Genomic DNA, 72,089 nt, shown 5'->3' with positions numbered 1-72,089 from the left:
GAGCAGAGCAGGCAGAAGGAGCGAAGTACACTGCTGAGGGGAGCAGCGGGCGGCAGGAGAGGTCTGCGCGCCATGCGGGACCCTCCTCCGGTGGCCGGGGAGCAGCCGGGGATCGAACCGGTGCTGCAGAGGCGGCGGGCAGCTTCGCAACCCAGCGCTCAACCGCTGCGCCACCGGGGAGGCCCTAGACATAAAGTTTTACTAGAACACAGCTCTCTCTGTTCATCGATGTGTTTTTGTTCATCGATGTGTTTCTGGCTGCTTTTGTTCTGAACAGAAGAGTTGGAGCAGCCTCGGGACAGACTGCAATGCCTCAAAGCCTTAAACATTTACTCTCTGGTTCTTCATGGAGTTTGCCCACCCTTGTTCAGGCCCTACTGCCTCTCACAGACCAGCTTCCTGCAAAGACTCCCCTGCCCGTGAAAGGCGCCCAGCACAAAGTCGCCCATGGCTCAGCAACCAGGTTCCTTTCCGAGCTCTCCCTATGCCAGCCCTGGGTCCTCACAGCTGTCCCCCCTGCTCCCAGCACAATTTGAAGGTAGGGCTGAGGGCAGCCTCAGATTCTGCCAGGCAGGGACAGGCCAGAGCAAGCCTGGAAAGAGAGGGAAAGGGATTTAGAACCAGAAGGCAGCTCAACATCATCAACCCCCTTGATTCATGGTTTCCTGCCACATCTTGTTCAGTTGGGAACGTGCCCCGGCCCCAAGCAGGGACAGGCAGGCCAAATCCAATGAAAGCTCAGGGGCCCCGTGCTGCTTTATCCGGCCCCCACCCTGGCCAGCAGGTAGAAACCCAGCTCAGCAAAGCCCTCTCAGGGGGCCAGAGGCAACTCCCTCCCCATCCCCAAGCCTCAGTCTCCTCATCTGTAAAATGAGAGGTTGACATGGTTGTTCTAGGTCCTACCTGTCCCCGGCACCTGCAGAAAGCTGGCCTGCTCCCCAGATTGTTCAAACACTCCAGGAGACTTGACAACCAGTGCCCCCTGGTGCTTGCTCCAAAGAGCTCTTGGGAGCATTCCTTCATTGGGGGGATTTTTGAGCACCTGCTGTGTGTCCCAGCTGGCAGTGATATTAAGGAAGCAACAGTAAGGGAGGTGCTTTCTGTTTGTTTCAGGATATAAAATGTAGCAGATGAGAAACTCCAGAACAATGTTAGCAAATCCAGATTCCTCTGACAAATGTTGAGCGCCAGTAAGACGCTGGCATGCTTTCACGGCCCTGCTGGTACCAAAGGGGCACATGGGTATCTCTCCTGTGGCCCGAGCACCCTCAGACCCACCTCACAGATAAAGAAACTGAGACCCTGACAAGTTGCCTGAGATCAAATGACTGCTGATTGCTGAAGCCAGACTTTCCATGCAGGTCTCACTGGTTCTAAAACCTGTGCATTTTCAAAAAATAGAACTGACGCCCTCCATCAGGGAACTGCTGGGTGCCTGGGTGGGTGCAGGATGATGATGTTAAGACAAATTTCTCAGAGAAAAGAAATCTCAGCTGAGCCCTTCTGCAGCATCAGCAGGAGCACGGGCCAGCCATCAAAAGCCCTCTCCACCAGCTCTGCGGGAGACCGGTTCTTCCTCCTGGGACTCGGGTCCCCCATCTGTAAAACTTCCACGAGAAGTTGGACAGAGGGGTCTCAAAGCAGCACCCACCCGCGTTGCTTCTCTCTGGGGGTTTCACAGGTGTTGTGCTTGGCTCTGTCTGGTCCCGCATCACAAAACTCCCACCCTGGCGCCTGCATTGGACCCTTACAAAAGACAGAGAAGACCTAGAAGAAAAAGGCCTAGAGAAGCCCAGGGAAGGTCAGAGAGCAGCATTCCATGGGCTCAAACCGCAGAACTAACTTCTAAGAAAAAAAAAGGAGACAAGATAGTGTGTAGATGCGTCCTCCTTCCTGCCTCCATCCTGCTTGGCGTCAGCTGGCGGGGTTCCTGTATGCGAGAAACGCTGGCTGCTGACAAACTGGAGTTTTCAGAGCCTCTGCAGCAGGAAGCAAGAGACAGGGGTGCCAGGAAGAGAGCAAGTCGCAGAAGGGGAACTGAGGTGGGGGATGGAAGGATATAAGCAAAGTGTGGGGTGAGGCCCTTTTAAAAGCAGAGGGAGGGAGGGTGAAGGAAGAGGAGGGAAGATGAACACACTGCAAGGCCATTTTGGGTTTTTGGGTTTTGGTTTTTTAAAAAAATATCTTTATATACATTTTATATATATTTTACATCATTCTTGTACAATGCAGCTTTCTCCTCTCAGGTGCAGTCCTGGTGGAATTCCCACCACCCATTCACCCGTGTCCCATCACCGTAGTCCCCTGTGCTCCTCCCACCCCTGTTTTGATCCTTCACCCCCACCCCCTCTCCTGCAGAATGTCTCTGATTTCTAGTTGTGCGAGGCCATTTTGGGAGACAGGGAGCTCACCTATTGACGTTGACGATAATCTTCAGGGGGTTAAGAGAGGCTGGGAATAAACATGCTTTCAGTGAATTTTTATTCAGTGAATAAAAATTATGAGTTGACACCCCTGTAACAAGAAGCTTGCCCTGCACTCAGATTCTAATACATTTTACCCTCCAGCTAAAGCAAATTGGGATCCATGACAAGCCCGTGGAGCTTCTGATTCTAGACTGATTCTAGAGCAGGGGCAAGAAATACACAAGATGAAGCTGCAACATCATAAGAAAGTGCTCAAAAAATTAAAAAACAAAAGTTTTCTAGAAACCTGCACTGATGGGCTTATGTCAAAGGACAATAGGAACCAATGAAAGAATGGCCAGTGGACAGGCTGGGAAACCTGAGCAACAAAATAAAGTAGGGTCCCCTCCCTGGTGGCACAGGGGATTAAGACATAACCTATTACCAGCCATGGCAGCACAAGTTCGATCACCGGCCAGGGAGCTACCCACATGGTGCAGCAGACCTCTCCTGTCTCACCCGCTGGTCCCCTCAGCAGTGTATTACAGTCAATTCACCTGTTCTGTTCTCCACTCTGTCTCTGGTGAATCCTCTCACCACCCTCCACCCACACCTATGGACTGTACCCCAGTTCTTGTATGCATAAATAAATATTTAAAAAATAAAGTAGTAGATTTATAAACTAAAATATAAAATATCCATGAGTCTACACTGATATGAATATATAATGATATAAAAACGAATAAATAAATGGGGGTAAATAAAGAAGGTGAACATAAGCCCCCACTTGTTAAGATGTAGGGGGAATACTGACTTCCTTCCAAAGAGCACAGAATGGAAGTGGGAAAGAGTCGCTTTATAGTGGAGAAAGCTGACAAAGACAGCAACCTTCTCCCTGGGCCCTGCAATCTCTCCTTCCTCTATAAGATCCCCAGCTTTATTAGCAGGATAGGGTCACACCCTCATGCCCTCATTTTTTTTTAAGATTTTTTTTTATTTATACAAGTGCTGGGGTACAGGCCAGATGCACAGGAGGGTGAAAGGATTCACCAGAGACAGAGTGGGGAGCAGAACAGGTAGGCTGACGAAATACCCTGCTGAGAGGAGCAGCGGGCAAGACAGGAGAGGTCTGCTGCGCCATGTGGGATTCTCGCCAGCCAGCTGGGATTGAACCTGCGCTGCAGAGGCTGCAAGTAGCTTCACAGTGCAGCGCTCAACCGCCTGCACCACCAGGGAGGCCTTCATGCCTTCATTTATCCTTTATCACCTTCTCCCCTTTATCACCACTTCTAACATACAGTTTTGGGGAGGAAATAAACGTTCAGTCCAAAACACCTATGTTCAAATGATATACATGAAATATTATGGACTGAAGGATAAAGCAATAAAAGAAAAAGTAGCAAGACTATTTAAAATTTAGCTAGAGATACATTAATGACAATACTATCTGCAAAAGCAAAGGACTGAAATAAGCACAATTACTCCTCAATGGGACATCTGGTTTAAGTTCCTTCTAGTGTAAACACTAGGTAGCTGGGGGCCTCCCTGGTGGCACAGGGGACTAAGTCTCAACACTATGAAGCTATCAGCAACCTCTGCAGCACCAGTTCCATCCCCAGCCAGGGAGCTGACCCACATGGCACAGCAGATCTTTCCTGTCTTGCCAGCTGCTCCCCTCAGCAGTGTATTTCAGTAGATGTACCTGTTCTGCTCCCCACTCTGTCTCTGGGGAATCCTCTCACTGCCTCCCCCCCCCCACCTCTGGCCTACACCCCAGCTCTTGTATGTATAAATAAATAAATCTAAAAAAAATTTAAAAAATAAACACTAGATAGCTGTTAAAGACATGTGACTGCCCTGTGACACTATGGAAATGCCCCCCAAGGTATACAGTTAAAACAAGTAGGTGCACATATCTTTAACTATCAAAACTTTGTGTAGAACAAAATAAATGGGGGTGTGGATAAGCAGATTTGACTTGTGCTATGTACATGGAAACCCCTGGAAAGGTTCTACAAGAAAATGCCTACTGGCTGGCCATGAGAAGGGATGGAAATGGGGTGATGGGGAAAGTGCAACAATATCTTTCTCTATTGCCTTTTTTACTTTTGTGTCATGTGAATGTAGTATTTATTTAAAAAAAAAAACAAATTTTAAAAGACCAAAAAGAGATGATTTACAGAAAATGGAACTTAAACGCTAGGCCCCTGTGCCAACAGCAGGCGTGGAGAAGGGCTCTTCCGGGGCCAGCCGAGCTTTGTCCTGGTTTCTATTAGTGATTGTTGATCATCCTTTGCCTCTTACGGGCTGAAAATTAAAGTGATAAAAGAAGAAACAACAGCAAGACTGTTCACAGATTTTTAGATGAGGAAATTAAAGATTAGTTGACCATATATGTGTGGTTTTATTCTCACCATGAGAAATCCAAGCAAGTTAAAATGAATCCCTCATTTCGAGCAATATGGTAGATTTCTGCTTTTATGAAAAAAAGAAAGAAACTGAAAAACTCAGTGTCCTCCCCAAATGAACAGAAAGTGGCTGGAAGACACAGGCGTGGAGGCAAGCCCTGCTTGTGGGCAGGGCTCTGAGGAACCCCCTAAGCCCTGGGCTCCCCATCATAGCAAGCATGTCCAAATGCACCCACATTGAATACATTTTGCCTGTACAATCTCCAAAGCAGATTTCTCATTTTGCTTTTTGAGGTGGTTTGGTTATTAGTTACTTATTAAATTTATGGTTGCTTATGATTCCCAGGCATTTTTAATAATCGTGTCCCCTGGGAGTCCTGCAAAATGAGGAAACCTCAACTACAAGTGGTTTTTATAGGAAATTTTTAAATGCTAAATTTAATAGGTAATGAAGATGATGTCAGGAAAAGGTTTATGTCAACAGATTGATTTCGCTCTTGCTGTTTCCTTTTTCTATCTTTTGCTGGGAATTAAAAATTGGCTAATGCCTGCATGGCTCATCAGTAACAGGTGCTGGGGGCCCTTGGCAGCAGAGGCAGGAGCTCACACCCCCACCTCCCCAACCATGCGTCGTCTGAGAACCCCAGCCTCAAGAGGGAAGAGACGTGGGGGAGGTACCCCCACACTGTTACTGTCAAACGGAGTCCATCCCCGGCTCACCCCTCCTACTAACCCTCAGAGGGGGTGCGAGAGCAGAGGAGCCATGTGCCCCTCTGCCACCACAAATGACCTGCTGCAGAAGGCACCGCCCCCCCCTCCTTTCAGAATCTTCCATCGGCCTTTCCAGCAACTCCAAAAATCACCAAGACTCTGCAGGGTGCCCCAGAAAGAGTCACTGTTGAGTGAAGCAAGCGTGGGAGGTTGGTGTTGTAACAGGCTGACCCGGGCACCAGTAGAAAGAAAGTGAAAATGTCGGGTAAGGGCTGCACATCAATGCCAACCGGCCGTTGTTTGCAATCACAGGGCACCACCAGCACGGTGCCCTCCTACACCACACTCTCCTGCACCTCTTCTCCACTTCCATTTGCTCTTAGGGGGGCGGGGGAGCGCGCTTTGGAGTAGGGCTCCATGCCGGGAACAGGCACACAGGCCTCCATGAGTGGAGGCTGGGCGCGGCTGATGGCCAGCACGAAAGATTCCGGGTCTCAGTCACAGCTTCCCTTTCCCGCTAGGGGCCCAAGGGAGACAAGACAGAGAGCCGACAGCACAGGGACCCTGTGACAGCTGCTGCTCCCAGGCCCCAGAGCACACACGTGAGACATGGCAGAACAATGTGGGGGTTCACCCGTGCTGACCTGTCCCCATGGCGATGCCCCCCGACTGACTGCACCTGATAATCCACTGAGTTCAGGGACTTGCTTGCGGTTAGCCTGTGTTCCTCACATCAGCCCCGCATGGCCCTCCAGGCGACCAGAAAGCACCAGCCTGAGCTTAGCCCCTGCGGTCACAGAGGGACCAGCAACAGCCAACTCACAGGGACCAGCAACAGCCAACTCAACAGCCAACTCAACAGCCAACTCACAGGCTTCATTCCTGGCCATGTGTCTTGCTCACCCTCCACTCTTGTCTCATTTAAATCTCAGGGCAACTTCCTAAGACAGGAATCTCTATCATTGCCATTTGACAGATGGAGAAACTGAGGTTTGGAGAAGTTAGATATCGGCCGAGAGTCATATAGCTGGAGAGACTCTGGGGGGAAGGGACTTGTCAAAGGTCAAGCAAGCATTTGGTAGAATTGGGGGGCATGGGGAGGAGAGAAACCCATGAGGATGGGAGGGACGCAATCCCTCCGTGATGTTCTAGTACAAGGACACTATCCCCCTCGGATCAGCCACGTGATTATCTTTCAGGGAAGGGAGATTTTTATCTTTCCATAGTTTGAGGATTTTGAGAAATTATTCCAAGGTGTGAGCATCCATAAGTGTCCCTTTCAAAATGCTGTGCAGGGATCTTAGTTTTTCTTACCAATTTTGACATATTGGGGCAGGGGTTCCCTTAGAGTCATATCCAAGCATCTCTCGCACTTAGAATATTCTTTATGTAGCATATTATGACAAATTGTGCTGCTCGCCACCAACATCTGCTCCTCTGCGGTAAGGGGAAGCCGTGTGCCCACGTTGCTGAGCCCCCACATGGCCCTGTGACCGGCTTTGGCTAGGAAGGGTGGACAGAAGTGATGGGAGTCACTTCCCAGCAGAATCGAGAAGAGCGTGGTTTGTGCTCCGGCCCAGAACAAGAATGAGGATGACCGGAGCCCCAGCCGACCCACGATGGGCAGAGAGCATGGGCAAGAAACGGACACGTCCACCGCAAGGCCTGATCGTGAGCATCACTGTTGTATCTCATCCCATCCACTCCCTCTTCCCCTGGTATTACTGGCTGATTCCTTTGAACTTCAGGCCTTCTAACTACCTTGCAGCTCCATCTGACTCTCCCCCACCGCCACCTAGCAGGGTGCGCAGCCACGCTAGGGAGGTCCAGAAGGGTACCCCAAGTGTCAAGAACTGCCCTGCTTTCACCCTCAGCGGCTCTGGCAAGAGGATGCAGCAGCATTGCTGGTGGGTGTGTCTGAGAAGTTCCTCCGCCATTCTCACCTTTCATTAGCAAAGTTCATAAAGATTTGGGTCCATTTTAGAATTTTTTTTTTTTTAAGATTTTTTTATACAAGAACCATGGTACAGGCCAGATGTGCGGGAGGGTGAGAGGATTCACCAGAGCCAGAGCAGGGAACAGAACAGGCAGACTGACTGAAATACACTGCTGAGGGGAGCAGCGGGCATGACAGGAGAGGCCTGCCAGGCCATGTGGGACCCTCGCCAGTCGGTGGGATCAAACCAGCTCTGCAGAGGCTGTGGACAGCCTCTGCAGCGCTGCACTCAACCGCCTGGGCCACCAGGGAAGGCCCCATTTTAGTATTTTAAAAGAGTAGAATAGAAACACAATAGGGGTATGCCTGGGTTTTTTTTTTTTTTTTTTTTAGGACCCCAAGCAATGTGATTTGAGTAATCCCTTTGTTCTCTGCAAGAAAGCATTGCGCCACAGCGGTTGAGCGCTGGGTTGCAAAGCTGCCCGCAGCCTCTGCAGTGCTGGTTCAATCCCCAGCTGCTCCCCGGCCACTGGAGGAGGGTCCCACATGGCGCACAGACCTCTCCTGCTGCCCGCTGCTCCCCTCAGCAGTGTACTTCGGTCCTTCTGCCTGCTCTGCTCCCTGCTCTGGCTCTGGTGAATTCTCTCATCCTCCCGCGCTTCTGGCTGTACACAGTGCTTGTAAAAATAATAAATAAATAAATATTTAAAAAAAAAAAAAAAGAAAGAAAGAAAGCATTGCGCCAACAGCCAGTAGTCAATGCTGTAGCAGCTCAGTCCCCAGCTCATGCTCTGCAACCTCAGCCCTAAGTGTCCTCAGGACAGATGCTCCTCGCATGCCTTCTTCTGGGCCACTAAATTCTCTCTTCCCAGTGTCCCGCGGTACTCACCACTAACCCCAGCTGGTTTTGGCCCCGACTCATTGGCGCTGACTCAACAAACAGACCCCTCAGGTAGCCAGACAGTGGACCTGGGCCAGAGCGGGAATGGACTGGAGGGCAGGCAGAGGTGGGGAAGCCCCATGAGTCTGTCATCACGTCTTTGAGGTCTCCCCTCCCCCAGGACTTGTTCCCAAGCTGAGCTCTGCACAGTAGGGTCCCAGAAGAGGAAGGGAGAAGACAGGAATCTTTCAACCAAAATGTAAAGCTGGAAATCTTTTGTGTTGGCAGCTTCCAAGCCAGCATGCACACCCCTCCTTGTCTCGCTGTGGGGAGGTGTGTGCAACGATGGCTTTTAGAGAAGCTTGAAAGGGGACAGCCAGGGTAGGGCTTCAAACCTATGTTTGCAACACTTTGGACACAAGATTAAATGATCATAATGAATTTATTATAATGTACCTATTATACTTAATAATTGTAAGGTTAGGGCCTCCCTGGTGGCGCAGGGGTTAAAGTGTCAACACTAGGAAGCTATCACCAGCCACTGCAGCACGAGTTCGATCCCCGGCGAGGGAGCTGACCCACATATGGCAGAGAAGACCTCTCCTGTTTCACCTGCTGCTGCCCTCAGCAGTATATTTCAGTCAATCAACCAGTTCTGCTCCCCACTCTGTCTTTGGTGAATCTTCTCACCCCCCCCCCCACAGCTCTGGCCTGTACCCCAGTTCTTGCATACATAAATAAAACTTAAAAAAATAATTGTACGATTAAATACAGTTGTTTACAAGAGAGGGGTGAATGGAAATTATGAGGGGCTTTTAAAGCCCTCAAATCCACACTTTTGATTACTGCCATTGCCACCTGCCCCCCCATTTTTCTCCTACGGGCTTGCTGGTTGTGCACCTCCATTGAGTTAAAGGCCTGTTTATAAAATCTCTCTGCCAATAAATAAACACATAATAATATAAAACGTTCCTGCTAAAATGAGCTGGCTGCGCTACCCCGATAAGTCTTTCGCCCGACTTGTACCTGGAATTGGACTGGCAGCCGGACACAGGCGGGTCGCAGAAATGGGGCCCTGGCTGGAGGCCACACTTGAGACCCCAGAGCCCCGAGAACGGAGCTGCTCGGCCTCTTAGAGCGACTGACCCCGGGCAGCTTGGGGCGCAGGGGGATGGGCACCGCCGCTCGAGCTGCGCGGACCGGTCGTCTGCTAGGGGCGCCTGTGGTCCCGGGGAGAGACGAGGGTGCGGGCACTGAGCTCAGGGCGCGCGAGCAGCGGGAAAATCACTTTCTCAGAGGGGCGACTTGGAGAGCAAAGCTTGCCAAGGGCGCCCCCTGCTGCCCAGGCCCCGCCCAGCGGCCCGGCGCTGTCTGCTCGCAGAGCCCTTTGCAGCCTGTTGTGCTCCCCTGATGAATGCCTTTGTCTCATGCCTAGGTTGGTTCTCCCAGCACCAAAATCCTTCAGCAGAGGTCTCGCGGAGGACCTGTCTTTTCACCTCTGGAGGATAAACAAGCATCTCTGAAGCTGAGGCGAGTTAAGTGACAAAGCCCAAATTGGAAAACGTAATTTGTGGGTCCAAAGCGTTCCTTCTTTCTACATGATGGTGCCCCCCTGAAGTGTGTGGCTGTAATGGCAGGAAGGGCACAGGGCGGGTTTTCTACGATCCGAGCAGACGGGGTAAAGGAAAGAGTCCTGGAGCCCTCAGTGGCTTCTTAGGCTTTTATTGGGATTTACCAGGTACACGGCAGGCAGGGGTGTCGGGGGGCTGGGGGGCTGGCAGGCCTTCACTCTTTCTGGGCTCTCCGGCGTTCTCTGGTGGCCTTGTTCTCTGCTCCTCTCATGGTTCTGCTGGCGCCCCCATGACGCCGCCCTTATAAGCCCAGTCTCTCAGCACAAGTGTATCCACTGACGCATGCCCGCACCCTACTCCAGGTGCCCGCACCCTACTCCAGGTGCCCGCCATCAGGCATGCGTTCAGGACCGCAGATCCATCAGCCATCCTAATGGTGGGAGGGCAGAAAAGCCTGATGCTTTTTCACTTACCCTATAGTGGCCTTAGACATAATGTTGAATTCCCCAGCCTCTGTAGATGGAGGACAAGATCCTATGCACCCTTTGAGTCTGGTGTAAGAAGTGAAGAGACAATATGCAAGGAAAATGAACCAAAGCAGAGGAAGCCAAATAAATGCCACCTGTGATCTAGGCCCAGCACATCAAGTAACTGAAAGTTCAGTGGGGCTGGTGTTTACAGAAGAAACAGGACATGACAATAGATAAGGCTGGAAAGATGAGCTGTTGTGAGGATTGAATGAGTTTATTCAGGTCAAGCCTTCAGAGCACAGCCCGGAGCGTGTGAGGTTTCCCAGGAAGCCTTCGGGCTGCTGATCAGACTCAGAGACGAAAGCAGGAAAATGCATCTCAGAACAGCCTTGGGTTGATGAGTTAAAGAAAAATGGCTTGGGGTGGGAAGGGATCGTCATGACTTAGAAAAAAGAACCTGGGCTTCCCCTGGTGGCGCAGCGGTTGAGCGCTGAGCTGCGAGGCTGCCCGCAGCCTGTGCAGCGCCGGTTCATTCCCCGGCTGCCGGTGAGGGTCCCACAAAAGGTCCCACAAAAAAAAAAAAAAAAAGAAAAAAGAACCTGAGGAAAGAAAAGCCCCACATGTTATCCTATAATACTGGCCTTTGAGAGTTAATAAATTTACCATTTCACGTGGAGAGTAGGTGTACACACACACACACACATACACACACACAGCTCCAACTAGCGAGAGAAGCCCCTCTCGCGGGCTCCCCGTCCAGTTCTACACCCACCCACGTTCCGTTGGCTCTGCCCAGTGGTGGTGCCATTAGGGTGTCTGTTGCGCAACCACCCCGGGCTGCTTAGGCTCACCATCGGTTCCGGCAGCTTAAAAGAGAAACTTGGAGCCCTTGGCATCATCCCCACAGGTTTTTTAAGAGTACGCAGGGGAAACAAGCCAGCAGGGAGACAGCAACCGGGGGTCCCCCTGAGAATCTCTAAATGCTCTTTTCTCTGGTGGTGTCGGGTGGTCTCTTGCTCTCTTAGCTGGCGCTCGTCCACTCATAGCCGTTTTGCCACAGTCTCTTACGCATGCCCACCCCATGCTACCATACTCGGGTGCCCACTATCAGGCAGGCGTACCCCGCGCCCACACTCCCAGGTGCCTCCTGCGTTCAAGGCCGCAGGTGATACCCACAAAGGACAACAGCCTAAAAGCCTGACCATCTTCATTTACCCTACGGTGCTCCTACAACAGGGTAACCTTTGGCCCCCTTTTGGAAGCTCTTTGCTTCCCCATTGGCTAGTGTTTTCATTGCTCCAGTTACTCAATTACTGAGCCCCCTGCTTAGGGTGATGTGTTTAATACTCTCCCCCAGTGCTGACCTTCGCAAAAGGAAAAAAAATCCTTAAAGACAGAAAACGTGGTCAGAGACCTGCATACCTTAGTTTAAAAGGTGCTGATAAACAAGTGCTCATTCTATTACATTTTAACAATGCAGAAGAGTTTTGGCTTTACAATTGGTAAAATAACATTATCAACAAAGTGAAATGCTAAATTAAAATTTCTCTCTGAACTAGCAGACCCTAGAGAACACATCCAAGTTAATCTTAATGATATGTTATTGGGTTGTTTGTCACAGAAGATCTATAATTAACTCCTTTGGTCTCCTTCTCTCTTTACCTTAGTCTGTTAGGTCAAGTTATGGCATTACGGAAATTTGGAAATAAGTCGGTGTTTACTAAATTGTTTTACACAAGCTCTGAATCATTTTAGGTGTGCTTCACCACGGCCAGGCTAAGGGCCTTTCTTCTATCAATAGTTATACTGTGTCACCCCCTAGCGGCATTTTTGATGCTTGCAGCCAAAGTTTGCTGACAGATTTCTCTGCTTCCTTGCAGGAATGAATAATACCTGTGGAGAGTAGTTTCCTGATCTACTAATTAGGAGTCTATGTAAATCTATGTAAAATCCACTATGTAAAGAATCTATGTAAATCCACTGGGTTCTAAGGCCACAATGTTCTATATAAACCTTCCAAAATATCTAGAGAACTATGACTTGAATGTAACATCTTATGAGGGTTGTTTTCCCTACACAAAACAAATCATGAATGTATTGATCTATATAACAGTAGCTAATATCCCCCAGTTGATAAATGTTTAGGGAATGATGAATATTTAATGCCAGTCGAGGAAATAGAATGGAGCAGCAGGCTACAGTAACAAAGAACAAATCATAGACAAAGGAGCTGGCTCTAGTTCAACTTGGTAATTTTTAACAATTAGCACCGATTATCTCCTGGGTTGCTGAAACACTTGTTTTTGCCTCATAGGGATATTGATTAGAAATTAATAATTCAACTTTTCTAGCTTATGACAATTCCAACTTGTTAGGGTTTCCTAGTTGTTGGCATTGCTTTTGCAGCGTTTATCAGTTCTCTAACTTCAGTTCTTCAGTTTTTCTCAAGAACATCTTCAAGGGCCATCACCTACATAGCTAGTGTTTCTTATCTGTCAATGGCCCAGAAATGCTGAAAAATTATGCACGATTTTTTCTTTAACAATATAAATGTCCCTCTTTGTCTGTAGTAGTGCTGTTCTGCCTTTAAGTCCACTTTGTCAAATATTTTTTGTTTCATGGATTAATGTCTGCAGGCTTTCTTTTCATCTTTTTACTTCAAACCTTTGTCTTTGCTCAATGTCTGTGTCCCTATATCATTTATATCTGACTCCTTATTCTTTAGGTTTTTAATCCTTTTACTTCAGGCATATAATCCAATTTAGTTCTCTTTATATTTTAACTATATGTGGTATTATTTCAGATGTGTGTGTATATATACACATACAAATGTGTACATTACATATGCTTAATCTACCATCTAACTCCATACTATGTCCCTATTAGTTCTTTCCCTACCTCTTTGGATTGAGCATGCTTTCCACTGTATGTTATACATGATTTCCTATTATTTTAATGATTACCCATATTTGTAGATTGAAGTCTTCCCAAACAATGCAAGAACCTTAGAATATTTTAAGTTTACCCTTTCTTGTCCCATGCAGTGCTGTAACGTTTTCCTTACAACCCTCATACCCCGCCCAATTTAGTCTACATTCACTTACGTTTTTCTCCCTTTTGTTGATTCTTACCCCTCTTGGATCTTTAATTCTTCTGATATTTATTTACTCTGTCCAATATGTGGGTTTACAGTGAAAAATGTTTAGTGGTTTTTGTTTGTATTTTTCACCTTTGTACTTAAAGGATATGGTCAGAGGACAGAACTTGAAGCACTTTAATCTGCTGTCTTCTAGTCTTCGCTTTCATTGAAGATACCGCTTTTCCCTTTGGTACTCATACTAGCTTTAACAATAGGTGTGAATTTGTTTATTTAGCCTAAGGTTTACAGGAATCCTTGAATCTTGGCTTGGCATTTTTCTTTGGCTTTAGAAAGTCCTTATACACTGTCATCTCCCCTAAGACTCCAGAACTCCATCACCTCCTGTTGTTTACACTCACTCCTTTACATTGCCCCCACCCTCTCTGGTACTTTTTGGGGGATACTTACCATTTGATTTAGCTTCTAATTCACTGATGCCCTTTTACTGTTAAATTCATCCAGAGTTGTAATTATAGTGTCAGGACAAGAAGTGTCAATTGATCACTCTTAAGTTCTTGGTCTTGTCATTTACTTGTCCATCATAAGCGGTTAAGCCCAAGACTGGTAACTTATTTGGATACCCTGTGATCAGTTGTTCATTGCCTTATCCTAAAACTAAATTATCAAAATCCTTGTGCACCTGGTTATGTTTACTTGCCAGACAGCTTATGCAAAGTTACAGATAATTTGAAGTGAATGGTATCTTCTTGGGATTTATATTTGCTTCTTACAGGCAGCTAGGGCACTCCTAATTCTAAATTAACTAAATCCAGTCACAGAGCACAATGATTTGGTACTCAACTTCAATCCCCCAAGACTAGTTTAAAACTTGTTCACCTCTTAGATGGTAACCTAATCAAGCCTTGATACTGGCCTCACCATATCAAAGAGCTACTACTCACAGAACCACTGCAACTTCAGGGTGTCTTAAGAGGCTGAAATTCAGTGTCTCAAGGGCGTTTCTCCTCAGACTCAGTTCCACTAGCCATCTATGTAAAATTCTGCATTTCTAAATTTCCAGAAATAATTTGATTAGCTTACCAGTGTTGTGTGACTCTTGTGGCCAACATAAAGGATCTTGTTATCTAGCTAGATGACACAGAATGGGCAACAAATCTGGAGAAGTTCAGCTCCAGAAAGGTAAAAACTGCTAACTGAAACATATCTGCTCAGGGTCCTGAAAGAAAATGATGTTAAGACTCAAAAGGGATAGTTCAGGTGAGTTAAGGGACTAAATCCAATCACTAAGGGAACTCAACAATGGATGAGGCCTCTAGAACTAAAACAATTGCGGGAGACTTAACCTTCCTCTCCCTGAAGGAGTAAGGAGAGAGAGGCACTCAAGTAGCTAGAGTAAGTCACCTAAGAGAAGTTGCAGCCTTCAGTACCTGAAGCAACTCTGTAAGGAGTAGGAAAATAAACTTCATTATTTCCTTCTCATCTGCCAAGTCTTCGGCTGAGCCTCTCATTTATTGACCTGAACCAGAAACTACCCGTGGGGAGCTCACCAGGACAGCCCAGTAGGGAGGGAATCAGGCACAAGGTGTAAAGGTGATGCAAAGTATCTGAAGGGGCCCTTTTCTGCCCCTTAGCTCAGTGGCACAGTCCGGACAGATGGTGGACAGGGTCAAGAACAGGTCAACAGGTAAAACTGAGAGAATTAAGTGATGGACTGAATAAAGACTAGATCCTAACTTCACTCAAGAATTCCTCCAAGGAGCTTCATATTTTATTAGTGTGACCACCTATGTCAACCTAAATAATCCAATCCTATGAATAATCAACCATGTGCAAACTGAACATTGGAGAATGATGTAACAGTTGCAAAATTTGCTCTGAAATTCTAATATGTGTGGTAAGTCAAAATGTCATCCTACCTTTTAAACAGTTAAAAACATTAACTGTGACTTAAAAATAAGTTTCCACAATTCAAATCAATGTATCTTAAAAATTGCCCTAGCAAAGGCAGTTATAAGAAGTGAAGACATATACCAAAGCTGTAAGATTTTTATTCATTTATCAGTCTACTACCGAAAAAAAGTACTGGAATATAATCCCACTTCAGTATATAACCCCACTTTATCAGTCTAATAAAAATTAAAGTATTCCAACTGGTAAAGTCTTTGAGACTTGCTTGGGAAACAAAATTAATGCATGTCAGAATAGTAACAAAGCCAAATAATTCTCTATCTTGATTAGCCCATTTATTTTATGATGTGCTGGCAGTGGTCTAAACTATACAATTTCTACTGGTCTTTCAATTCCTTCAGTCTTCTGATGGCAGACTTTACTGTGACGGCAGAAGTAGTGCTGCGAAGAAAAACAAATCTGGTTTCTAACATAATCCACCAAGTTTACAGGTAAAATGGTAAATGAGTAGACCTGTGTCATTTTTACATCATAATCAAACTGTTAACTTTTAAGGGCTGTCTTCAAGCCCTTGCAGAATGACAATTTCATACCTCTGATTTCTCAGACAACAGAGTGTAAAAATATTAACATAAATAGTTGCAAGACACCTAAATTCATTAAAAAAGAATGGTGGTCAAAATGTTAGAAGCAACTAATAAATTATAAAATGGTATAGAAAGTGAGATCTCAAAAAGCAATGTCTAAAGCAATAGAGACCATTTTGGGAAGACCTTTAAAATGATTACAAGAAAGTTCTACCATCCCACCCCATAGGGTGGACACATAAAACTAATTCATTTTACTATCACGACTAAGAAAGGCCCTTATTTCCCCTCATAAAATCCACACAAAGTGCTCGTTTGCACAAGATACAAGGCTAGACAACACCAGCTAGAAGAAAACCTCAACTTTCAATTCAGCAAATATTCCAAAATTAGAAACCTCCTAGGGTTGTTTTAATTTCCAGAAATGGATAAAGTTAGTTAAAGGCTGGCACAATCAAAAGCAGCAAAGGTTTATCTTAATATCACCTGGCCCATGAGGGTTCCAAGGTGGAAGAAGTCCAACCAATACCATTCAGAACGGCAAAGGTGTGGTGGTCCAGGTGACCCTGTTTCCACACACAGTAAGCAAAAAGCTAACCGACATACTAATTTCTACAAACAGTTTGTAATCTAAGCCAAGATTAATACAGATTCACTGAGCTCAAAATGGTAACTTTATGATTCCAATAGTTTTGTTTCTAGTCTGATTAACTGAAAATAAACCTGATATTCACCCAACCCTCAAGAAACAAAGCATCCTTACTTTCTGTCTAGCCCCTCCAATGTCAAACCTGGAAGAAATGGACTCACTTGTAGGTCCAGGCACCACCAGCCACCGTTTTCATGCAGGAACCACAGTGCCAGATTCCCACAGCTCGCCTCTTCATCTTGGTCTGCAAAAGACAACCAGTTTCTCCGATAAACCAAGTAAAAGACTCCCAAACACCCAGGCGTCCTAATTACAAAAGAAAATGAAGGCTGGTGTATTTTACGGGGTTATGTATACTTGCTTCCAGTTTTCTTGGGCAAAACAGCTTTTGTCATGGTGATATAACCAGGGATGTGAAAGATCTGTTCCCACCCCCAAAAGGGTTTTTAAACCCTGTACTTTCGCACCCAGTAAACATACAAATATTTTATTAAACAAAAACCTCAACACCAACACCAGCAGACAAACATGACAAAATCTTTACGGGACCCTGCCCAATATTTTAATTAAGTGCCACTGTTTTGCATCTTGTTAGCATTTTGCCAGTACAGGACTTCCCTGAGAGATATGACCACAGCTCCCCCAAGGTCTCACCTTCCCTCCCACTGCCCCTCTGACTGCTTCAAGTCTATATGGCCAGCTTTCAAGGGTTGGTTTTAATGTTTGTCTTTGACCACTTGTTTAGTTTCTCCATATGCCACATACAAGGGACACCCTCCGGAATTTATCTTTCTCCTTTGTCCAATACTTTTTAACCCTTGAGTACCAAGAGGTTTCCTTTCTAATTGAAAAATATACGTATGAAATAGTTATCACAGTGTTTGCATCTGAGAGTCTAACTACTCAGAACCATCACACCATTTACAAACTGCAGAAAAGCCTCGCCTCGAGATACCCTCCCCCTGCCCCCCCAGACCACCTTACTTTGCCACAGAAGGAGCAAGTGTACTTGGCGTGCTGGCTGATTTCAATCTTCTTCACCATTTTCCTAAGGGAGGCACCGTAACGGGTCCCATATTTACCGACGATCCCCACCTTCTTGGTTCGTTTGGCCTGTGAGGAGCGAATTAAGACAGCAAGCACCCATTAGGGACCCCAAAAGGGGACTCACGGACGGAGACCCTGCCCCACCCCCAGGTCCCAGAGCTTCCGCACAACATTCTCCCACCCACCCAGTCCGGGCCTGTGACCTAGCACCGTCCCTCTGACCCCCAACTCCACCCCAATAAAACCAGTCCCAGGGTCGGTCCCAAGCTCCAGGGCACCCTGTCACCCGGCCCGCGGGGTCAGCCTCCGCCAAGCCACTCCGTCCCTCCGCCTTGCGGTGAGCTGGAAGGCCAAGGTAAAGGTACGGAGGCGCGGGGGACACAGTCAGGGTGTGTAAGCAGAGGTGGAGCAGGACGAAGAGACAGAGAAAAAGACAGATGCGGGTGGATAGACATCAAGGCCTCCACGGGCGCGACACTCACCATGTCGCCGTAAGGTGGGTGAGCGCCCAGAGAGGAAGAGACGCAGTGCGCAGGCGCGGTTTTAGGCGGGCGAGCGGAAGTGGCGCTTGAGAGGCCCCGCTAGGCACTGATCTCTATGATCCGGAGGTTTCCTCGCCCCGGCGGCGTCCTGGGGATGTTCAGGGTGCAAAGCAGTGTCTCGGCGGTGTTTACCCTGATTCAAAACTGTCGAGTCAAGATCTGAATAAACTGTGGGCTTTAGTTAATAATAATATTGATTCATTAATTGTAGCAAATGTCCGGCGGTAATGTCAGATGTTAATAATAGGGGAAACTTGGAAAGAGCATATAGGGACTGTCTTTACTATCTCATTTTTTCTGTAGATCTAAAACTTTCTAAAAAGTAAAATCTGTTAAAAACAAAAATCAAACAAACAAACAAACAAACAAAAAAACAGCCACCCAGGGCTCACCATAAGCTAACTCCACGATAGGCAGGGCCCATATTGCCCACGCTGCATCCCAGCTGCCTGCACAGAACCTGGCGGGTCAGTGTGTAACAGGGTGGTCCCCAGGAAAGGGGGAGGTTCCCTGCCCCACCCAAGGGAGGGTGGAGCTGAGCAGGAAGAAGAGAAGCTGAAGAAGAGACTGAGGAAGGAAGCAGGATGGAGCCAGGAGACCTGGAGGAGGCAAATGGAGCCTAGAGACACGTGAAGAAGCTGCGCTTGTCTTTTGGTCGTGGACTGGGTGACACAGATGTGGGTGAGACCCATGGGGAGGTGACCATGGCAGCTTTTATCTTGATGTTGATTTTGCTCCTTTCCTTCCGGGCTTGTCTGGTTGTTTCTGACTCTTTTCTGTGGGTCCCCACTGGAAGATGCTTTAGACTTGTGGCAGGCTTTGGGGCCTTGTTCTGGGCCGATCCCATATGGATGGACTTTTACCCACGAGGGGATGGGTAACTTTGGGTGCTTGATTTAGAAACTAGACTCTTTGCCTTACCTGTATTGTTTCCTAGTTTTATTAAAGTTCCTTCCCATTAAAGTCTCCTATGTTTTGTGTTGATGCGGCGGATGGCAGAACCCATTTAGAATAGGCAGGTTTGCGGGGTTTGGGCTGCCCCTCTCCCTGTCCTATAACAAGTGCCCAGGAATGCCTGGTACACGGGAATATGGCCTGGCATGGATAGTTGTGATCAGGGGCTTACAAAGGGTTTTGTTTGTCAGGGTTTCTTTCCCTTACAGGGTCAATCCAGTTAGGAATGAAAAAGACAAGTGATAATCTAGCCCAAATTGGAAACTGAGATTCAAGGTCAAATGACTCATTCAAGGTCATAGAGTTAATAAGTGACTTCCAGGCCAGAGCCTGGAAGCAAACCTATCAATTCCCCACCCCAAACCCTCCATAACCTCCTACATCTCTAGCCTTCTGGAAAGTGGGACAGAGAGAGAAAACACATACGATTGCAATTGAGTGGCTGAAAAAGACACACTAAGTCACAAGATTCAAGTCTCTAAGTCTGATTCCTCCGCTGTGAATGTAACAGGGTGGTCCCCAGGAAAGGGGGAGGTTCCAGGTTCCCTGCCCCACCCAAGGAAGGGTGGAGCTGAGCAGGAAGAGGAGAAGCTGCAGAAGAGACTGAGGAAGGAAGGAAGCAGGATGGAGCCAGGAGACCTGGAGGAGGCGCATGGAGCCTAGAGACATGTGAAGAAACTGCGCTTGTCTTTTGGTCGTGGACTGGGTGACACAGATGTGGGTGAGACCCGTGGGGAGGTGACAATGACAGCTTTTATCTTGATGTTGATTTTGCTCTTTTCCTTCCGGGCTTGTCTGGTTGTTTCTGGCCCTTTTCTGTGGGTCCCCACTGGAAGATTCTTTAGACTTGTGGCAGGCTTTGGGGCCTTGCTCTGGGCCAATCCCATTTGGATGGACTTTTACCCACGAGGGGACGGGTAACTTTGGGTGCTTCATTTAGAAACTAGACTCTGCCTTACCTGTACTGTTTCCTAATTAAAGTTCCTTCCCATTAAAGTCTCCTATGTTTTGTGTTGATGCGGCGGATGGCAGAACCCATTTAGAATAGGCAGGTTTGCGGGGTTTGGGCTGCCCCTCTCCCTGTCCTATAACATGAAGAGTATACCATACACCTTAAAATGTTCTTGGGAGGATGAAATAACTTTAATGGAGTGCCTAGTGAGCATTTGTAAATGTGATTATTATTATTGCTGAGCTAATGATGATACCTGATTCCAATGTCTCTCGATGTCTTTTCAATTCTATTTCCTCTTCTGCCATACTCTGGGGATTACAGCAGATTAGCTTTCTACTTTCCCTTTAAAATAGGCCCATCTCTTTTCTCCTTAATGTCTTTAGCTTATGCACACTGAGACTGTTTATGGCTACTGCCACCTGAGGCCAGAGACGAGGAGGCTCTTTGTTCCAGCAGAGCCTCCACCCAACTTCCTCCCTTTGGGATGAAGAATGGCAGGGGACCAAAGGAGAAAGTCCCTTCTCCCCCAAAGATAAACAAACTGCATTTGGGAGATGATTTCTGGAAATCTTTCCACCAAAACTATGCTCTGCTGCCCCCGAAAAGGTAAATTAAAAATGTATTTATTTATATTGGTGCAAACAAATGGGGTTGATGGGAGGGGTGTTCTAGTCTGTGCTTGCAGAGCTTGCGGGAGTGGTGCTGTCTTACCCTGAACAAGTGGGTCAGTGCAGCCAGCCTCCAGCAGGAGCAGCCCAGACTCAGGTGAGCTCTCCTGGCTTGGAACCAGAGTCTGCTTCAGATCACCTATTAGCAAACCCATCACTTCCCCACCCCAACCCCTCCATAGCCTCCTACATCTCTAGCCTTCTGGAGAGTGAGGTAGAGAGGGAGAGAAAACACATATGATTGCAATTGAGTGGCTGAAAAAGAGACACTCCATAATAGGAGGAAAATTTTCATGTTCAGAGCAATTTTGTCAACACTGAACAATTCTCTTTAAATAGCAAGCTTGATGATGTACAAATAGCACTCTCATGAAAGCAGTTCTAAGTGGCTTCAGAGAATTGAGCCTGTCCTAATGTCTCAATTTGTCTTATCTGTGGGCTAATAAATCTCCATTCCCATTAGAGGACCATCAGATGCAGAGCTTGTTAACTTGTTAACTGGTTATGGCTACTGCTATGTACCCGTAAAAATCTCCGTGAACATCTCTGCTGAGTCCCCCTGCTCCTCGGGAGCACTCCACATTCACTTTTCTGGTTTCAAAAAATAAGTAAGTTTAAAAGTCACCTCCAGAGAAGAGTTCTTTTAGCTGTTGAATCAACCAGTTCTCTTGGGGGCAAATGGAACATTTTATTCTTGAAAGAAATCTGAGACACAAGTATCATCCCAAATTCATCTCATGCTGGAGACAGAGGGATTTATCTTGGGCCCCGGGTTCCATGTCGTTCCTTCACTTCATGCCTGAAGAGCTCTTGCTTGCCCTTCACTGAAGTGTCTGGTGGCCACGGAGGAGAAGCAAGCCTGCGCAGAATTGTTGAGAACCCTGAGGGCCCCACCCCTTGAGGGAGGCCTTCCAACAGCAAGTCCTGGACAACTAGAAAGCATCCAGGTGTCTGAAATGGATCTAGCATGTGGATTCTCTTCCCTCTTTTCTCTCCACAAATTTATTTTAAATCCAATCTTATTGCTGTTTTTATGGCTATCTTACAGTAATTGACACAGGCAATGTGTCCATCAGGATGGGAGTTACTCAGCAACTCTTAAAAAGTGAGGGGAGAGCTACATCAAACAATGGCCAAATACATATATATTTTTAAAGATTTATTTATTTTACATACAAGAGCTGGGGTATAGGCCAGAGATGCGGGGGTGGGGGGGGTGGGAGGTGGTGGTGAGAGAATTCACCAGAGACAGAGTGGGCAACAGAACAGGCATAGGAACTGAAATATACTGCTGAGGGGAGCAGCAGGCGAGACGGGAGAGGTCTGCTGTGAATGGTCAAATATATTAATTATGTGAAACGAGCCATTTACAATATGGAATGTTTTGGGGGTTTTTTTAGTATGGAGAATTTAATACAGTTTTTATGAAAGAAAAACTATTTATACTTACATATATTTGTATGTATAGGGAATAACTTAGCATTTTGTGTCACCTCTATGGAATAAGTCTAACGGTTGAGGGGTGAGGACATAGGGCTTTCATTTTTTTCACTTGTACACTTACAGATTAGTTCATGTCAACATCACATGTATGCAGAGCAATGGGTGGAGGCAGAGTCTTTCCAATAATGGTGCTGAGATTACTGCATTTTCATATGGCAAAAATTAGCCTTGACCTTACCTCCCTCCAGGTGAGTGGTAGATCTAAATAGTAAAGCTTCTGGAAGATATTCTGTTCATAATCTTGGGTCATATTTAATAAACCCCATTAACAAATGGATGCTTATATAACATTTCAAGTTGTAAATTCCTTTTATGATCTCTTTTGTGTGTTATATTTCATCCCCCAAAGTGGGGGGGGGGGGTTCAAAACGAGGAAATACGCTCGATACTCCATAAAATCTATTGAATGGGTTGCAGGGGAATGTGGGCAGAGGGTGTGGCAAAATCAAGTAACCCTCAACCATCTTAATGCCCAAAAGACTGTGACTCACAGGTTCCCCAACGTTTTTCCTTCCCACAGGAAAATACAAAAGTAAACAAAATATGGGTATGAGAATCTGTCCTTTAAGCTCCCATTTTTACTTTGTGATCCTGAACTTGATAATCAGCAAGAGGATGTGGTAAAAATCAGGGTGGGGGGCGGGGGTTAAGGGATTCTTTTGATCCCTTTGCAGTTTAAATGTTACCTAAAAAGAACTTCAGAAAGCATCAAGTTTCCAACGGGCAGGAACACACAGACAGGGCAAAAGCCCAGAGCTGGAGGGGTGGGGTCAGCACCACCAGCTGTTTCTCAGCTTCCCCTTTGCCCCAGAAAAAGACTTTGGGGGGACCACAAAGGAAAAGAGACAATTCCAGCACAAGTGGATCCAGGCCAGCAGGAGCCTTAGCCTCCGGCCCTTGGTGCAGAAGTTAACCAGGGTCACTCAGGCCCGCTCACTGACCTGGTGAGGGGTGCAGTCAGTCCAGTGGGCCTGGGGAAGCTTTAGTAAAACTCTTTAAGGGAACAACAATGGCAGGGACAACAATGGAATGAGGGGGCTCAGATCTTCTGCATTCCAGTTGACATTTCCAGAAAACACAGTGCTGGTGATGGTGATGGCAACAGGGGTGAGGGGTGGGGCCGGAGGTGGGTATCTGAAGTGAACTGCAAAATAAAGGAGGAAAGGGTGTAGAAATGTTTCCTTAAACCCAAAGGTATTGACTCTCAGTATGTCTGCGTCTTGCGGAGTCACACAGAAATACCCATGTTTTCTTTAATTAACTTAAAATATATAGGCTACATGGTATAAATAAAATTTGCTTCAGAGAACCTCAGGGGCATCTCAGGAAAGTGTATTTCTGCAGAGCAACTGAAACTCAGGTTCAAGTAGAGGCCTCAGAAGGCTTAAGACCTCCTCCTACTGAGGCCACAAGCAATAGTGGTTCCAGATATGAGCTCCAAATCGCGAGGACCAAGTGGCACGCACTGACCCGACACCATCCAGGATCACCACGGCCACTGTGTGTGCCAGGCCACGCATGACAATAGCAGAGATGTTTAAACTTCACAACCGCCAGTTCTCATGACAACAGTGGGTATGTATATCTCAAATCAACTCTACATTTCACTGTTTTTTCTTTTACTTTTAACGCATACCCATGTATAGAAGCCACATCCTGAAAGGGGGAATTATTAATGGAAGGCATGAAAGCCACCAACCTTTTTCTCTTAGAGACTAAAAATTTGACCAGATGTCAGGGAACCCATGGAAAAGCTGCACCCTAATGTCTCTGAGCCCCCGATGGGCTGAGTGAGCAGCACCCAGGTGACACTGTCTCTGGAGGCTTCAGCAGGTGTGTGGTGGGGACTCCTGAACAGTTAGTTGCAAGCCACATGATGAAGTACATGGAGCAGAGGTTCTGGGCCAGCCAAGAAAAAAATGCTCCCTCCTCTCAGGATCTGCCTTAGTCCAAACCCTTCTGCTTCTGGGACCTTAATTCACCCCAAAGATTGTCCCCTAATGAAGTGATGTGTTGTTTCCATCCATTAAACCCCCAAGACTGCAAAAATCAATGCCCAGTTCATAGGGGCAAAGGTTACATGAGATGCTTATCATCTCTTCATGCAGGTTTGCTCCTGGGGCCGCCTCCAGGTAGTCTCCCAGTACAGGGCCTACATCGTCTCACCACCCGCACTGATCACTGTGTCCTTGCAGACGATGAGCTTTCCAGGGCAACAGACAGGCACTGCCATCTGTTATTGGACCTCCAGGGCACCCACTCGCAAGAAGACTTACATGAAGTGTTATTTGTGTTATTTGGTGAAATTGCTGCTCTTGCTCTTAATCACTGTGAGAAAAATATCAAGTGGCTGTTTAGGGTAAAATTCAAACTTAAGAGAAACTCAACCCCCGTTCTGTGGAGGCTCCTAACCAGACACAGCAGTGATAGAGAAAAGCATGTCAAATTGTAAAATGATTAAAGTAAAAAAATTAAACATAGAGCTAGGAGGTGGAGTAAGAAGTGTGGGTGACCCCAAAGACCCCAATGAGTGTTTGCACCCAAGGGCTTTGGCCCCCAGACTTTCTCCAGGTAACAGGTGGTTAGTTCTCATTTGAGCATCAGAAGAGGAAATCAGAGAGCTAATTATCTGTGGCAATGTCGGGCCACGGCAGGGCTCCGCAGTACAGGAGGAGCCAGCGGGGGCAGGCTGAACTGCTAATTTCCACAATGCTTCCCAGGAAGTAGCTGCTGCCACTGAGATGTGCATGTTGCCCCCCTGGACTTTCCTGAAGAGTTCAGACCCTGAGGCGAAGTGAGAGGCTGTGGATTTTCCTTGGACCCTTCTGGGTTCTCTGTCTGGTCTAATAATTAAAGTGACACCCGGCAGATTAACCAGAGAAAAACAAATTTAATTTCGGAGGCATGGGAACCCTACAAAGACTTGGAGTTCCCCCATAATCAGTAGAGAAAGGCTTATATGCTGTTGTGAGCTAGGGAGAAGAGGGCAGGGTCTAGGACTTAGAGGGCAGGGAATACAACTTACAGGAAGGTGGGAAGAGCAAATGCTTGTCATGCCATGAGGAGACAAAGGCACCCGGGAGGAAGTCTCTCAATGGGAAAGCAAAGCCAAAGCCAAGGAGGGGAGAGGTAAGGGACAACAGTACATCCCAGGGGCTGGCTCCAGTTTGCTGAGTGGAGACTCATGCAGGCTTACAGGGCTGAGCCCCTCAGGCTCTCAGGCAAGGAGCAGGTCACCAGAGCAGATCCTCCAAAGCAGCACCCGCCCAGCACACTCTGGGGGGCATGGTCTGGCCGCCATCCTGCTCCATACCACACCCCAACTGAGACTGCTTCTGCCTCTGCACAATGAAATTATTAATTGCCTTCCCCCAAGGGGGACTTCACCATGTCATTACATGTATTCAGCCCAGTGCCTGGCACCCAGTAAACAGTGCCAAAGGGTAACCTTAACACACACGCACACCAGAACTAGGCACCTTTCACTGCTGCTGAGAAAACCCAGGCTCTGAACCCCGACTTACACCTACTTCTCACCTCCTCACACTACTATTTGCTGGGCCAGTTGTCAGAGCTCACAGCCCCATCCCAGTAGTTCCTTTGCCAATCCTTCTGTACCAACTGAGGCCATCTTTTAAAAACATAGATACCATGGTCAAAACCAGTAGGTGGCTTCCATTCATGCTCAAATCCCATTCTTCTTAGGACCTGAGAGTTCTCCAGCATACTGCTCAGTCTATCTCTTCAACTTCCTCACTCTCTAAACCTGTGCTGTCCATCACAGTCCAGTCACAGTGGCCCCTGAGCACCTGGAAGCAGCTAGTGCAGGCTGGTGGCGCGCAGTTAGCATCAGATACACCCTGGAGTTTGAAGACAGCATGAAAAAAAAAAAGTAAAATTTTTCTGTAACTTAAAAATCATGACTATGTTGAAATAACAGGATTTTTAACATATCGGGTTAAGTGTTGCTTGTTTAATCCTTATTTTAAAAAGCACTCCAGCAGGAAATAGAAATTACATGGCTTTTTTCATTCCTATTGGACAGAGCTGCTGTAAACCAGGGCTGGTGAATTAAGCCCAGTGAACCAAATCCTGCCGCATGGCCTGTGAGCTGAGTACGGTGTTTACATTTTTAAGTGCTTGAAAATAAATCAAGGGTGACAACTTGTGACACGTGAAAAGAACATGAAATTCAAATTCCTGTTTCCATAATCGAGTTTTATTGGGAAAGAGCCACAGTCGTCTGTGTGGGGATTAACTATGGCTGATTTTCCACTACAGCGGCAGTATTGAGTGGTTCCAACAGAGACAGCCTGGCCAGTGAAGTCAAGCATACTTATGATCTGGCTATTTACAGAAAAAGCCTGTCAACACCTGCTCTAAACCCTTACCTTACTTTATTTTTCTTCCTAGCGAGTGTAACCACTGCCACTCCCGTTATATAACAAGCTCTAAAAAAGCAAGTACTTTTCCTCTTTTGTTTGGCAAATGATTATCAGTACCTAGGACAGTGCCTGGCACGTATTAGGTGTTCCATAAATATCTGCTGAGTCAACACCTTTTTAAAAATTCCATTTTTGAGGGCTGTGTTAAAAGCGCCTTGCTGTTTAAAGAACATCCATCACTACTCCTACAACGTACTGTCTCCACTTCTCAGCCAGAAAAGCTAAGGTTAAGACCCAAGCAAACCCTTGCAGAAGGCCGGAAAGGAGACACGGACACTTGGCCTGGTATCCTGCTGACATGAGACAGAGACCAGTGCTGCAGCCATAGTAACAGGCACATGACATTTAAAAAATAATAATTTTATTTTAATATTCATGATTTTTTATGTGTTCTTTTCCCCTTCTCACAGGGGAGAGGTAAAACTGTCCCAATTATCAAAACATTCAAATCTCCTTTTCTTTGGTGAACTGCCTGTTGAGGTGCTTCCCTCCATTTCCAGGGAGCCAATTCCAGAGTCCAGTGAAGCACTTCCTGTGTCAAAGGACTCTGCTGCTTCCAGGAGCTCCATGTCACTTCCATCTTCCTCCAAAGACTGCTGGAACAGGTCATAGATCTTCTGCTGCTTTGGGTCCTTTGTCAGAGAAAGAAAAGATAAAGAAAAAGACTGACTCTCCACCACTGTGGCCGGCAAGAGGACATAGTGGTGAGGGATCTGGGCTTCCCGCTTAGGAGCTGTGTGTCGGCCTGTGCAGGCAACCCAGCCAGCCATTATCACCCCAGCAGCCCGATGACCTCAGTGTCCGACATCTCTTCTTCTTTTTTTTTTTTTTTAAGATTTATTTATTTATGCATACAAGAGCCAGGGTGCAGGCCAGAGATATGGGGGTGAGGGTAAGAGGATTCACCAGAGTGGGGAACAGAACAAGCAGACTGACTGAAATACACTGCTGAGGGGAGCAGTGGATGAGTCAGGAGAGGTCTGCTGCGCCATGTGGGTAGCTCCCTGGATGGCCGGGGATCGAACTCATACTGCAGAGGCTGCGAATTGCTTCATAATGAGGTGCTTAACCCTTTGCGCCACCAGGGAAGCCCTGACATCTCTTCTTTGCTGCTCGTTGGGTGAAGACATGTTGTGAGGGCCACAGAGTCTCTCACACTTCAATTTATTATGTTTTCTTTCTTCTAATGTTCCAAATCAGTGTTTCATTACTGAAATAGCTCCCAAGATCTCACTCCTCCAAAGCTCATCTCCACAGACTGGTCAGAGGTGCAGTGGGAGGGTGGGGGATGGTGGTGAAAGGATTCACCAGAGGCAGAGTAGGGAGCAGAACAGGCAGATCTCCTGAAATACACTGCTGAGGGGAGCAGTGGGCGAGACAGGCGGGGTCTGCTGTGCCATGTAGGTAGCTCCCTGGCTGGGGAGTGAACTCATGCTGCATTTGTTGGTAAAAGCTTGATAGCATGAGACTTTAAGCCCTACACCACCAGGGAGGCCCTAATTTTTTTATTTTCTTAAGGCAAAAATTCTTAACTAACTCAAAGTAGCTGAAACTCAGGTTGCCATGAATACTATATTTATTCTTAACTAATTGAAAGTAGCTGAAACTAAGACTTCCATGAATAAATATTTATGAGGTATAATTTATAAACTCATTCTCAATGGCTGTGAATCTTTCAAAAACAAGCTCATTCTTTTCAAAAGGCATGTGATAACCAGATCTCTTAAAATATTTACCGTTGTACTGAATTAGAGAGTTTCTTAAGAAGTTTAAAAATAAGTTTGTTCTAAAATTGGTTTATTAAATGTTTATATCTAAAAGGATAATTTATACTCTACATTTTAAAAATGTAATCTCTACATTTTAAAAATGATTATATATCTCAATAATTATAGGAGTTCAATCTTTGGACTCCAAAGTCTTAACATCTGTCACCATGAGATTTTGCTGATTTAACTCAGCTTGGCGACTCCGCAAGAAGGCCCCTTGGATTTCTGAAGAGCCAGCTGCCTTTCTGTGTGAGGTCAGACCTCTGTCCGAGCTTGGAATCAATTTACTCACGAATCACCCAGGAGCAGGCAGTAGCCCCAGAATTCATACTCTCCTTGTCAACTGCCTGAGCTGGTGAAAGACAGTTTCTGGAAATCTTTGTGCTTCTCCATGGTGTTTTATCAACCTGGCAGCAACTGGGCTGGAGGCAGGCTGCTGCGTCGCCCCCTAGCCTGTCATCCCCCGAGGCCACAGGCCTTCCTCTCAGCAACTCTGAGGAGTCAGCCCACCTGGCCCTGGAACGGGTGCTCACTAGCCTCTGACCTTCCTTGTAATAAGTGGGGCGGTCACAGGGAGAAGGCTGGGCTGGGTACTGAAGCCTTCTACCTTGGGCTGGCTTCAGATCACCCACGACTCTGGGCAAGTATTATTGCTCTGCATGCCTCAGTTCACCCCTCTAAAAAATGGTCAGTCCAAACAATGTTTTCTCTCTGCTGTCACATCCCTCAGCTGATTAGCCAGTGGCCACAGCCCTGGTGAGAATAAAATGCATCAACAGAGGGGAAAATGCTATTTAAAAACAATTCTCTATTTTAAACACTCCCCAGTCTATGCTGGGGACGTGTTCCCATGACAGCCCTGCCGTGTGGTGTTGCTATGCACTTTTTTGCAACAATTCAACAGTTGCCATGGCGAGTTTTCTGTCAGCTTCTGATAGCCTGATGGAAGAGACAGCAATTACAAACTCTGGTTTTATGAGAACTGAGCCCACATCAGAAGCAATAGGAGTTGATGCCATCAGTTCTCCATAAAAGGAGGCAAACATGGATTGACCTAGTGTGATTATAAGCCAGTCATTTTCTGCCCCTAGGTTGGGGGAGGACCCGGAGAAGATTCACACTCTCCTGCTCAGGACCCAAGGGCCTAATGCCTCCTGCTGTCCCACATGGCCAGGAGCCATGTGCTGCAGTTACCTTATAGAAGTAATCAGTAGCTTCCGTCATTTCTGAAAAATTGGCATCAGAAAGCCCAGCTTCACCCAGAACTTTAATCTTCTCTTGAATCAGGGGCCTGTTGGAGAGAAAGGAGCTGCAGTGAGTCCAACCTGCATGGAACTAGTGGAGTGATTAGCCTCCATCCTGCAGTACAGCCCCTCTCAATGTAAACCAACTGATTTAGGGCTCATGCCATCAGGGTCAAAATTTTTTCTACTAGAAGATGTGTGGGAAATAAATGCTGCCTCATTACAACAAAATTTTGTACTTGGTGTTATGAGCTGGTCAGTTAACAAATTTACTAAACAAAAAGGGCAGTGGGGGTCACCTGCACAGTCTGAGGTTGGAGACGGAGACCAGCAGTGGAAACTAATGAAGCAGTCAAGAAACTTGGCATGAAGGCAGAAATGGGACTGGGCAGAGGAACATCTGGGGACTCTTTGCTTTGATTCCAGACATGACCCCAGGTTATAGCACCCATGGCCCAAGATGAGCCACTTTCTCCCAGTGGCCCACAGCACTGCAGGAGGGGGCCTATTGCACCAACACATGTCAATAAATGGGGTTGGGGGACTGTCATCCTGCTTCAACAAGCACCTGTGTGGCCAGGAAGTGCTCCAGCACAATCAGATCCCCTTCCTTGTCTCAGGCCAGCGGGAAAGGACCCACAATAATTCCTGCAAGCCACCCGCAGGGTCATGAAGAAAGTAAAGGATGGAACTAGCAGGCCTTCCATTGGGATCCCCAAAGCCAAGGGCAGAAGTACTTAGTGAGCTAAGGAAATACAATGTTGGTGTCAACTCTTGCTCGGTCCTAAATGCCAGGCCAGCATCAGCCGTACCAGAGGTAGTCGTCAGCTGTGCCTTTCGCCACGAGGTAGTGAATGCCCACGGAGCTTGACTGGCCGATGCGGTGCACCCGGTCCTCAGCCTGGATCAGCACCTGTGCAGCCCAGGGGTTGGGATGTAGGTGGGTCAAGACCAATGCAGCTAAGCCCACCTACCCCCAGCCTACCGCATCCCAGCCTCCTTAGAGCAGTCTGTCTTCTCACATGGCAGTGGGCCTACCTCCACCCACCAGCAACCTGTCCTCTACAAAAGACAAAGCCAATGCAACAATGGCCGGGGGGGTTAAGTCTGCAGCTGGACAGCTGTGCATGGCCTTTCAGTGTTGGGCTCAGGCTGCTGTTGAGCTAGGCTGCTGCTGAGTTGTGTGGTGAAGGACCCCGGAGGAAAGCCACACATTTCTCGTCCCCCTGGGAGATACAGTTTTCAGCTAAATAAACAGCAGACTCAAGGGAGAAGCCTATGACTGGAGGCAGGGTGGTCTTTTAGATGGAGGTTAGCTCTGCAGGGAGTACAGCCACCACGAGTGATGTTCCTGCTAGCGAACGCTTTCAACCACAAAGTCCACCCATCACACAGCCGCCAGCTGTGAGGCACCCACGTGGAAGTGGCTTCTCATGTGAGAACACGAGAGGGAAATGACTTCTTTCTAAATGTCAGGAGAAAATGTTCAGTCCAAACAATGTTTTCTCTCTGCTGTCACAGCCCTCAGCTGATTAGCCAGTGGCCACAACCCTGGTCAGGGAACGCCCAAGCTGTCACCACGTCACATCTGCAAAAGTGGCTGGCAGTGATGGTTCATGGAAGGGGTCAGAGGCAGGAAAGCCAGGCCTGGGCTGCATGTGCTTGCTCCCCTACGTGACAGCTTGCCCTTGAGGTACTGTACCCCGGTTTCCTCAGACAGTGGAACTCTGACTCCTTCAAGCGTCTAAAACATCAGTTTTCCTACTGGTAAGATGGAGTCAATAATCTTACCACTTAGCTGGTTGTCCTGAAGACTGGCACAAGGGAAATACAAACCTACTTATGAGGGCCTACAACAGAGGGCGAGGGGCTGGATGCGAGCCTGCTCAGAGCGCTGACACTTGCTCCTCTCTGTTGGCAGCTGGGAACAGGCCAGGAGAATTCACGTCTCCTGTGTCCCTTACCCCTGGGTTCCAAAATAGCTCAGCAAACACCACCAGGTCAGCTGAAGAGAAGGTGAGGCCCATGTTGGCGGCAGTGATGGACAGCACAGCCACGGCGTGCCGCTCGGACAGCTGGAACTGCTGGCACAGGCGCTCTCGGTCAGCTGAAGAGGTGGTGCCATCGATGCGGATGTGCTGCACGTGCTGCAGGAACAAGGGGGGAAGCCAGTGGGCACGAGGGGCGGGGCTCCCGCTGCCATGCTTGAGGACAGAACCTGAGAACAGAACCAGCTGCTCTTCTGGCTCAAGTCTGAGTGGGACATCAAGTTCTCACCTGATGCTGCTTTTGTGGCTTTTCTTATATCTTTCAAACTGAAATCTGTGTTGAGGTAATTTTAGAGTCACAGGACGTTTAAGTAATAAAACAATGATTCCCTGTGCACCTTGCTCAGTTTCCCCCAATGGTTGCTTTCTGCAAAACTCTAGCGCAGTGTGGCGATCTGATTGGCTCTGATACAAGCTACTGCTCTTGTTCAGATTACCCATGAGTGTGTGTGATACAACTGTCTCCCTGGTGGGTGTCACACACCCACCACTGGCCACCCCACACTGCCCGCCCCCACTGTCCCAACTTAACTGTCCTGCCCTTCTCAAATGTGTCATTTTAAGAAAGTTACAGAAATGCAGCCATACAGTGTGTATACCCTTTGGGTTTTTTTTTATTCCACTCAGCACCATTCCCTGGAGATCCCTCCCAGTTGAGCGTGTTGGTAGTTTCTAAAACAAGATTTTTAATGCATGTATAATATTTCATTATGTGGCACTAGTATAACTGAACCATGCATCTATTTCTTCACATGGGTGGGATGTTCTAATTTTCACTAACAAAGGATTGGTTTGCCAATGTCCACTGATAGGGGAATGGATAAAAAATTATAGTTTATGCATACAATGGAATATTGGTCAGCAATAAAAAGACAAACTGTAGATACACGCAGTATGTATATATCTCAGAATATGCTGAGAGAAAAACCAGGGGGAAAAAGAAAGCATACCATATGATCTCACATTTACAAAGCTCTAAAAAACATCAAGTAGTTTATAGAAATAGACAGCACATCAATGGTAACCTGAAGATAGGTGGGAAGTGAAAAGTAGGAAAGCAATGACTAAGGATATGAGAAGTCTTTTGGGGTTGACAGATATGTTGAGTATTTTTTTTTTTTTTTGTATAGAGGCATGCTTTATTTATTTGTTTGCTGGTCTGTTTGTTTGTTTTGTTTATACATGCACTGGGTACAGTCAGAAGCGCGGGAGGGTGAGAGAATTCACCAGATCCAGAGCGGGGAGCAGAGCAGGCAGAAGGACCGAAGTACACTGCTGAGGGGAGTAGCGGGCGGCAGGAGAGGTCTGCGCGCCATGTGGGACCCTCCTCCGGTGGCCGGGGAGCAGCCGGGGATCGAACCGGCGCCGCAGAGGCCGCGGGCAGCTTCGCAACCCAGCGCTCAACCGCTGCGCCACCGGGGAGGCCCTATGTTGAGTATTTTGGTTCCTACTCTACTGTACTACTTTAAATATGCACATTTTAAATATGTGCATTTTATTGCATGGCAATTATATTTTAATAAGGTAATTAAAATTTAAAAAAAAATGAAAAGATGCGTTAAAATGAACTGGTTCATGGTTGTTTGCCCACATGTGGTTATTCCCTTAGACTAGACTATTAGAAATCAAAGCATTATGGCAAAAGAGAAAAGCTGAATTTAGGACATCTGATTTGACTGCCATATTACTTCCCGGGAAGTCATGTACGAACATGGCCAGCTTGCCACACAGAGGTGAAAATGGCAAGAACATCTGTACTGCTGATTTGATGGGTTTTTAAAAAAAGTATCCTCTTACAACCTTCATTTATTTGATTACTAGTGGAGCTGAAGTTTTTCATATTTCAGATTCTGAAGGGTTTGGTGATCTCCAGAAAGTTAGGAACCACTGATTCACATTATCATATTTATGGTGGAGTGGACTGTTGTTCAAAGGTATACCTACAGATGAACACTTAGATTTCTAATCATTCAATATTATAAAGCGCAAATGGCTAATATTCTTGTATGTAAATATTTTCTGATAGGTCTCATTTGTTTCCTTAGGATAAATTACTACAAGAAGAGCTTGGAAAAGTTGGTGCATACATTTAAGTTATTGCCAAATTGCCCTGTGAAATGTCCTGAATGTTTAAAGGACCATGATTTAACCACAGTGCATGTGTGTGACAGAAAGGATCCATATTTTATGTAATTTGAATCAATTTATTTTGCTTTAAAATTTTTTTCATTGTTTTTATACTCAAAAGTCATTCCCGGCCCAGGAAGGAGCTACACGTTCATCTATATTTTCTTATGATACTTTTTGGGCTTAAGGAGTTTTGATAATCAGCAAGGTAAAGTGTCATTTAAGTTTCTTCCCTAATTACTTAGCCAATTACCCAAACAAAACCTGATTCCACTTAATTCCTTGATCATGTATTTGTTTTTCTTATCCTTTTATACAAAGGGAATTCCATTTTATTCAACCCATCAGGTCACCCGTTCTTGGACAAGCAGAATGGATTGCGAGTTTTCAACATACTGTCCAACAATTACAGTTAATGAACTGCACGTGCAACACTGTATAAAGAAATCTCAGTGCCTCCCTGGTGGCGCAGCGGGTTGAGCACCGCACTGTGGAGCTGTCCGCAGCCTCTGCAGTGCAGGTTTGATCCCAGCCAGCTGGCGGGAATCCCACATGACGTGGCAGACCTCTCCTGTCGTGCCCACTGCTCCCCTCAGCAGTGTATTTTGTCAGTCTGCCTGTTCTGTTCCCGGCTCTGTCTCTAGTGGATCCTCTCACCCTCCCGCGCATCTGGGCTGTGCCATGGTTCTTATATAAGAATAAATCTTTAGAAAAAAAAAAAAATCTCAAAATAATGTTGAGCAAAAAAGTAAATTATAGGATACTTGTATTTTGTTGCCATTTATGTAAACTAAAAAAATATACATAATGAGACTATATATTGTTTAAGGATATATTAAACAATATATCCTTATATATATTATGATATCTAGTTGTTCTTTTTTTTTTTTTGAAGATTTATTTATTTATCCATACAAGAACTGGAGTACAGGTCAGAGGTGTGGGGGGTGAGAAGATTCACCAGAGACAGAGTGGGGAATAGAACAGGTGAACTGACTAAAATATACTACTGAGGGGAGCAGTGGGCGAGACAGGAGAGGTCTGCTGCACCATGTGGGTAGCTCCCTGGCCGGGGATCGAACTCGTGCTGCAGTGGCAGTGGATAGCCCCATAGGTTGCGTCTTAACCCCTTGAGCCACCAGGGAGGCCCTGATATCTATTTTTAATGAACATCCTTGGAGTACTTCTAGATAGTTTTCATTCAATTTAACAAGAAACACGATACTAAACTGATATTTGCGCGTGGCCCTATAAAATAGCGCCACTTTGACAGTAAGTAGTAAAGAGGAACAAAAAGGAAGGGGGGGGGACATTCACACAAATACTTGTCTCCAATAAGAGAATGATTTTTGCCATCCCCACTTGTCAATTTTGTTAATTATTTACACAGAATGATGGAACTGGCTGGGCCATGTTCCTAAGGCAAGATACCTGGGCTATCTTTATAAAGAGCAGAGGAAGTTACAGGACACTGCTGGGAAGATATTTTGACCCCACTGAGATTCTACAAGAAAGAAGAATGCTTTTTCAGAAAGTGTCTAAAAACCATCAGCATTGTGTCTAAAAACCATCTTGCAAGCAGAAGACCTTATGCCTGATCTCAGCTTGCTTAAAACAACTTAGCAGCAAACACAATGAAAGCACCTTTGTTGAATTTCAAAGGGAGCTTACCTTTCTCTCCAGCTCGTCAGTAATTGCATCCAGAACCACCTTATGGTGTGCAAACACTAGAAACTTCTCTCTTCCACTTTCCAGTAGGTCCAGGATATATTCACTGCGTTTGACAATGACAGCACAGTAAGTTAAACACATATTCTCACCCAGCTGAAGCTACGTACTGAAAAGTGACTGCATCTGTAGCACCCGCCCCAGTCCATTCCCTCTGTTCTCTGAGAACTGACCTCTTCTCCTCTCCCTCATGCCAGGTAACGCAAATTGAGGAAGCAAAGTTAGGAGTTGTGGAAAGCCATCCTGTGCCACATACAGGAAGAGTTCTTTGATACTCTATAGTCAACTTCCATGCACAAAGTGTCCTGATGACTTATGTGCTGGCATGTGACTGAGACTTTCTTACTAGCTGAGGTCATAGAAAATAATTAAGAATTTCCACTATCATTATATTTTCAATACAAATTGAAGTGTTTTCTATAGACCTGAAAATACCCAGGCAGGGGATTAAGGGATTCTTGACAGTAATCAAATTTCTGAAAGTGTAATATTGAGATATATGTAAAAAACAAAAGAGCTGGTCAGGGAATACTCTTCAGCTCTTTGCTAGACTCAAACTACAGGGCCAGTCACTAAGCCAGGGGTAATCTAATTATTTTCTGAAGCAAAGGGATATGGAGTGAAGAATCTTATATACTTGGTCTTTATTCTCCCCGTGATTTACCTGTCTCCTCTATCCACTCTGTTTTTTCTTGACTCCCCATCCCCTATCTTTAACCATGGCCTTCCAGGAAGGCAGCCACCCAGATGGAGAGTTGCCCAGTCAGCAGACCCATTCTGTAGGATCTGTGCCCTGAGGAGGGCTCACAGTTCCAGTACAGTCACTACTCCCACCCTCAATGGGAAGCTTCCTCGACACAAGAAGCCTTTACCCGCCTGAGGCCATCCCCACAAGTGGGTGTGTGTGGAGAGATAAGAGCCATGGTCCTCCTCAGAAAAGAAAAATTGCAAAGGCTTTCTGTTATAAACAGGTGGTGAGGAGGTAAGCGAACTGTCCTCTAAACATAAGAATTACTTTAAAACAACACCATGGCCAGTCAGGGTATACAGATTTGAGTTCAATTTGTGATCTGTTGATTGTAATAGAATCTGTGTTAATTAGTTTGTCAGACATAAAAATTGCCATGATATAAGCAAAAAAGTTATTGCTATAGCATCAGAAAGTCACAAGGCCATAAAATCAACTTGGTCAGCTCATAAAAACCACAGGCCCCAATTTTCCTAATGTCTTTCTCCCCTCTATGTTTCAGATATGACTGTGCAGTTCTACCCTCCCCCAAAGTCCCTTAGTTACTAGGCTGGAAATATTTGCCTACAACAATAACCTTGCTTTTATATAGAAAGATGTCCATTAAAATAAAAACAAACAACAGCAAAAAAGGGGAAAAAACAATTAGAGGAAATGGGGGTTTTAAGATTTATAATCTAATTTCCATTTACTAGCTGCATAACTCTGAGGTCTAGAGGTCTACTTGAGATTTACTCAGTTTCTGCAAAATGTAGTCATATGTGACTTACTCGACTTGAAAAGTAGAGACAAAAGATGCCAATATGGTTCAAAGTTCTAAGGCACCAAATAATTTGATTCTGGAAAAGTATGTATAAGGTATGCATGTTATAGACTGAATGTCTTTGTCCCCACTCACCCCAATTCACATGTTGAATCCGAACCCCTACAGTGATGGTAGGAGAAGGTGAAGCCTTTGGGAGGTGATTAGGTTATGAGGGCAGGACCCTCAGAAATGGGGTTTGCATGGTTACAAGAGACCCCAGCTTGCACCCTTGCCACTTCCACCAAGAAGGAAGTGAGAAGACAGCTGTTGGGAAGCCATGAAGAGGGCACTCTGCAGATGGGGGATCTGTCAGCACCTCGACCTTGGACTTCTCGGTCTCGAGAACTGTGAGAAATACATTTTTATTTTTTAAACTACCTAGACTATGGTATTTTTGTTCTAGCAGCCTGAATGGAAAAGACAAGGTATGAGCTCAGTTTATTTATGAGGTGGCAAAATGATTAGATTAAAATTTCTAAGGGAAATGGGTGGTTCCGGACCCAATTTTCAATGGATCCTGTATTTTATAGGTCACAAGCGGAGGGCCCGAGGGAAGACTCCTACCCTTGCCATCTGCTCTTCAGCAGCACATGATAAAGGGGCTGGGGGGAGGCAACTCTGATTAGTTCTGAGAGGTAAGTTTTCAGGCCATAAAAACCACATCTGGAGTGCATTAGTCTCCTAACAGTATCAGAATAAATGAAAAGGGCAGTGCCCACAGGGGGAAGGAGAGCCGCAATGTCAGCAGTCATTGGTGTAGAATCTTAGATTTGAATATTATGGCAAACACAGCCTCTTACCACATTAAAGGGTGCAGAGGGCAAGGCTGGCGAGGCTGGGAGACCTGGAGGCTGGGCCAGCTGTGTGTGTCTCAATTTATCCACTGATCTAAGGCCCCACAGCCAATCTGGCATCACTCACCACACACTAAACTCACTTCCGTTGTAATTTTATCACTTGCACCATTATCCTGCCAGAGTCTCACAAGAATGTTAAACAACAAAAAATTTAGACAAACTGCCCATCATTAGAATGGCCTCAAGTTTGTACCACAGTGATTTCTGAACATGAGTAGGTTTTTCTTTCTTTAGGGCAGACGACTGAGATTTTTTTCAAATCAGTGATTAACTGTAAAGAACAGAAATTATTACTTCAACTTTTGTTTTCATGGCAGAAGGAAAACTAAGTGTGACGTGTCTACTTGCCTGTATCTTTTGAACAAACTTTGATATTCACCTCTTTATTTAAATAAATAATGATAGAAACTTAATTTTGGAGAAGGCCAGAGAACCCCATGAGGCAGATTTCATGAATCCCCTAATTTCTTCCTGAGGCAAGTGACCACAGTTTCCTAGAGGAAAAACCCCCTTGGGCCCTCTGCTTGTGACCTATAAAAACCCCTTTAGTGGCTGGGTCAACCCCACCTGCCTGAGTGGCAGAAGCTCCAGGCTGGGCTCTGACAAGAAGTGCCACCACAGCTTCCCAAGCATACCTGACAGCCCTCCAGGGACAGGCCCACTTACACCTGTGGGTGATGAGCCACACCGCCCTAAGTTTTACATTCAAGTTATAATTATAATCTCGATCATTTCTTACAGAACAGCAAAACTGTTCTGGCAGACCTATGTGACAGATGGTCCTTTTTAAAGATGAGATTGAGAGAAGGAGCATCTGGCGCGTACTTACATGATAGACGGGATTTTAGCTTCTGCTGTACTGTTGAAGAACATAATGAGGGCTTGTTTCTGTTTCTGTTTCTGTGGAAAAAAATCGAGGGTTAAAAGTCTCCTGTTCTGAGAAGTCTGGGACAAGATGATGCCATTACTGCCACAATGAGCTTTACAAGTCCTGACACAACTGCCAGGCCTGGACACACTCCACTGACACCGACTTGTCCACTTGCTTTAGGCAAACACAGAAACTGTCTGGACTCTGGTTCTGTCCTTGAAGACATGGCATCACAGCGACTCTGTCATCCTCTGAGCTGTTGTGAGGATCCAATAATGAGACAGGAACATGAAGCTCTCTGGGAAAGCGCATCAGGCAGGGCTTCACTGCACATGCAGAGCACATGTGATCAGCTGAAACTTGCTAAGCACACCTATTTACTACAATGTGGTGACAATATGTTTCATGGGTGACATCAGCCTAAACTATTTTTGCCTCCCCTTTTCTTCTGCCAAGTGTGTCCACACCCAGCTGATAAAGCTCACCTCTTTCTAAGACTTACTGAATCAATTCCAACTGCCCTTGAGTAGTAGTTGATTCCAGCTCCATCTCAGAACAACTGACTCATCTCCCACATAAGGTAACTGACCTCCCAGGAAGAAACTATGTTCTTTATAGTTTGCATCTAATCAAACCTAAGAAAGAATGCTAAGAGCATATACTCACAGTTTTATCATAATGAGGTAACATTTACTCTCACTGTGGACTCCAGAGATGATACTCTGTTAGCATCCTTGGGGAGGCAGCCAACTCCTTCTACAGCAAGCATGGGTTCCTATAGACACTTCTACTTTCTCATCCTTGGGCCCTGGGAGGCCAGTGACTGATGGGATAGCCTCCTCGTGGAATAAAGACAGAATTCAACAGTAGCAACATCTATGGCCCTGAATTCGCTCCTTCAGGGTACTCACTAATTCAGGGAAGTAGCAGAGCAAGACAGTGCCTAAAATTACCGACATTGTAGACAGCAGGCCAGTTGCCTGCACCAAAGAGAGTTTTGATTTTGAGGATTGTCTTTCTTCCAGTTCCTGATGAGAAAGAAAGGTACCCAAGAACCTCAAGAATTATGTGGTGGGCACTGACAGGGCAGGGGGCCCATTCATTCCCATGTATGTTGTGGCTGTGTGGCCCTTGTGCCCCCAGTTTGTGGTAGTATCCAATTAAGCAACTCAAACTTCCTGGGAACTCACGTTGAAGGGGTGACACCATGGCCATGTGCCTTAACTAGTTCTTTACTCACAGGCCCAGAGGAGACTACAGTGAGGCCCTGGCCACACACACAACCTCACCCGTGGCAATGAGTTCACAGGCCCTTCACATGCCTTCAGAGTCCCTGCAGCAGGTTAGGCCTCTCACCTAATGCCATCCCTAGTAGGATGGGCTAAAGCAACATGCACTGACCACCTCTCTCAATGCATGTAGCTTCAAGGTGATGCCCCTCCCCCACCTCTTACCCCTTCATCACCCGCCCCGCCCCCCATCATCCTCAGCACAATCTTACTCCCGTGTCCTCCAGACTCATTCTTCCTAGTGCATTTCCCTGCTCACACTCACTCACTCCACACTTGCTAATAAGAAAGGGAGAAGGCAAAACAGATGGAGAAATGACAAGAAGCACTTTGAGAACCTTGCCCCAAGATTTAACGCCTAGCGCTAAAGAGGATGTGAAGAAACAAGTTCCTTCACCAGATCCAGCACTCAACCATCGCCTGCCGTCTGGGGAGCTTTGTACCACAAGCCTTCTGAGAATGCCCACAGCCCACGATGCAGCATCTCATTCTATAAGATTTATCCCCATGATAGAAGGGGATGTACACAGATTCATAGGTAAGCTACTTTTTCAGTGTGGCATTAATTACTCAGAATAGTGAGTGACTGAAATAACTCAAAAGTTCCAACTAAAAATGACTGACAATACGAATAGGGCCACGTCAGAGAATATAATGCATATTTAAAATATGATGTTTTTAAAGAACATTCAACAACATGGAAAAGTGTTCATTATACACTTTTATAACCTTCCCACGTGATGTATAATTGTGTGATCTCAATTCTTTTAAAAAATATCATTACATACTTAAGTGATATTAAAATGTATATATGACACATAATTTAAATCAAAATATATATACATTTTACAGAAATACCAACATGATTTAAACCAAGATTATGTGACACAGAAGATGGTTGAATCTTTTTTATACTGTCATAGTAAAAATATGAAATAAGTGTTACTTGTAAGTATTTTTCAGATTATAGACAATAGACATCTACTGTAGTTTTGATGTGGGAGAAATTGATAATTTTATCTTAAAAACAAAACAAACAAAATTCCCTCAAACCGGGTAGACACAATACTAGTCCATTAATGATCTCACTTCCTTTGCCAACCATACCAGGAAATATTAAATGGCCTGCATTTTTTGTTCTTGCTTCTCAGACTTTCATTATATTAGGTCCACTGGGGTTTTGAATTTATTTTTCCATGTTGGAATTTGAATGGATAGTCAAAAGGCAGAAGGGTGAACTGATATTGTCACTAGGAAGTCTTCATGGACTTGTTCCACTTTTCTGTTCCTGGTCTTGCAGATCAAAAAGTGGCTTTAGACAAAAAAGGATTAGAATCAGTTGTTTTTTTTTCAGCCTGTGAAACGGCATCTATTATTCCAGCTGAATATGAGAAAAAGATTTTGTTCTACCTTATATTTTATAAATTGGCTGCCTCACCCTTGGCTTCTGTGATTTAAAGCTTGTTAAAAAATACTTTCCTCCAGATGGGAAGGGGTGAGGGAACAAAAAAAGAATCATTTCTGGACAGATAGCAGGGATTTGCTGAAGCCACCAGAATGTGAAAATGTCAAGGAAACTTGGGGCTAAATGCAACTAAGGAAATGAGAAGGGGTACTTTATGGAGATTCACAGGACCTCCTTATTTCACTAAAACCATAAAACCGCAATACCCACTTTAACTCTTCTCATTCAGGATTTCACAGCCGGTCAGGGTGAAAGGGATGTCCGTGGCCATTCAGTCCACTCCCAGCTGATACTGGCTCTGCTTCCTCCGTCAGGTTAGGACCCACTGTTTACAGATGCACCAAATGAGTGGGCTTTTGAGTGAGAAAGATTATAACGTTCAAAGCACAAAGCTTATAAATTCATTTACTACTTGGATTTTCTATGATAAAAAAATGAATTTACAGTAAAGAACACAAAGGGAGCCAAGTTTTCAAGGATTAATCTATCACTGGAAAGAATTTAGTACATGGTTTCAGCGTCATGCTGATAATTTGTACCAGTCACAGTTTCTTCCTTTTAGGGATAAACTTTTAATTTTCCCAAGACTCCAAGGAAGCAGGCAGCAAGTGTCCAGCACTGAAATGAGCAGTGCTGCAGGCTCTTTCCCAGCTGGATTCTGGAAGCATCACACTGCAATTTAGGCTTTGCTTTCATAATCTGCAAAATAGCATTAAGACTCCAGGGTGGGGGCCTCCCTGGTGGCCTAGGGGTTAAGTTTCAGCACTATCACTGCTATGGTCTAAGTTCAATCCCTGGCCAGGGAGCTGACCCACATGGCACAGCAGACCTCTCCTGCTCTCGCCCGCTGCTCCCCTTAGCAGTGTATTTCAGTAAATACACTTGTTCTGCTCCCCACTGTCTCTGGCAAATCCTTTCACCCCTGTACTTCTAGCCTACACCCCAGTTCTTCTACACACACACACACACACACACACACAGACTCCAGGGTGAAGAAGCAGAGATGATAGTCTCACACAGGGGGTACTTTTTGTGCACTAAGCCTCAGAGACAGGTTCCAGTTTCCTTTTTTTAGGTAAGAAAGCATCAAAATATCTCACAGAATATAAGGGATTTGCATTGCTAGTAGAAGTGATAAAAACACTAGTCCCGATTTCCATTTTAGTAATATCACATCACTACTAGCAAAATGAGAAATTAAACTTTCAGGTTACATCTAAAATCATGTTTGGGAAGAACTACCCATTTAACTTGAGGAATTACGCTAGTTGTTTTTCTTGTCTGGCAGTTTGTTAGTGGGCAAATGCTAGAGTAGCAGACAACAGAGGTTTATAAAGTTCTAAGAAAACACTTGAAAAGTTCTAATAAAATGCCCAATCACTGAAATTTTATCTTGAGAAACAGAAAAAGACCACTAAAGCTTATTTTAGCACAGAACACCCTGATTCTTCTCGTGGGTCCCCTGAAATATAATTTGAGAACCACTGGTTTCCATGTCCACATCAATGCTATGCTATAGAACATAGTTTGAAAACTCCACAATGGAGATCCAGGTCATCCAGATTTTTACATGAAAAATACAGCATAAATTAAATATAGCCTGACAACACACCAGGGTATCCTCTAGTTACTTGCTAGTCTCATTCACCGCATGCACGTGGTAAAACAATGTAAAACATCACGCATTCTGTCTCCTCTTGACATTCTTATTTATTCTGTAACCTCTCAGAAGGCAGAGATCTCATCTACATCTAAGTTTCTTTATCCAGGGTAATATTAAGCACAGACAATGCTTTATGATAATGTCAAAAATGTCAATGATTGTTTTCTTAGTAATAGAAATTGCAAGGTTTTATCCCAACAGTACAGAAATGGAGTTACTGTAGATTACCTTATTGCACTTAGCACAGTATGACACCAAAGAGAGATATGAAAGTGTTTTGAAAAGATAAACCACCACAGTAGAAAAGAGTCCTAAAATAAAGGGTAAGCGGTGTGGTTATAGCTTCAGTTCCACCACGAAGCAGCCAGTATCTTGGGCAAATCAAAATCTCTGGGAAGGAAACTCAGTTTCCTTCTCTGTAAAATGAAGATGCCAACTTCCTGCCAACTATAAATGACTGCAATAAGGAGTCTGGGTTAAGAGAGTGGGAAAATCTACTTTGTTATATAAATGTCAATTTGCTATATTGATGAAGGCACATGACACGAGATAGAGGTTAACACATGTATCGACTACGTGGGGGACTGACTGCTAACCACTGTTACTAGGCTCGAGGCATTCTCATTCCAGAATACATAGCACCATCCTGCAGTTGTCTAAGGTTTATTTTTATGACCATCAGGCAACAGTGATCCACATGACCCTTAAACTGCAAATTCCCAAGAGCTGTTGGAAGCAGGCTGGGTGAGCTGAGAAATGAAATGGGCTCACTGTCCCTGCCCAGGGAGTAGAAGAGGCTTACAAGGACAAGTTCAGGCAACTCTGGCTAATCCACAACCACCCCCCCACGCCTCCACCCCCAACCCGCTCCCTCCCACCCCATGCCCCCGGCCCCAGACTGACGGCTGTGGAAACATTGCCTTCCACTTCCCCACCCTAGGCCCAGACTCACGCTGCTGTCATTGGTCATCTCCTTGGCAGCGGTGTCCAGGGCAGCTCTGACCTTGGCACTGAAGCGGCCAGGCGCAACCACCACCATCTTGCGCTGCTTGGGTGGCAGCTGGGAGAGGACATCGCATTTGAGACGGCGCAGCATGACCGCTTCCTCTAGCAGCAGCTTCAGCTCCCGCAGGTTGGAGGAGCCCGAGTAATCCCACCCCCAGGAATGCTGTGGAGACAGAAGCGGGATAGCCCATGAGTTTTTTTGGGGCCTAGTGAACAGAGCTGCAGCCTCCAGGTGGGTGTCCCTTCTCACAACCTCCCTCCCTGGTTTTGCTCAGGGAATTTCAAGTGGCTTCAGGGGATGTATAAGGCTCTATGTAAGGGAAAAAGGAAGTCAGGAATGGTGTGAACAAAAAACATGTATCATGATTCTATAATCTGGTACCAAGTTTCTAGCAGCAAATGCAAGATGTCAAGAGGTTTGGTGTTTATTATATCCAAAATCAAAACATCTAGCTTGTGAGACATTTCCTGCAAGCTAAGTACAAAAATAATCTTCCTTAGGGCTCATCCTACAGAGTCCACTGCACAATGTGATAAATAAAAAAAAGCTGTCAGTAATATTGTTCTTTGATGAAAATCACAAGACTTAGTGTGGGTTATGCCAACACAATCGAGTACAATGCAACTCAGTGTTGGTGGTGGAGGTGGGGATTCAAGGGAATACCTAGAACACAGCCTGGCTGACCAGAGTGAGCAGGGAGTCCTTCACAGACATGCTTCCCTCCCCTCAGAATGTTCTCTGCCACACAGCCAGGACGGTTCTGCCAAGTAAAATAACCCTCTTGTTCACTAACGACTTCAATGGAAACAGACTGATTTCACAGTCTTATTAAAATCAGGGAACCAGGAGGTCTGCTGCCTTATATTTTTAGTTGCTCATCTCCCCGTTCCTGTGTCACCCTCCCCTGGACTGAACTACCTCGAGCAGGAGCTGGGGAGTTCAATTTTGAGGGTCAGAGGGCCCAGTATAATTGTGGAGACATGGTAGGTATCCTGTAAAACTTTGTTAAATTGAGACTAGGAAAAGAAGCCAAATCAGTGGGAAGTTCTCAGCAATTGCAATGGGGTGGAAAATGAACTTGGCATGGGATGCTCTCTTCGGTGGTTCTGCTTAATTCCAAGAAGCTGGACACACACACAAACACACATGCTGCCCTGGCCTGCCAGCTGCATTAAATAAAAATCATGCTGGCTCTTGTGGCTGCTGTAACTTATTTAGATATTATACTCCTAAGTTCTAATATTGTCAGTCCTTATCTTGCAGGTTAAAACTGAAAGAATTTAAACTGGAATTTGGAATAATGACAGTTTAACAAGCCTTAACCGAAAACTTACCCTCTACCAGGCACTTATTGGGCAGTGGGGGTGCTGGAGATGGATGGCTGTGAGGAGGAAGGGCAAACTGAGACAGCATGAAAGACTGGGGAGATGAGGACCTGAGTGCCAGGAAGGGACAGTCTGTCACCAACTCTGTCTTCAGCCCCTATATTACCCGATGGGCCCAGGTGGTGGAGGCAGAGAAAGTTCTTTTCAGAAAGTGGATCACTGCAAATGGGGCAGATGACACATGAAGAGTTGGAAGGGCCATGATGATCATATTCAACTAATCTAATCTCGACAGCTTCATGGGGAAAGTGCATTACAGGCTGTTAAAGAAGTATACTTTTAAATATATTTAATAACAGAAACTTTCTGCCTCAACAAGCAGCTAAAAATAGTTTGCAATTAATTTTGCAAAGCACTACCACTTACATTATAAATACTTTAAATATAAGTAGGTATTTTTAAAGTACTTGAAAGATTTTTTTTTTTCTTTTTTTAAGAATATTTTAACAAGGGCCTCCCTTCGTGGCGCAGGCAGTTGAGTGCCACCTTGTGAAGCTGTCTGCAGTCTCTGGAGCGCCAGTTTCACCCCAGCCAGCCAGTGAGGGTCCCACATGGCGTGGCAGACCTCTCCTGTCTCGCCCACCGCTCCCCTCAGCAGTGTATTTCGTTAGTCTGCCTGTTCTGTTCCCTGCTCTGTCTCTGGTGAATCCTCTCACCCTCCCATGTATCTGGCCTGTGCCCTGGTTCTTGTATAAATAAATAAATATTAAAAAAAATATTTTAACAATAAGACAGACCATTTACATCATAACTTGCATAACAAAGCTTCTTGCTCATAGATGGCAAGAGCAATGTATTAGCCACAGTCATTTCTCCCAAATGTCAGTCTTTGATGTAAATGGTGGCTGGGAAAATGTGTGATGTGATCCCAGAACAGGAATCCCCAAGTTCTGAATTAATTAGGTTATAGATTTTGGTGAGTCCTAGGCAGCAGGGGCATGACCCACAAGAAAGAAGAAGTCAGGGAGTGGGGCATGTGGCCTTAGGGCTTATAGCAGAAACACCAGGGAAAAGGAGAAGCCATTTGCAGAGAAGAAAGGGTCAAATTCTTATTCAGGGGCAAGTGGAACCTCCTGGAAAGAGAGTTCAGGAGTTTGAGAAGTCTGACCTTGCCAGATAGAGGACTACTATTGAAGCATGAGTTCAATGCCCTGGTCAAAGTTTGAAAGCAGGGATAAGCAAGATAAAAGAGTGACTCTTCCCTTCCAATTTTCCCAGGGCTCAGGAATGAGATGGGGGCTGGTCCCACCCACACGTTACTTGTTAGCAAGGACATCAACTGGGATTTCTACTTCCATCTGTCGAAGCAAACTGATGAGCCCTTGTCAGGTCTGGAGAGAGTGAAGAAGGCACTAAAGACAACGAGGAGGAGAAGACCCTTCCCAAAAGAGGAGAGAAGAGCCCAATCCCACAAGCACTCAGCCTAGCTGATTTAAAAGGAAAAAAAAAAAAAATTGTCCAAGCAATTAGGAGCTGTGTCATCCTTTCTTGAGTTATTTTTGGGGAAGAACACCAGAAATGTGCATGGGTTTTGGCCAAGCTGGCTCATGGCTACCTGACACCTGACAGGCCTCCCAGTTCAGGCCAGGAAACATGCTGAGTCCAACGATAACATACTGCTGACCTAGAAGGGGCAAAACAGAAAGGAAAGCCAGGAATCTTCACTGCTGGATGTGGCCTGGCTACAGACACACTGGATGTGGGCTGCCATCTGCACCCTGGCAGAGATGTCTACTTTAAGAAGGCAGAGGGAAACAGGATGGAGCTGGGGGGTGGTTGGGATTATAAGCCTCAGGGAAAGACCTAGAAGTGGCTTGGGACAGGCTCTCTGGCCATCCACAGGTGGATCCCAGCTCTGGCATACTTTGAAAACACAAGTGACAACACTGTTACTGCCAAGGGTGACTGGAGGTTATACCTGATCAGCCTATACCAGGACACTGCTCAGATCAAGCAGGAGGAAACACAACCAGATCCCGGATATTTGCAGCAGGCCTGCTGTGTTTTTTTGATCACTGAAGTCAGTTTCCGAACCACAGAGGCAAGTGTGTTACCAGGCAAGCCTGCATCCCGTCTGGAGGGAATCTGAGCAAAATTCCTTTGCACAGAGAACAGAAGTCACACATGCTAGGATCCAGTGACAATGGAGAAAACGCTGCCTCCTCTTCTCCTTTTCCACCTGATCAACCTCTCTGATGCCTTCCCTCTGGCAAACAAGACAGAATGTAGCAGCTGGAATTTCCTTAACCTGGCTATTCACGGGTGAGGTACTGGGGATCCAGAGGAAAGCCAAGTGATGAATTCATCCTTCACTAGTAACCCTCAGTCTGCCAAGACCGCCCTTTCGCAAGTGGGGATCTGGGAAGAGACACAAAGGTTCCAGAGAGAAGGGTGCCCTGTGCCCGGCCTGGTCAGCTGGACGAGCACTAGTGGAGTCTGTGGCCCTTCGGGAGGAAGGTAGGGCTTGTGAAGGATGAAACTGAAACATTTCAACCATGGAGATTTTCTCTCCTTATAGGAGTAATCCATTTTGGTGGATGTCATCTTCAGTCATATGTGTGTGTGTGTGTGTGTGTGTGTGTGAGAGAGAGAGACAGGGAGGGAGGGGCAGCTGCTCGAGAGAGAGAACTCATTTAGTTACAGGGCAAGCGCTGCATCCTACTTTTTCTATTGTGTTGATCTTTTATTTACTTCTTTACACCATTAAGTAAACTTTTTTTTCAGTTTAAAAAACTGAGATGTTAGAAATTTAGATTTTGATAGCAATGGCATTTGTGTTGAGGAGGCATCCCCCTCCAGTTTGGGAGAACTGTGGAGACTGCAGCTTCGGGGGCGCTGCTCCACTGGCACTGCATTCAGAGAAATAATCTGCAGGCTGAGGTCCTGGCCTACTGACCAGCACCAATCACTGCAACAAGTCAACATTTATGAGTTAAGGGCAGTGATGAGAGCCACCCAGGGCAGCTGAATCCTCTCCTCACTACTCCACCTGCGCAAAGGCTTCCTTTGTCTTTTTCGCAGAGTATTTTCCCACTTTTTTGGAGGATCTTCTTTTGCATATCCCTCTGAAGCTAAAGTGACCTTCATCTGCCCAGTCTACTTTCTTCCCTCTGCCAAGGGCCTCGGCCTCACCTAGCATTCTTCTCTCGGGAACAGGTGCTGGCTCTCAAGAGCTCCATGTACCTGCACCACAGTCACTGTCCTCTGTTGGAAACACCAACCTGGACCACAAGTGCCAAAACAAGGAGGCATTGTTCTCCTCTTTCTTATCCTTAAGCACAAACCAAGGTCAGAGTTAGGGGCCAAGCAGAGCTAAAATCATGGTCCAGCTCTCCAGCCAGGGCGTCTCTGGTGATATCACGGCTGAAAAAAAGGAGCAGGATGAGGGAGGGAAGAGAGAATAAATACCTTCTTGGCATCACAGTAGCGAAGTCCAAAGGCATGAAACTGAGGGAAGAAGGTCGGCTTGACTGCGACGATCTGCGTGTAGAGCTCTGAAGGCCGGGACATAGCTGGCGTGCCTGACAGTAAGATCACCCTCTTGGCAACCTAGAAAACCAACAGCCAGAGCTGCTGAGAACACATAGAGGGGCACACAGGGACTATCCCAAATGCCCCAGGGGGACAGGCCCCTGATGCCCCAGGACAGCAAAGTCCCCTTTCACTTCCCAGGCATTCTGACTACTGGCAGTTCTCAAGGCTATCATCTCAGAGCCAACGCAGATCTAGATTCCAAAGATACTAAAGACTGACCCAGCTTCAGGGCACTGTGTAGCCCACAGGGACTCAGGTCTCTGTGACAACCAGAAAAACAAGTACGTGGTCCAGAGCTCCTTGTGGTACGACACACGTGAGCACATGTGTGCCGCCACCTTTGCTTCAGCCCATCCAGCTGCTTTTGAGCACCCTCTGCCATCTCTGCATTAGCACCTGGACCATTACACTGAGTCTATTTCTAGACCACAAGCCATTTGAGACCAACGACTTGGCTGTGTTGACCTTTATTTTCTGTAAGAGCACCTGGCACAAAGTGAGTAATCTAGAAATGGTTGCTGTGTGCTGGAAAACAGAAAAAAGCTGATTAGCATTCTGGGGAACATAGAACAAATGCTAAGAATCCAGCAGTAGAAAAGGAAGTAGAAGCCAGGGGGTGGGGAGAGGACTGAACTCCTTCCAGAATGGATTTCTGACATCCAAGTTGAACCCATGTTACTCACAATGACACCAACGACCAGACCTGTCTGCTTGCAGGAGGAAGCACCAGGGACTGCTGGGCATATACCTTTGCCTTTCTTTCAAGGAGAAAAAAGGCTGTCACCCATCTAGCTGCTCAAAGACTTGAGCTCATTTTGCAGTTCATAAGACTTTAAAAAATGGGACCCAGATCCACTCACCCTCAATTCAACATGGGTCTGCAGCAGCCTGTTCAGCGTCACTGGCCAATTGCAATGACAAATTCCACCCACTTGAACCAAGACCAGACCCAAATACCCCTGCTCTAATTTTAAGATGGGAAAGAAGATAAGGATAAAACAGAGACACTTCCCACTGTGTTAGAACATGGGATGGCCAAAATTTCCTAGAGGCAAATTTCATTTCAACTCTGGGAAGGGACCCTACTGTGTCTAGAAACAGCTTGTTAACCACTGTAACCTTGAACTAATGACAGTTGAATAAGGCAATTGCAGGCAGTAAATCACCTACCAGAGGAAATTAGGCTCTCAAATGGATACACTACTTCATAAAATAAATAAATAAAGGTGCACCAGAGGGAAGAAAAATGATTCCTTATAAATAGACAATATATACAATTCTCAAGATGCACTTCTGCCCTCTCAGCAACTACCATTACCTAATTCCATTACAACAGGAGAGCTATGAATTTCTCCACTGTAATTTCCACAGTTCAATTACCCAAGCCTTCTAATTTCCAGCACGGTTTGATGCAGACTCATTATAATAACAATGAGCTTCCTGAATGACGTCTTTAGCACCACTCGCCTTAGCTGGAGACCATTTCAATGAAAACAGGAAAATGAAAATCTTATCAATAAGAAAAATCGGCCCACTACCCCAAACCTATTCCCAGCATCTCTGTTGTCACCTGGGCCAAGAGCTCACAGAGCAGGTGATGAAATTAACTCCAGGGCTCCCTGTGAGGTGTTGACAAGTGTGAGGCAGGACTGAGTCAGTTCTCCCAGACACTGTCCAGACTGGTGGGTGATGGAAACATTGGAAATGGAGGATTATGGGTGTTAAAAAGCAGCATTATGGCGGGGGTGGGGGGTGGGGGTGTGTGGGATGTGGTGGAGGAAAGCCAGCTTTGAAAAGAAGTTACAATGGCATGTCATCTATTATGGGTGATTCAGCTTGCTCCCTGCCAGCCCAAACACATCCCTCTTGTCATCACTGTCATCCTCAAGGTCTTTAATGATGCCCAGTTGGACATGATTTATATCCCCCTCCACCTCCAAGAACTTCCAAGAACTTTCCAATCTACAAAAGTATAAATGCATAAAAGTATGAATGCATAAAATTGAATACTTTATAGCTAATTCCTAAAGAAAGTGGCATGTGAAAAAGCCACCATGGAACATTGTACGAAGAGGATTTCTATTTGATGTTGAAGAGAAATTAGATGATTGACACGTGCAGACACTGTTGGGGCCTTCAAAGACAGGCTTAGTTTCCCTGTGGGTCAAAGGCAGGGGAGCCCTGCAGATTGAGTGGAGAGCAGGACAGCTGGTATTCACAACTTGTGAACTAAGTCAACATAGATACAACCCACATACAGAATTTAAAACAGGAGTCAAAAGAAAGCTGTCTTGTAAAGAGCTGGAGCTGTTTTAAGTTCACAAAAGCAGCAGTCTGGGAGTTCTCCATCATTTTCTACTGTTACCCCTTTTGTTTTTCGTTTCTCCAATGGAGCCAATAACTTGCTTTTCTGAATTACTCTGATTGGCTGTAATGTATGTCACCGTAACTCCAAACTGGGGAAGAAGTCATGCTCCCCAAGTTCAGTCCCACTGCGTACCAAGTATTATTCCCACTACGCTACATATTTAAAGTTTATGCTACAGGCAGAGTCTCCTGTGATATTTAGCAACAGAACACAAGTAGGCAGGTGATACCAAACAGAAGGTGAAGCCCATAGCACAAATGTCCCAGCACACATCAGCCCTGATATCAGTGGCAGGGATGAGGGAGGCATGTTAGTTAGTTCAGAAGTCATTATAGATTCTTCAAAATTAAGATTACAGACAAAGGGAGTTGAGGACAAGCGACCAAAACACCACATTTTCTGGGCATGATCTGGCCCAGGTATCCTGCGGTCTTAATGGTCTTGTTACGGAACTTTAGGACATCCTTTTCCCCCTAACAGTCTAACCAAGCAACTTCATCAAGCACATTCACTGAAAATATCTTACAGTATTAGTATTCAGAATATAGTTCTAAGAGATGCAAAAGTTAGAGGAGAACTCAAGAGATCTTAAATGAGACCCTTCCATGTCTTTTCAAAGGCATATTTTCTCTCATCTCATCTCCTGTTTCATTTCAAAATATTTAGATTCATTTCCTTACAATATCTAGTCCTGTGGTTCTCAACAGAGATGGAGGAGGGGTGACTTGCTTCTCAGGAGAAATTTGGCAATATCTGGAGACTATTTTGGGTACCATTGGTGTGTAGTGAAGAGAGGCCAGGGAGGTTGCTCAACAGTCTACACTGCACGGGACAGCCCCGCACAACAGAATTACCCAGCTCAAAATGTCAGTAGAGCCAAGATGAGAAACTGATCTAGGTGGAAATGTAGCAGAGATGAAAGGTTCAGTGAACAGAGTAAGACAGGAGATCTCGCCCTTACCCCACTCAATCTTGCCAGCACATGGGCACCGCATGTGGAGTCAACTTTATGGAAGAGAGCAGCTTTCAGGCACCTTCACAAACTGAAGATGGGTCCTATTTTAAAATGTTAGTTCATCCAAGTTTTAGACCAAATGCAGAGCAATATATACTAATAACAGATAAAAGATTGTTCTAAATATGTTATTTTGAAATAGACCCAAGATATTAAAGATGTAAGTGCAGTTTTAAAAAGTCTGACTTAGAAGCACCTATTTCAGATAGTCCAGTCTGCGCGCCCAGGCTGTGAGTGCATTAATAAGACATTTGCTAAGAAGCTTCTTCACATTATACATTTAAGGATATAATCTATCATGCAGGTTTTTTTTTTTTTTTGTCTAAACATCAGGGGTACAGATCTAATTTTAGTTATAGCTGTAATACTGGAATTACAGTAACAAGGCCTATTAACATTTTTCAAAAGAAAACATATTAAAGTCTCCTAAAAGAAGGATCACCCTGGGAAAAGCATTTCATTTAAGTGTGTCCATAAGTGGCTCTCAACCTATAAATATTTATAGGTAGTATGAGCAAAGGATCAAGCTTTCTAAGTAAAGGACATTTATTTTTAAACTTAAAGCAGATGACATCATCCTGCTTTAGAAGACATATTACTTGCTATTCTAAAAAACAAAAACACAAAACAAACCAAACACCCAAACTGAAATGAATAGACACTTGTGTGGTATTTGCAGAAAATTGATAAAATTAATTTTCAGATGCTAATACACTACACTAACATTTAGCCTATTTGTTTTCTCTAATTTAATATAACCAACGCTTTTCTTACGTGATACAAGCTGCAATTGTAAAGACTGCTTTGATGGAGCACAAGATAAACACAGATCTTCGTTTGCTTAGTATACACAAACCAAAGTCATCTGGAAGAGCGTTCTCCCTTGTCATGAGAGAAAAAGCTGTTTCTCTCATTCTGACTTTTCCCAACATTGGCAAAAAAGGTCACGATAAAAAAGCTGAAGGAATTCTGGGCCCCGTCCCTCGGTGAGGGATGGGCAGGGCCAGGACACAAAGCAGACACAGAGGGGGAGGGCCACATGAAGCCTGGAGTCGAGACTGCAGTGAAGATACTTCCAGATAAAGACTGCACACACGCCCTGCTCTGAAGCCCACCTCAGCCCAAGCTCTCAGGCACAAGGTCAGACCACCAGAGAGGGATGTGGGGATGGCTGACCCTCCCGTTAATAAAACAGACTTAGGGTGACCCCAGAAAAGAACATCAGCCTAAATGGCACATCTCAGCTTTGCCAGTGCTTCTTGTTGATACCCACTGCCTGGTTCTAAGTCTGCACAACTCATCATCATTGGCTCCCAGCACCAGGAGAGCTTTGACCCTGAACTGATTCAGACAGGCATCCCTGTTGGGATGACACGCTGCAGGAGGCACTCTCTCTGCTTTATCTGGAGGAGCAGCAGAGGGTCCAGAGTGCAGGTCCCATCAGGCCTGTGACCTTCAATGGGTCTTCATCTTTGAGAGCAGAGACGACATCATTCCTTAGTGGGAGCCAGGAAGAAAATGAAACTGGCACCAAAGACCTAAGGATGGCTGCCTGATGTCAGTGGGGTCACGTCCACAGCCCACAGCCTGCACTGGCACACCCTGGGGCCCCCGCCAGTTTGAGCAAATACCTCGGGAAGTTGATGTCAAGTAGGCTCAGCAGGACTCACCTTGAGCAGGGGCAGAGCAACACGACAGCGGGCAGTCCTACTGTTTTTAAGGAAGTGAGATTCATCCTGAAAGGAAGCAGTCACGTAGGTGAATAAGACCAAGTCCTGAGTGGAGGCAAAGCTCACGTTAAGCCTAACCTGGCACAGGGAAATGCCCCAGGATACCTCCCTTAGCTTTTATTTTTTTAAAGATCCATTTTTATTTACTTATGCATAGAAGAACTGGGGTGTAGGCCAGAGATGCGGGGGCGAGAGGATTCACCAGAGACAGAGTAGGGAATGGAACAGGCGGATCTACTGAAATACACTGCGGAGGGGAGCAGCAGGAGTGACAGGAGAGGTCTTCTGTGCCATGTGGGTCAGCTACCTGGGCAGGGATTGAATACATGCCTCAGTGGCTGGCGAAAGCTTGATAGCGCTGACAATTTAACTCCTGTACCACCATGGAGGGCCCCCCTTAGCTCTTTCTTGCTCAAGGAGATGGCTTGGGCCTGCCGAAGGACCCAGGTTCTGGAGTACCTTCGCCGCCACATTTTGGCACGTTGCTTCATCTCTCCGTGGGGTGAGTGATTTCAGCCCTGCCCACCTCACAGGCTGAACTCAGCAAACTGCTTTGCTGGTTTACAAGACACACTTTACATGTGCAGGCGTTAAAGCAACATGTGTTGAAGATGCACGTATACCCTGCACGGGGGAGGTGCTGTGCCTAAGCCCTGCCCACAGGGGCTCACAGTGCAAGGAGGGCATCTGATCAGCCAGTGTTGTAAGTGCTGTCACTGAGGTGGGAATGACAAATTACCATGGGAGCTTAGAGAAGGGAGATGTGATTCCTGTCCTTAGGGGACCAACAGTCATGTTGAGAACATGAGGTTTGAAAGAACTGCATTCTGTACTCTGTGCCATCAGGAAACGAAAACACGTCATATTTTATGAAGTCGAATGAACAACTAACACATCCTTCTAATAATGCCTTTAGAACAGTCCTGCCACTTAGGAGGCACTCAGTGGTGTCACCCTCCTATGACAGGGATACCAGGAGATCCTGGCTCTGGTCCCTGAAGGTGATCTGTGAGAAACCCCGTGCTCCATTTCAGCTATGATGAACCAAAGAAGACCTAAAAAACAGGATGGAGGGAAGTGTGAGATGAACCCCCTAAACCTGAGTGTAACACTCACACTGCTGTCTGATGATGTGCCCGTATGCCCACAAAGAGAAAAAGGGTTTACAGGGAGCAACAGCAGACAGTACAGGGTTTGTGGATGGGAACAGAGCATCATGGACAATTAACCAACGTTCAGAAATGTACCACTATTGTAAATGACCGCGTGGGATGGAGTGTAACTGAAGTCTCTTCTAAGTGTGATGCTCAAGAGCCACTCCTTTCTTTCTCCCTCACATTTCTATGAAGTCAGAGACAGGGCTCTTAACTGAAGAAGCAACACCGATGCTAAGCGGCTTGAAAGGTTAAGTAAGTGTGGAGCCACAAACAGAAATTCATGAATTCTGAAGCCAGATGCAGCCCAGTTTTAATCAGTGCTGCTCCACCTTGCCAGCTTCCTGCGCGTGGGCACTGAAGACACACCTCTCTCACGGCCGGCTGCATCAGGGCCTCATAGTGGCCATGGGGCCACTGGGAAGATCAGTGATTATATATAAAGTATCTGATACTGGATGACAGTTCTTCCCACACATCGCTGCACCATTGCCTGAGGGGCTTTTTTAATATTTTCATTTCACATGTATGCTGTCGTTATTCAGGCTATACTTGTGCCAAAGCAGAAGTGACACCCCCCCAAAACTCATTACCTAGAGAGTTTTGGAAAAGTATAAACATTTAAGTTGGTTCATGCAATGTATGGTTCTCATATACAAAACAATAGAGACCTGAGGTCAGCAACTCTGCCCTTTCTCAGAGCACCCACAATCCTTGGCTCACCCAGCTAGGAAGGCAGTGAAGTGTCCTCTAGTGATCTGTGGGGGTGTGTCGGCCTACTGGACCATGGTTTCCTGGAGGATGAGGCTGACCCTCCCCTCCACACACTCCGTGCAAAGCACCGTGGGAGCTGTCGAGCTGGAATGAATCTCTCACATGAAATTCTGGAAGAACATGCCTCGCAGCTACCACACAGCCCAGAGCAAGGAAACCAAGGCAAGGAGTTGCTTGTCAGCCTTGTTGAGCTGTGCTGCGAGAGACACCACTTTCCTAGGCCTCCTAAAAAAATATTCCCTTCTTCTCCTTCAAGATAAGATGACTCCAAAATTGAGCATCAAGATTTGGCAAGCCACTGTCAATAGAGAATTCTATTTTTAAAAGGATGAAAATACCACTGGCTTTTAAAATTCACATGTTTAAATAAAGAAGGACAAGTCCTTCCATATCATTTGGTTACACTGGATTTCCCTGTTTAGCAAAAAAAAAGGCAATAAACTTCCACTGGAAATCATCTGTCACATGCTTTGCACCTCAACATTAGTGGTGACTGGGTTGGGGTAGGAACTGGACAGACGGGGCAGGAGCCGTCTAGTTCCGAGTTTTGTTTGTGAATCATGTGGATACACTGAGCACCAGCACACGGTGCTCTCTCCGGACTTTCCGTCTAAGTACGTGAGGAGCCGGGAGGAAAGCTGGTGACTGAGAGATGTACCGCCACATCAGCAGCCAGACTCCTGCAAAGCCCTGTTCCAAAAACAACTAGGTGAAAAGTGCTTTTTGTGCGGGCACGGAGTGTCTTCATACTGGCTTCACAGGCAGGGAGGAACGTACAAGCAGCCTAACCCGTACATCCCAGCTACTGTGGCCAGAGCAAGCACAGGAGGCCGGTACCCGCGCTGACCAGGTGGAGCTCCTGGAGCCCATGAGTCGACTCCAGCCAGCACCTCCCATAGGGAGCGACAGGCTAGAAACCCCCAAGCACTCACCTAGCTAATCCCATTTTCTAAAAGTTTCCCAGGAGATTCTAATATTTAGTAGCCAGGAATGACAACCGTTATTTGAGAGGAACAAAATGTCAAAATAAAGACAGGGATTTCTATTCTCCTAGAAACCCAGAGAGGGACTCTGAGATGTGACAGATCTGAAAATTCTTAGAATTTTTAAGAAGGAAGTTGCCACACTCAAAAGGCTTTGCCAAGTCACTTACAATAATGACAACTTTAAAAGGAGTTTGTAGCTGTTTCTCCAACTTGCTCAGAAGGTCAAAACTGACAATGTTGACCAAGCCAGCTCTCAGGCGGTCCTTCCCCGTCACCACAACGTTGATGCTGTCTGGGGCCAGGGACGGCAGCCACTGGAGGAAGGCCTGGGGATGACAGGAGAGAATATACCAAGACAATGATGTGACCTATGTGACCAATGCAGGTGCCGGCTGCAACCAAGTCATCCACTGTGCTCCTCAACATGAAGGAGCACCAGTGCTCTGTCCACCTAGCCCAGGCCCAGCGCTTCTTCCTCTTAGCCATGCACGCCTCTACTTTTCACAGGATGCTCACTCTTCATGAGCGAGCACTCATTCACTGTCACTATGTGGTGTCTGTGGTCTCTAACTAGATGGCCAGTTTCTGCAGGGGCAGACTGACTCCCAATTTTTGGCAGAGCCCGGTACACTAAGACAGTGATGATGATGATAATATTTATGTCTGCATTTTCGACAAAATCACCCGTTCTTGGAAATCTTGTCATTTCTGGCCGAAGCCAGGACCTGGAGCCAATGGAAGGCTACCAGGTGCCCCCGTGTCAGTGGCTGGTGTTTGGCTGCCCCCCAGGTGGTCCTGGGGCCAGCTCTTCAGACACTGGGAATGCTGGTTCTTTCTCCAGTCTCAAAAGCCATATGGTCTTTTGACTCTTATGTAGAATTTGTGTAGGAATTTAACATACAAAACAAATGTGTCTGAACTACAGTTCCTCAAGGCATCAGTGGCTTTCAGACCATAAGGACAGGAATGGAGGTACTGTTCTGACATACTGGAAGGGCACATGTGGGCATCAGGTGGGCTGTCTGCAGGTAGAGTTGTCTCCTCTCCGTGACCTTAGGAAGAAGGTGAGGCATGAGGAAGCCGGTGCCTGCCAGGAGTGGCATGAAGCCACTGCAGATGAAGAACACTGCAGATGAAGCCATGGCAGATGAAGAACTCTGGCTTCCTTCTTCACTGAGCTTCTCTTTTACTCAAGACCCCTGGATTACGGGCAACAATGCTCATGTCAGATTGCTTTGCCACAAGGATCCTGGTGGACAGTGACCGTCCTGCCCACACTGCCTTCTGCAGGTGAACACCTGAGCCCTGATATCAGGAGACGTGTCATCAAGGCCTGCACTGCTCTTCATTAGCAGCCCCCCTGGTGCTTCTTCACGTGGAGATTGTTTTATCTTCTGCAAATGCATTAACACATCGTGTCTACTGCACAGGGTTCTTCTGGAATTAATGGCAATAGAGGAGTAAAAATATTTTGAAATCTAAATGTACATATGAAAGGCGTTATTTGCAGGGGCATGAAGGTGCCCAGGTGTCTGCTGGCAGACTGAGCTGAGTCTGAGCTCACTGATTCCTTGACTTTCTTCCCTAAAGAACTCAGAACTTCCCTGATTCTAACTCAGAAAGCCCTGAGCTTGGCCTCAGGAGGCTGCTGCATCTCTCTTCCTGCCTCCAGACTGGCTTTTTAAAGCTTCCCAGGCCCTGTCCCCAACTGTAACTTGATCGCTCTAACTTGAGAACCTTTACTAAATTCACAAGGCAGAGAACCCACCTGCTCCCAGGTGAAACGCACAGATGATGGCACCACCACCAGAAGCGGCCACTCCTTCCGGTAAAAGGCCGCTATGCAGATGGCCTGGATGGTCTTCCCCAAGCCCATGTCGTCAGCAAGCAGCAGGCGGCCTCTTTTTGCTATGGCAAAACTGAGGGCAGACAAGGTAAGGAGAGTAGCACAGCACAGGGCCACCAGCCAACCTGCTGCCACGCCACATCTACAGCTGCTGCTCTGCCTGGTGCGGGCTGGCCAGCTTGGCTCTGCCAGAGGCCTGCTGCCAAAGAGGGGAAAGCAGGACCCAACAGAGCACAAATAATAATAACAATATAGAGTCAAAATAGGGAAAATGTGAGATGGAAAAGGAAGGGAAAGACCTAGATGATCATTAGGTGGAGGAAGCCATGGTAAAAGTTTCCAACAAGGGTCACTCTCAGCACCAGGTAGGGAGGCCCAGTGAGCAGGGAAGGAGGTGAGGAGCACAGGTGGGTGGGTTGTCAGTCCTGCTGACGACTTGGTTCCTTCCTTTGCACAGGACCCTTTCCCGCCCATACTGACTGAACACACACCTAGCTGTTAAGATTTCTAGATGGACTATCAAGACCTCCTCTTCTTTCTCCACAAACTCCCCTATTTTCACTAGAAGCAAGTTTTTTCCCCAAGAAATGCTGGAAAAAAGGACAGGTTGGGAAGTGGTTTATCTTTTGACTTTCTATAAGAGCATCTGACTTTCTTTTGAAAATCAGCACCTCTCACTACATTCAGTTCAAGTAACTTGCGTGGGGCAAGCCCTATCCTTTGGCCTAATCCTCTTCCAGGGACAGGTCCATAGCTGGGACTAGCCAACAAGACCTCTAAGCCCTCCAGGCCACAGAGACTGGCCTGGTGCTGGCACCAGATTTAAGGTATCCCAGACTCACAAGGAAAGAGGCACTTCCACTGGATGCTGAGCTGGTGGGTGTGAGCTGGTGCCCACCTCAGCTGGTGCTGAGGACTGCCTGGCTGTGAACAAGGTGAACTAAGAAGAAAGCAGAGAGGTTGGAGGGACCAAATCCAGATGAGCTCTTCAGAGACCCTGGGTTTTCTATTCCATGCACCCAGAAAATTCTTAAACTAGTCTGAGCTGGGTTTCTGCACACCTGCAACAAAGTCCTGATTAACTGACAGAATTTGAAATCACTGGTTACAATCGGGCTTTGGTAACAGCACACCTGGCTGCTTAATGCCTGGATCATTCTAGATGTCTGTGAAAGATGAGCATTCTGAAAGAGGGGAGCATCTGAACCGAACTGGTGGTAAGTTATGAAATCTCAGTAAGAGAGGACAGAGTAAGTAAGATCTTACTTGACTCCAGCTCTCTGGAAGGGCAGCAGGTTAGACACCAGCTTGGGGTCCACTTCAGAAAGGTCAGCCTCAGGGATGTCTGCTGTGAGGGTCGTCTTCTCCAGCTGAGAAGCGAAGGCCTGGACCAGTGTCTTGGGCAGAGGGTCCAATTTAACTTGTGGGAGGCAGCGCACACGTGCAACTGGAAAGAACAGGGTGTGTGAACTGGAGTGTTAATGCCTGAGAGGTCTGGGAAAAGAGACGCCTTGGAAAACAAAGTTCTGTGGTTAGAATGTGCTGCCTTCCATCTTCTTTAAAAAGCAACTGGAGAGAAACCTGGTGGCTGACAGATGCATCCTAGGCAAAGTACATCAGCCTAGAGAATTAGCTTTGCCTCTTTATTCCTTAATTTGGACAAAAAAGTGGGCAATCAGCAATGTGGAATTGATTTTAGTTGTTTTTGCAACCGAAATATTTTTAAACTGAATTAAAAAGTATATTCATATTCCCATGCAACTATTTAAGGAACCATATTTTTAAAAATCAGGAAAGAAAAAGCAAGACTTAGAATAAATCTCATCTTGTTTCTATCCCCTTTATGTTTTCTTTCAGTTTTGATATTTGGGAAGTCCGAGAAGTCTACGTTGCTTGCTATCAACAGGCAAGGAGTTTGGTATGGACAAGCTGTCAGGAGCTTCCAGGACAGATGAGGAGGACAATAGTGTTATTTACAAACAACACCACCAACAAAGGGCAGAGTCCATGCAAAGGCTACCAAGTGATAAAAATGCACATGGACTGGCTCACATTGGATGCTTTCCAGAAGTGAATAATGATCTTACCTTTAGAAGTGAAATTTCCAGTAGTGATCTCAGTAGTGAAGCACCTAGAAAATCCACTGGTCTGGAGATGACCCAATAGCCCCCTACTGAGCCCAGAGCAGATGCCAACAAGCTAATAAGGCCTGTGGGCCAAGTCAACCTGTTTTACAACTAAAGTTTTACTGCAAGACATCCATGTCAACCTGTTTAGGGATTGTCTGTGGCTGCTTTCACTCTACGATGGTGTAATGGAGCAGCTGAGACTAACTGCATGGCCCACAAAGCCTAAAATATTTACTATCTGGCCTTTTACAAAGAAATGTTTACCAATTCCTGTCAAGTTTAGAGTCTGAACTATTACTAAGAATGACCTTTCAATTACAGCTTCTATTTAAGGGTCACTGCTTTCCATTCAAGTGTGCTGATTCTAGACTCCTGCATAATGGAAGGGGAAATCTTTTAGTCAGACGTTAATTGAAGTGGGAAAAATTAACTACTTGGAATCAACATGGAAATGAAAGCAAATAACTTTCATTGCTTTTGCATTCTGAAAGACTTTAGTGTCAGATCATTTTAAAATTAAGAGAAAAAGGGTATTCTATAGAGAAACAGAAAGGCAATAAGCGAGAGGTACAAATAAAACATACAATTCAGGGGAAAAGACAAGTTAAAAATAAAAAAATTGAAGATGATAGATGGAGAGATCCCTGGTGGCACAATTATTATTGAACAACTAATCACAGACACTCTCCTAGGGGTGCAGCTTCCAAGGCAGCCTTCCCTTTTATCAGTGTCCTCTGAAAGTCACCACTGTTTATAGATCTTCAAGCGCTCTATATCCTGTCCCTTTTCAGGGACACCTTGGGTGACTCCTAGTAACCCACCAAGGGGCTGACTGTCTTCAGGAATCCAGTAAAGGGAACCAAGCAAGGAAACTCGGTATATTTCATTTCTACTCAAAATTATTTGATGATCTAAGATTGCTCGTTCTCTGTTCTATATGACCGTGTACTGACTGTCCTCACAAGGTATTCCAAACAATCAATAGGCTCAGAGTGCAAATCCTGATGAACTATGGAGGGCTGAGTCGTTCCCAGCCTTCTCGAAATCTATGCACCAGATATTTCTGGAAACAATGTGCATGAACAGCATCACCATGATTGGAAATTAGGTAAGGTTGACGGCTTTCATATAAAAGAGACTGTCCATATGGATAGAAATACATTTTATGCCTCCAAATTAAATCTGAGCATGCTGATTTCTGCACACTTCAGGAGACTGAGCACTCCATGTGCCTTCAGAAACCATTTTCGTTTCAATCCTAGCAATCCTCAAAACCCCAATAGCTGATGAAAAGCTAAGAAAGGGCTGATGATCCAGCTGGTGTGAAATGTGGTGCTCGGTAAGCATTATATTCTTTCAGCTGTTCAAGAGGGAAAAACCAAGCCTGCTCCGTTTCCTACCAGCTACTGACTCTAAAATCCTATGCTGCTAGCTCAGCCAACTGGGTGTGTTTCTAAGAAAATCCCCATTCGCTGTCAACGACTGTCACTGTTGTCTTCTCCCTGTGCTGGGGGATGACAGGAATGTGCTGTCTGGCTTCATGAGTCATCTCGAAGTCAGTTCTGTACAGTAACTCTTTGGCAGAATGCTACTGAGCCGCCCGGCAGAGAGAGGCTAATGTTTTCAAATAGCAGCTAGCAAGGCAAGATCGCTGAGGGGGATGCAGAGCCCTTCTGGACCGGGACAGTCAGAGGAAAACAAAAGGCCTTATGCCAACTTCACTGTGGCAGAAGGCCTCGAGTCAATTAGAGAAGAGAGGAGGAAAGCGCTTAGACTCACCTTACCTGGAGAAGATAATTGTCGCCTCATCCTCACTGAGCCATCATACAACCAAGTCGAACGGTCATTTCTCAATTAGTCTCACATGCACGGTTCATAGGTCAATAATCTAATTTCACACATGAGGAAGAAGGGGCGTGCAGATACCCCAGGTTTATGGGCTGTTAAAGATGGGACCAGAACTATGCCAGCACAGCACTGTCCTGCAGTCTATACCTCGCTCCTAATGAGTGACGTTCCAAACTCAAGGTGGCATGGCAATTTTAGACTTTTTTTTTAAGGGTTGCTATTTTTTTTTAAAAAAGATTTATTTATTTACTTATACAAGCACTATGGGTACAGTCAGAAGCGCAGGAGGGTGAGAGAATTCACCAGAGCCAGAGTGGGGAACAGAACAGGCAGACCGAGGAAATACACTGCTGAGGGGAGCAGCGGGCGGCAGGAGAGGTCTGCGCGTCATGTGGGGCCCTCGCCCGGCAGCCGGGGAACGAACCGGCGCTGCAGAGGCTGTGGGCAGCTTCGTAACCCAGTGCTCAAGCGCTGTGCCACCGGGGAGGCCCAATTTTAGACATTTTTATGCCACTGACTTTTATTGTGTTCCTGCAATGCTCCTGATAAGTACTGTTTCCTTTTTCTGGGTCCAAGCTGGGATCCTAATCTAGGAAATAAGGAGAATCAGTCTTTTCTTCCACAAAACACTAACGATGAGAGAGCATGGACAACAGCAGTCCCGGCTCTAAGTCTAGAATTCTTTTTTTTTTTTTTTTTTTATAGAGGCATGCTTTATTTATTTGTTTGCTGGTTTGTTTGTTTGTTTTGTTTATACATGCACTGGGCACAGTCAGAAGTGCAGGAGGGTGAGAGAATTCACCAGAGCCAGAGCGGGGAGCAGAGCAGGCAGAAGGACCGAAGTACACTGCTGAGGGGAGCAGCGGGCATGGCAGGAGAGGTCTGCGCGCCATGTGGGACCCTCCTCCAGTGGCCGGGGAGCAGCCGGGGATCGAACCGGCCACGGGCAGCTTCGCAACCCAGCGCTCAACCGCTGCGCCACCGGGGAGGCCCTAAGTCTAGAATTCTTAAGACCCATGGAATTACTAATATCCAATGCAACATTTTATGTGTGGCCATTATGTGCATTTTTCTGGGTAAATAATCCAGGTTTTCTTCAGATATTTCAGGGGGTCTGTGGCACCCAAAGATTTGAAAGCATTATTTAATGCGGAGAGTTGCAAGGCATGGTTTTCCACATGACATTTACCTGCCGATACTGTATCCTGCTTTTTGTCATTCCACACAAGTCAAACCCTTTAAGGCTAACATACTTATGTCCTTCTGTATTGGAAAAACAAAGAAGTGAGAGGGAAAAATTCACTCCTATCCCTCATGAAAAATCCAGCTTTGGCCAAAGTTTCAAGAAGCAGGGGAGTGTTCAGATCAAGTCAGTACTCCTTTCTGGCTCTGCCAGTTTGCTGAGAAGTAGCACATCATTCACACTTAGCCTTGTGGTTTGCATCGGTCTTTCCTGAAGGACTCAAAGGCTCTTCCTTTATATTTAATTTCTGTCAGTAGGAAAGATATGGATTAAAGGATCACTTTTTTTACTGAAGGGGCAAAGGAGGTCAGCATGTTGAATTACCTACCTGATGTCACATAAGGAGACAGAGGGTGGACACCCAGCTTTCCCCTCTTCCTTAAAGCCCCAGCCTGTGGATGGGTAAGATGGCCAAGGACTTGGAGCTTCCCATGTCTCTCCTGGCCTAACTGGTATCAACAGGTGATGGCTCCCACTGGCTAGCAGGCTCAGGGGGTCACGAAGGAGGAATGTAAGTTGTGCCAGGTGCTGCCCAATGTAGAACTGTGACAGCTTGGGAGGTGCATGGTAGACTGGCGTTCTAGATATGACCATGTTGCCTTTTCTCAGGCATATTAGAACTTACTGCCCCACCCCAGCAGGACACAGAGGAGGAAAATGATAAGCCAAAACTGGCCTCTCCTTCTTGTAATTCCATCTGAACACATGTCCCGTCCCTTGATCAGTCTCAAAAGTGCTCACAAAACGCTGAAGTACCTTGTCCCAGGCTTCAGCACCTGGCAGAACTCAGCCCATAACCACGGAGAACCTCCTACCTTCGTGGGCCATTTGGTCTCAAAACTAAATTGGGAGCCTGTTCTTAGCAGCTTCCATTTAAACTAAGCAACCCTTGCTCATTTCTGACTCCCAAAGTTCACGTACTTTTATGATAACGGGACAGTTTCACAAACCTTGGGAACCTGACTGGCCCCGTTTCACCCCGATGGAATTAGAGGCCCTGGGTTTTTAGGCTGTTATAAAGCTGCACCTCAGCAGATGTGGGCACAGTGCCAGAAAACACCCTCACCTTTTCTTGTTTCCTACACCAGCCTGGGAAGATACCACAGTAGAGGCAGAATCTTAAAACATGTCCAATTTAGGGCAGATTAATAAAGCTTAATAGCGTGATATAAAACAAGCAAGGTGTGTATCTTACTCAGTTTGTTGTGTTCTTCCAAGAGAAAGTTCCACTTCCTGGTCTTGACATCTATAATGATAAGAAACAAATAAATAAATAAGATACCCAGCTACACCATCACCCTCACTCTCTGGTCTCAAAACCTCTAGCATGTGGGCTGACGTGGCTGGTCTTGTGCATGGCACTGTGACACAGAAATCCAGAGAGTACCTGCCCTAGACGTTTTCACAGATTTCAGTCAAACGGCCAGCTCACAAATATGAGTTCTGCCACTTTCTGGCCGTGTCACTTCGGGCAAGTTCTGTAACTTCTCTGTGCCTCAGTTTCCACAGCTGAAAATGAGGCAACTGCAGCTCCTGCCTCGGGTACTTGTGAGGATTATATGGCATTTAAATGTCTAATGCTTCTAAAAGTGTGCTGGCAAACAGTGAGCACACACAAAAAAGTAATTATAAATTATTCTATTGTTGTTCTACCACCTGCTGACTAGTATGTGGGCACATATGACCGGTATTAATGAAGAAGGGTGAGGGTGAGTGTCTCCCTGCCCAACACTGGCTAATAACTGAGAGGTTTTCTCACTTTCTGAGAAAATCAAGAAAGGTTCAATCCAAATGTTTCCTGGGCACTAAAAGCAAATTCTCCACATCTGGTCAGAGAGCAAGCAAGGTGGCTGGGGCAAAGAGCACCATGGACACAGGTATGAGCTTCAGGGAGAGAGTAAGGTGGCCTAAGAGGACTCTGATAGAAAGGTCAAAATCAGACAGATTTTTCTCGCTGTGGGCAGAGTGTGGGTGACATTTCCTGGTAATGGCTGGAGCGTGGCAGAGGCAGAGCAGCAAATGTGAAAGCCCATAAATTGAGCTGTGGCGAAAACAATCCAAGCTTGGTTTTGAGGTGTCTGGAATGGGCAGGACTGGGTATACAATTTTAGTTTTTCAACTATTTATATTCCCAAAACAGCAAACTGCATCAGGAGGGTGATTTCAGGAGACACAGGGATCCTGTGTTTCCTTTTTTTTTTTTTTTTTAAATTTTATTTTTATATTCCCCATACAATTACAGCCCTCTTATTTTGACCCCAATCCCTCCTTTCCCCGCCATGGGTACTCCAGACAGGGGTCAAACATCTTAGGGCTGAGAAGGCAAAAAACTAAGGACTATGTGAGTGGCTCATCCCAGGCTTCAGGCTGAGTCTGGCACACCTCCCCCAAACCCTGCTGGTCGCCAGGTAAAACTCTGTCCCCTCAAGGGACAAGTGCCAGACAGCATCACCTCCTCCTGAAGGAGCCCCACCCCTGGCAAAGCACTCACAGAACACGTAACTCTACATGAACTTTTTCCACAATGGTGTTAGACATGAGGTCTCATAGACATAAGACTTCAAAGGTTTACTTTCTATTTGTCTAAGGAAAAGACTAAAATCATTGCAAGAACTGGAAAGTACTGATCCATAAAAGCTACATTGTTTTGTAAAACAACATGGCCTGAGCTGAGAATGAAATCCAGGAGTTCAGAATTCTATAGCCAGCTCTGCCCCTTAACCCAACCGGGTGGATTTTGAAAAACCTCACAAAAAATAAAGCAAAATTGCTCTGCTTTGGCCAGCAATTTTGCATCTTATCTGATTATAGACTTACCTGAAAACTTTCAGAAATACCAAAGGCCAGGCCCCACCTCAAAGTCAGTCAGTATCTCTGGGCAGGAGACAGGCATCAGTGTTAACTCCCAAGTGGGCCCAGAAACCTGGGCCTCACTGAGCCCTGCAGGTGGTTCTGATGCACGCACAGATGGTTGAAAACCACCATCTTACTCTACAGAATGGCATTTATTTTTATGCAACCAGCTGCTTTTCAAGTCCAGCCGGGGTTTAAAAGGTTGCTGCAGGAAGTTACCTGCTTCTACCAGGATGACACTGACCAGGTGTCTGGGGAAAATGATGGGCTTATCTCTTTGGGAGACCTAGAAGGACAAAACAGGTCCCATCAAGTGTTCCCTATCTGAACAATTTAGGCATCAGTTTCTACAGTGAGAGGAGCAGGTCAGAAAGGTTCTATTGAGAAAGTCATTTCTGAATAACTTCTCTTGAGGTCATAAGCTATTACACATCCTGGGAAGAAGACAGAAGCTGGGCCTCCCTAGTGTCACAGCAGGTTGAGCGCAACACTGTGAAGCTGTCCACAGCCTCTGCAGCACGGGTTTGATTCCTGGCTGGTCAGGGAGATACCCACATGGCGCGACAGACCTCTCCTGTCTCGCCCGCTGCTCCCCTCAGCAGTGTTTTCGGTTGTCTGCCCGTTCTGTTCCCCGCTCTGTCTCTGGTGAATTCTCTCACCCTCCTGTGCCTCTAGCCTATACCCCAGTTCTTGTATAAATAAATAAATCTTAAAAAAAAAAAAAAAAAAAAAGAAGCTGATTACCGTAGTTTCTGGAATCCATCTGTTTAAACAGTGTGATCAGGTCTTCTGAACCCCTGATATCTGCCTCAAAGCGGGCCCTGGAGATGAGCAGGCACCGCCCTTCGACAAAGTCAAGGGAGGCAGCAGGAGGCAGGCATGACTGAGCTACTGTGCTGCTGCTGGCCTCTTCCAGAGGCTCCAGTGTGACTGTGGGGAGGCGCTGGGCTGCTTCCACTGCCAAGAAAGAAAAGGACAGAGGTTTCTCTAGATTCCATATGTAAGCGCAACTATCCCGTATTTATTGTTTTCTTTCTGGCTTAATTCATTTAGCATAATCCCTTCCAGCTCCATCTATGTTGTGCAAATGGCATGAGTTTATCTTTTTGATGGCTGAGTAGTATTCCACTGAGTGTCTATACCACATCTTCTTAATCCACTCATCTGTTCTGGTACATTTGGGTTATTTCCATATCTTGGCTATTGTACAAAGGTTAAGACAAAGACACGCTGTAAGACTGACCCTCAAAAGCAGACCTGAGACAGCCAGGAGGGAGTGGGGAAAGAGAAGAGAATAAGGTGGGAAGAAAGAACAGTGGAAGGTGGTGAAGGACTGGGGACACTTTGGTGGTGGGAAAATCATGACTGCTCCTGAGGGGAGAAATCCTATATTATGAGGAAAGAAGGAGGGAGGGAAGGAAGAAGGAAAAAAGGGCAGAGGTGATAACCCAGTAGACTTTCTCAAGGCCCCAGGGTACTCAGGCAGTCATAGGAGGTGGGAGGGACAGGGGCAGGAGGAATTCCAAGGGCAAGTAGGGGAGAAAAGGCATGGTGATACTGGGAAGGCTTGCAGGGGTATTTTCGTTGGGGCTTCTGGAATTTTAGTATTTCTGAACACTTCTGCTGCTTAAGTTTTCAAACTGAAAAACCTAGAACTCAAAAGAAACTAAGAGGAGAAAGAGGGATCTCACCAGGATGAGTAAACCCACCATATCATTTCTATTGCTGTGTGAGAGAAACCATCAAAGCCAACACACGTGGCCCACGCACCTATCTTTCTTTCTAGGTCACTACCTGCCTACTGTCTGGGCAAAAAGGAAGCAGACACAGGCCTACAGGCCACAAATGCACATTCTGGAACCTGATTTTATGTATCACTGAAGCATTCGTGGATGAATAGATTTGACTACATAAAGCTAAACTGTGGAAGACACGAACTGAATCTAAAGACAAAACTACTGAATAAAGATGCCTGCATGAAGTATAAAGAGAACTCATATTTGAAAAATAATTGGGCAAAACACAGAAAGAACTCTGGAAAATGATCATAATCACTCAACTTTGGGAATCTACCCTAACTAATAAGTGAGACTGCAAAAGTTTATGGACAAAGGTTTCCTTACAGCTTGAATACTGAAAAAACTGGGGCCAAATGAAAATGATACCAAAAGAAAACAATTCAAAGCAATTTGTAACAGTAGTGGGCTCCATTAATATTGCCAGTGACCCTAGATACTGGCCATGGTGAGAAGGGGCGGCAGTGAGGGGTGCCATAAAAGTCCTCTGAACCATAAGCTAGATACCACATCTGTCACTCCAGAGGACTTTTTAACACCAGTGTCTCCTGACGATGTGAGGGGCGAGGACACACCTACTTACTCAGGGTGCTGTAGTCAGTCATGCTGAAGTTCCACGTCTTGGTGGCAGGATCTAAAATGAAACAGAGAAGTACTTGGTCTGCTCGCAATGAGGCTACTGACTATAGTTATAATATGTACTTGGACATTCAGTTAAAGCTTGTTTGACGAATGAATGAATGCTAAGTCCAAAATTGCTGACAAACCCCTATGATTTCCAAATCCCTGTGAAAACAAAGAGCAAATATAAATAACGATAGTACTTTTATTCTACATAGTGGAATTCCAGTCAGGCCTTGGAGTGTTCTGGGCCTCACCTAAGCGGGTTGATACCCAGGGAAGTCAGGTCATGAGGCATGAGAAGGAGCATGTGCTCTGGGTGTTACAGAGCTAGCTGTGCCTGGCTCTTCCTTTCCAAATGAACCAACCTGAGCACATTACTTTACCTTACTGAGCATGTTCCATCATCCAAAAATGGAAGTAATTAACATCTACTTATCACAAAAAATTATTGTTAGGCTTAAGTGCTACAGTGCATATAAAGCTCCTGGCAGAGGAACTGGCCTCTCAGTAAACATTCCTCCATTCTCCATATGGCCATGTGGCAGGCCCCAAATCTGGCAGCTGTTTGAAGGAACATCTATTACAAAAGGAAACATGAGCTAAAATAGAAAAATTTCTAACTACTGGATGGACAGAATGTGCCAAAGCACCTTCTTCATATTTATGACAAACTGTTAGATTAAGAGACTCCAGAAATAGGAAAAAAAAAAAAATCGGAAGAACAAGACTAAAGATTCATTACCGTAACTTCTGCTGGGCAGACTCTTAAACACAGCAATGAGTTCTGCATTGTATCCGATCACTACCTGGAAACGATCTCCCTTCCTTATGCATTTCCCCTCCTTTTGGGATCTTCCTTCTGTTCTGGGCGTCACAGTCCCTGAATTATAATGGATGTTAGAAATGTTCCAGCCTGAGGTGGACGGTGTTGATGTCTTGGTCTCTAATTCAGGATCCCTGGGAGGCTGTCTAGAGGAAGAAGCTGGTGTCTCCTGTAATATCTTGGTTTTGGCCAGAGGCTCTGGAGTTGTATTAACAAAGGGCGTCAACTTGGTCTCATGTGAAGCGTGAGGATGACCTTGACTTAACTTGTCACCTAAGATCTGTCGCTTGGAGACCTCTGGAGGACTTTGTGCTGAGGAAGGGGAGATGGCAGTGAGACTCACTTGACTTGATAGGCTGTGGCTTGGGCCGGCTGCGGGTATCTCTTCTTGCCTCTTCCATATCCCCTTTGCCTGCTCTGGCATGCTGAGATGAAAACTGTGGGAATTATGAGGGCTTTGGTTCCCTTTAGATGAACTACTGGGGTTATGTTGCTTGGGAAAGACACCATGTTTCACTGGCTTAAAAGAACCCCTGGGGAGATTTTGGGACGGTCCCTGCTTTGCCTGGGAAGCTATGGCAGCAACAGAGGAGGCCGAGGCTGGGCTCTGATGCTGCTCTACTAATAATTTTGCAGCTCTAAGGGCTAGAGCCTTTTGTCGATTCTCTTCAATCTTTTTCTTCTGCTCGTCTGTTAGAGGCAAGGACATTTTAATGGGAAAATGTCTATGGAAGAATATCAATCTTTAAATGGAAACTTGGCAGAAACTGAGGAAGGAAAAAAAAGATTGAAATAAACATTAAATGTCGGAGAGTTACGGTACCCACACCTGAGGGGAGAAATCCTATACTGTCAAAAAATTAACTAGACATAAAGCAATGATACTTAAATAAAAAATGAAAATGAACATTAAAAATTATTTTTTCCTGCTCCTACCTTGATTTTTAACAAATTTTGTTGCAGGGAATGTACAGGGAGAACACCCAAAGGATATATTAAAGTTTCTTTTGTAACAAAACACACACACACACAATTATGGAACATATGCTAATAAAATGACCCCAACAAAGTGGCAAAAAGCAAAGCTGGATAAAATCCAAAAACTAAAAAGAGATTTCAGCTGCAATAATTTTTTCCCTCAATCCCCACTCACCCCAATGTGAGTTATTAGATCCTAAGGAACTTAAAAAATATAACCTAAATCCATCAGACGAGACGGGCAATATTTCATACTGGAAAGGATAATGGATTAGAGCGACAGAGACCAAAATAACCACATACCATGCTTTGACACGGGTTAAAATAGCCTCTTTTCAACCTGGAAGAAGGAAAAAAGCATTAGGCTCACAGACTGCACACTAAATTCACCCCTCAAATTCACTCCTGTTATTTCAGTCTGCAGTGGTCAAGTGTATGCCACAGAGCATCTGGCTTTACTGCCTGCCTTTAGAATAGCACCACCAGGGAGCAAAAAGTGACACAGAAAAAGATTAAAAAAATAATCCAAGCTTACTATACAAATTCACAGCACATAAAGACAGGAGGAGTAAAATCAATCTGCCACCTCATCATTCGAACATAATCACTGCTAAGAGCACAGCATGGTTCTGTTCCTCTGGCCA

The 72,089-nt window shown here is 45.8% G+C and overlaps 2 protein-coding genes across 2 annotated transcripts; both read right to left on the bottom strand.

Annotated features, from left to right (window-relative positions):
* Nucleotides 1-15,517: 15,517 nt before the first annotated feature.
* On the bottom strand, nt 15,518-24,527 carry RPL37A (ribosomal protein L37a; the record flags this gene model as incomplete). Its single annotated transcript, XM_084259682.1, has 5 exons — nt 15,518-15,830; nt 16,787-16,869; nt 17,610-17,738; nt 17,959-18,014; nt 24,461-24,527. The coding sequence occupies 5 exons, from the start codon at nt 24,525-24,527 to the stop codon at nt 15,767-15,769; spliced, it is 399 nt and encodes a 132-aa protein (XP_084115808.1). The 3' UTR covers nt 15,518-15,766.
* Nucleotides 24,528-27,143: 2,616 nt separating this feature from the next.
* SMARCAL1 (SNF2 related chromatin remodeling annealing helicase 1) lies at nt 27,144-71,176 on the bottom strand (the record flags this gene model as incomplete). Its single annotated transcript, XM_084238205.1, has 16 exons — nt 27,144-27,371; nt 29,703-29,799; nt 30,565-30,665; nt 31,717-31,899; nt 35,599-35,701; nt 38,895-38,965; nt 44,306-44,521; nt 49,153-49,293; nt 54,332-54,397; nt 57,473-57,631; nt 59,074-59,224; nt 60,418-60,598; nt 65,567-65,617; nt 67,969-68,181; nt 69,604-69,654; nt 70,387-71,176. The coding sequence occupies 16 exons, from the start codon at nt 71,174-71,176 to the stop codon at nt 27,144-27,146; spliced, it is 2,802 nt and encodes a 933-aa protein (XP_084094331.1).
* Between the last annotated feature and the right edge of the window lie 913 nt (nt 71,177-72,089).

Source organism: Talpa europaea, assembly GCF_964194135.1.
Source record: "Talpa europaea genome assembly, chromosome: 1".
Classification (NCBI taxonomy): domain Eukaryota; kingdom Metazoa; phylum Chordata; class Mammalia; order Eulipotyphla; family Talpidae; genus Talpa; species Talpa europaea.
Note: the sequence above shows the minus strand (reverse complement) of the source record. Positions and strands in the feature narration are given on the sequence as shown.